Source organism: Pseudorca crassidens, chromosome X (assembly GCF_039906515.1).
Source record: "Pseudorca crassidens isolate mPseCra1 chromosome X, mPseCra1.hap1, whole genome shotgun sequence".
NCBI lineage: Eukaryota > Metazoa > Chordata > Mammalia > Artiodactyla > Delphinidae > Pseudorca > Pseudorca crassidens.
Window position 1 is genome coordinate 74255140 of NC_090317.1, and position 71083 is coordinate 74326222.

The window sequence follows — 71083 nt, forward strand, 5'->3', positions numbered from 1 at the left end:
GCCAGGAGTCCAGATGAAGTTTCAGCTGAGGTTGGGGTCAACCCTAGGGGCCAGGGTGTTGGCTCTGTGGCCACAGCTGTGGGCATAAGAGGCTGCAGGCCCAGGAAACCAGGCAGCTCAGCCCAACTCAGGTCCCCACTGATCTTTCTGGGACCATCCCCAGATGTGAGAGGCTTTGTCCCAGCCCTGCCATGCATAGGGATTCTGGGCCTCGACTCTGCGAGGGAAAAATCACACAGAGACATATAAATCCCTCTGTCTGTAGCTCAAATAACAAGACCCAGCTCTTGCTGCAAAGCGAGAAGCAGCACTCGACCGCTCCAAAAGCTGTCGTTGCTGCCATTTCTGTGTGTGCTCGTCTCTGGGCTTAAAGAGCACGTCCAAGCGGACACAAGACCCCATTGATATTCTCGGTCATGCCCAGGAGTTGAGCTCTTCTTTCCCCTGATAATGGGGTTGCAGCCTGGGTCTGGCCCTGCAGATCGCTGACTCCTTGAAAGTGGGTCCTGCTCCCCTCCCCCCAACTCTGTTTGGGGCCCTGCCGAGAGGGAAACGCAAGTGTCAATAGTAGACTCGGAACAAAAAGGATTTAGGAAATACTTGTTAATATCTGGCTTAATCCAGCGAGGCGTGAGGCACTGGAATAGGAGACTCAGTGAGGCTGGGATGATCCACTCTGAGGAAGGGAGTGATTTCTGGTTCCCCCATGGCAGATATTCCCCCTCAACTTCAGAAGTGGGAAAGAAGCTTGCCCATCTGGTTGGAATTTACTGCAAGAAAAAAAGAGAGATGGAGAGGGAGGGAGGGAGAGAGAGAGGGGGATGATGAGGACGTTTGTGTGTGTGTTTGTGTATGTGCGTGTGAGAGAAAGAGAGAGAGAGGAGGGTGTGAGTACAAGAGCATGGAAAGAGAATCTAATCTCCTTGGCCATCATCTCCCCAAACCTGTTCCTTAGCATTGATCTTTGGCTGCATTGGCCTAGATACCCACAGTCGGGAGTTTTCAAAAGCCCCCTGGGGCCAGGGCTTTTAGCAGATAGTGGGTCATGGGTGACTGCTGGGCTGCTAGTCTTAACGGTAGGGTAAGGCTAGGCCAGATCCCTAGGCCCAAGTAGCAGAGCGACCATCGCCAGATGCTTCTGGAAACGGTGTATGTGTGTGCACACACCAAGTGTGCGTGCATGTGTGTGGGCATGTATGTGTAGTGGTGGGTATCTACAGCCAAGCCCTGCCAGGAGCACAGAGGGCAGCCAGAGACAGCCTCACCTGGCCTCAGGTGGGCATGAATGGAGATGAGGGCTAGGGCAGACCTGGCCAGGTGGGGGGCAGATATGAGAGGCGGGGGAGCTGGGCAGAGACGGTAACAGGGCTGGACAAGACTCTCCTCCTAGGGGAAGGCCTAGCCAGTGGCAGGCTGGAAGCTCTGTTGCCAGAGATAAGGTCACTGGCCCTGTCACTTGAGCTGGGTGCTCACCGTTTGACCACACTGCCCACAACCAGCTATGGGTGTTTGAGGCTGGCCTGGGCAGTGGGGTGGAGGTGGGGTGGCGGACACTAGTATAAACCTCCTCATGGAGGACCACGGCTACCAAGCAAATCGAGAGAGACCTTTCAGACTTCACAGAGAGCCCGTGAAAGAGCGAGCCCAGAGCCTTGATTGGAGCCGGAGCCAGACACACTGAGAGGGCTGGGGCACCTGCTTTCCTAGAAAAATCAGAGAACACTGAGAAAGGGGAGCAGTGTGAAGTGAAAGGAGCACCGGACAGGGAGTCAGGAGGCCTCTGATCTAGACTTAGTCCAGAGTCTGGTCTGCGCCACCCTGAGCAATGTCTTCCCCACTCTGGGCCGCAGAGCCTCTATCTCTGCGAGGGCCGCGCTCCATGATGGCGAATGCCAGCCCTGATTAAGTCAGGACTCAGCGAATCAAGATATAGAGATTCTATTCATATCTGCAGACATCTTTGAATCCTTTCCATCTGAAACTCAGTGGGACCTCCCAGAGCAATCATCCTTCCAGGCATACCCCCTCCCCCCTCTGCCCAACCCCAGATAGGAATCTTCACAAACTTGTCTTTAGGAGAAGGGGCGAGCTGCTTCCCACCTCTCCCATCTCACGTGCACCTCTGGAAGTCCTTCCTGTATCTCCCTTTCATCCCTTCTTTATACTAGGGTTCTCTAGGGTCTCTAGGGTCCCATTTTTAATTTCTTTTGTTTCCCCCAACCAAGGAGAGGAAGAATCTGACTGCACATCTGTTTGGAATTTGGGGGTGGGGGTAGGGAAATGAGGCAGTTTGCTTCTCCTGCACTCCATGAGTTCCAGGGTGGGGAGAACGGTGAGAGCCAGGGCCTCCCCCTCCCACCCCCCATGGTCCTTGTCAGCTGCCTTCTCGGCCTTTCTCATCGCGAGACAAACAAACAATCAGGAGGCAGACCTGAAACCTTGTGTGGAGACTGGCAAACAGCATGGCTGGGCTCCGGCCTTAATGGGCCCCAGCCCCGGGCTGTCTGCTCCCGCCCTGCCTGCCTCCAATGTGTTTCTGATTTGTACTGAGCTAGCGGCTCTGCCACGCTGAATGTGGCAGCTGCCTCAGCCCCGCCTCTCAGGGATCCAGGGGTGGGAAGGTTGGGAGAAGCCAGCTTGGTGTAGAGGCCATGGCAGGAACTTCTGAGACATATACACAGACGTAGCTGGGGGAAGGGGTAGGAGGAGGGATGGATTTCATCTGGCTATAAACAAACATGCTTCTCATTTAGGGACCTAGGGGTGCCAGTCACCAGATCCCACTTACCCATTTTCCAGGGGGCAGGCAGAGCTAGAACTGGAGTGGGGATGCTTAGGGACTAGAGTGGACTCTTTTCAAGGAGTCCCGCTCCCAAAAGATGGTAGGGATTTTCTGAGGATGGGAAAGGCAGAAGTGAGTGTGAAGAAAATTAAATTCCAGGAAGTCTTGAATCCAGAAAAGGCAAAGGGTATGGAGACAGGAAGTTCAGTGTCTGCAAAGTAACCAAGCAGAAAGGGCCAGAGAAGGCAATGTTTCTGATCCTCCCCACCCCAAATCCTAGAATGGGAGAATTGGGGATGTCATGGGGTCATTTACTATACACACTACTTGCTCCAGTTAACAAGTGTTTATCAAAACGTGGTCCCTGGGCCTGGGTAGCTTGGCCCTGGGCCACTAAGCGGGGTGGCGGGGTGGGGGGGTGGGGGGTGGCGGGGGGAGGTGGGTGTATCCTTTCATTTTGCTCGTTTGCCTTGTACGCCTACCCTTACATTCAGATGGGCGACTTCTTGAGCACCTGGGCAAAGCATCTTGGAACAATTTCCTTTGCACTTTCATCCTGGCCCTCTGCATTAAGATAATACCTATATGTTCTTCAATGCCGAGGGGACTAGCTAAGGAGATAAAGAAGTTGGCCACTTTTTGGACAAAGTGGTTCTCCCAAATCATCTGCTAAAATCAGCTTCCTTTTTTATTCCCCCACATCATTCCCAGGTCTTTAAGCCACTGCGTCCCGTCTCAGGGATGGCTTCATCACTGGAATTTGGGCTAAGATTGGGGTCAGGGTCAGAGTTGAATTGAAACAACTGGCTTCACTCTGTAGACCTAACCAGGGTGTATGGAGACATCCCTTTAGCCCTGGCACTGAAAGCTGTCTGACGGCTGCTCTCCCAGCCTGGGCATAGCCTAGAGACTGAACTGGTGGGAAGCCAGGCCCGGTGGGTAGTGGGGTGCTTGGCCAGCTGGGCGAGAAGGTGAGAGGCCACAGAGAACCTTGGGTTCTGCCCACAGAGGAGAACCCGGCGAGCCAACAGGGCCAGTCTGGGCCGCTGAGATGGGGGCTTGTCCCGTCTTTGCAGCTTGCCTTCCAGACCCCCGTTCATGAGAGTGTGGGAGGGTGGGAGAGCAGAATGTCCTCAGGAAAGAAGCCTCTGGGACTCTGTGGCTTTGTGGCTATTTATTCCTCCTCTTGCTTTTTCTCAAGCCCTAAACATTTCTCACAGTGTCTAGCCAGTTCCAGTTATGCAAGCAGCATTGTGTGTTAACAAGAAAAAGTGGTATGCGGAATCCAAGAGCCTTTGTCCCCCAAGCCACCCAGTACTTCCCTTCTAGCTGTAATGTCAGGCCCTGCTGTGAGGTGGGGGGGATGGAGACCGTCTCCATAACCATCGCCTCTGTCACACAGTGGGACACATATCCCAGGCTTGTGTGTGCGTGCGTGCCCGTGCGTGGTGTGGTGTGTGGAGAACACACACATCGTCCCGAGGGCCTTTGGGAGTGAGGGGCACCTGGCTTAGCCTCACCAGTGTCAGGGTGGTCAAAAGGGGCTGTGGCAGACATCTCTCTCCAAGAGGCATGGCCCTTATTCACAGCCAGGCGGCCCTGCCTCTGCTTCCCCAGGGTTCATCTCTCGTCTTTCTTATTCTTTCTCCACCCTTCCTGGTTTCCCCATGGCTCTCCCACGCCCAGAAACCATCGAGTCTGGGGCTGAGGGTGCTGCTATAGAGGCGACAGAGACAGGCGGTAGCCAGGGGAAATAGCGGGTTGCAGACACCTGCTGGAAAAAGCAAGCTCCAGGCTGAGCTCTGCCACCAATGGGCTACAGGATCTTGGAAAATTCATTCCCCAAACTGAATCTCGGTTTCCCCATGTCAAACAGAAAGGAAGCGAGGTTAGATGAGATGGCCATGAGGGGCACTGCTGCCCAGGCAGGTGAGGAGCCAGGGCCCCACCTGCTGTGCCCACAAGGTGCGGGGAGGCCACCTGGTGCTGCCAGCGGTGCCCAAGGGCTCAGATTCTTTTCTTGAGGCAGCAGTTCCTTTAACCTTTCCACCTGCGGCCGGCCTCATGGAGCCAGCCCTGGCTTTGAGGTGGGCTTGGGCCGGGCTCTTTCATGGTGATAAAGGGAGACAGAGCTCATTCACTCGTTCATGTACTCATTCATTCATCCATCTAGTAATCATGTGTTGGTACCCACAGTGTGTCGGGCGCTGTCCAAATGGCATCCAGCCCAGGAGACTATCACTGTCGTATCTCTGTGGTCAGAGGCCTCTGCCTGGCCCCTCCTCAGCTCAGCAATTCTCCTCCAGGCTCTAGAGAGACTGCCCCCACTTCCACCGCACCCCACTCCAGCCCAGGCTAATGTCCAGTAGCCTGGATAGCTGCCTGGCTGCTTCTCCAGGACACTGTCCACCTCTGCCAGAACAGGCCTCCGCTCCTGGGCTTATATTTTGCAGGCTATTTAACCCTGTCTCTTTTTCTCTCCTGTTCTCTCTCAAAACACTGAAGATTCCTCCCCTTGCTCTGCTTCATCTAAGGTGTGGCTGGGTCCCAGGACTTCCAGGGGAGACTTCTGGATCCAGCCTACAATCATACAAATACCACACACACACACACACACACACACACACACACACACACACACACACATCCCAGCTCTGTGGCACTGAGCACCCATGCGCCCCCTGCTCCGGGAGCACCTCTGAGCCCGGCTCTTCTCTGCGCAGCTGTGGACAATCATATCGACAAAGAGAGACCCAGGGCTGCCGGCAGGGAGGAGCATGTGATTCAATGTGGGACTGGCTGTGAGCTTGGGCAAGGATGGTGGAGGGGATGTGGGGTGGAGGGGATGGGGGTGGGTAGGTGCTGGTGAGTAAGGATGGAGGGGTATGTGTCGGGGGACAGCCAGCTGGGGTATGTGTCAGAGTGAATGGGCTGGTGTGTGGCTCCATGTGTGACCCTCCCAGCAGCCGTCAGCCCACATTAGTGCACACATGGGTGAGCCTGCACATGGGCACAAGAAGCAGCAGGGTACAGGCGAGGGTGGAAAAAAAGCATTGGCTGTGGGGGCAGAAGAGGTTTCTGGTCCTGGCTCTGCTGCCGGGTTTCTAAGGCCCTTCCCCAACTCTGGGCCTCAGTTTCTCCATCTGTAATCTGAGAGGGAGGAATCGGAGGTCTCTAAGGGCTATTGCACCTCTAACCTGCTCTAGTTCCTTGATGTTCTGTGCACTAGGACAGGCTCAGAAATTCTTCCTTTATGCAGAAGGAGGATACCAGGGAAAGACACACAAAGTCACCTCTGAAATATTGATGCAACTTCCTTTACTCTCATGTAAATCTCAGACTTTCCTTGCACTTTTGTCTTCCCAGAGCCAATGTCAGGGAAGAGGTGGAGGAGAGTGGGGCTGTGTCTAAGAAACCTCCCCTAGTTAAGGAGGGCTGGGGGTGGGAGACCCAAGGCCATTAGTCCTGAACTGAAAGGAGAGATCCAGGGATGGAACGTGTTCACAGATATATAGAGGAGGCTGCTGGGGAAGAGTGCAAAGAGCCCATGATTGCTGCATCCCCACCGTGAAGGCCTTCAGGACAGCAGCCGTCCAGTGGAAGGTGGGGCATCTCTGGAGGCCAGCAAACACTGATTCTTTAGAGGATGGGTGTTACAGATAAGCAAAAATTGCAAAGCTTTCTGAAGATGCTTTTATTCACACCTTACATAGGATTCGAAATATGCCTTTATTACTGGTAGTATTTCATTGGGAATGGCTTAGGGGGGCTGGTGGAGGCTAAAATCTCCCATGCCACTTTTGGTACCATCACTGCTGAGCTGGATTTGAATCCTGACCTTAGCACTAGCATCCCTGGACGAACTTGAGCAAGTCACTCCCCTTCCTTCACCTCAGTTTGCCTATCTGTACAGTGCTGGAGGGGCAGGGGGAACTTCCATTGGTCCCAAGGGCCTATGTAGCCAGCTCTCACATGCAATAATTCCAGGTTCTCCCAAGACCTTGAGCTGTGGAGAAGCTGTGGGAGGGGAGGTCCGTTTCATTCACGTTCCAGTGAAAACAAGAGGCCAGGCTTTGGAACTCAGGCAGGGAAGCATACTTTCTAAGTCTCGACTGGAGATCAGAGAGATGAAGGGACTTGCCCAAGGTTACAGAGCAGGTGGGTGGCAGGGCCAGGTCTTCTGGGTCCCAATTCAGTGCTGCTCCATTGTCCCCCACCCATACGCGACTGATTTACCTTGGGGCGGCGTCTAGGAAAATGGATGGGAACTCACAGAGCTCGCAAGAGCCACAGCTGGGTCTGAGAAGGTTAAATTCCCAGCTGGAAGCATTCATTGAGGCCTCCAGAAACCGGGCAGTCCTTACAACTTGCAAATAAGTACTTCAGGCCACAGGAAATGATCCCAGACCACAAGGCCCCGGGATTGCACCAGAAGAGTCCTGCCTGCGTGTCAGCCAGCTTGTGGGAGAGGAAGCCTGGGGTGGGGAGGGGAAGAAGGCACCCTACAGACCCAGGCTTTAGGCCCAGCTCTGTTAGTCTGCTAGCTGAGGAACCTTGGGCAAGTCATGAACCCAGCCCCATCTGTGAACCGGTAACAGTAGACAGTAGCTACGCAGGGTGTTGCTGGGAGGTATAACTGGATCTTGGGTGTGCAAAGGCATTGCAAACTGTAAAATGCTGTTTGGGTGGGGGGGGTCGTTCTGTTCTGAGAACTGCTGCTTGTACACATGACCACTGAGTAACTTCAAAGGAGGTCACCCCAGAGGTGCCATGTTCCAGGGCCACTGCTTCCCGTTTGGGGAGAGTGGGGAGAGCCGGTGATTATCTGTTCTGTGTGGGGGAGGTGAACGGATGTGCCCTTGGGGTGGGGGGGATATAGGAGCTGGGGGCCTGTGGAGCAGCCTTTCATGTGGGGGCTGAACCGAGGTGTCCTGAAGCAGAGCTGGGGCCTGTGGGCAGGAATGCCGTTCCACAAAGCCACGCCCCCATCACTGAGTCCAGCCTTCCTTGACCACAGCAGCGCATGGGGACCTGGGGGAGGGGGGCGGGGCTTCTAGCCTTTTCTCTGGGAAGAATCTGCTTCCAAGAGGGTCCCAGCCAGAACACAGGATTTCCATTTCAATGCTCCCTGGCAAGCTGCCCTCCCCCGAAATCTGCTAAAGGCTCACGGAAAAGCCTTTAAAAACACACTAATTACAAACAATTCCTCGGCTTCTCCTGATTTCCCTCCACGCGGCACCGGGGGCGGGGCCGGGCCGGGCTGGGATGGGGAGCGGGCAGAAGTGGGGAGGGGTCGCTTACTCGCAACTGCAGCTTTGTACATTAAAGCCCTGTCGGGCCCAGCCCCAACCAGATCACTGACCCAAGGGGGCCAGGACTGGGTCTCCTGCTTCCTTCTGGGCATCCAAAGGCCTAAGTGGGCCTGAGTCGTTGGGAGAAGCTATGAAAACCTAGAGCAGGCCCCTGGGAAAAGGCAATGGGTCTCCAGGAAGCCTGTTGTAAATGAAGTCAGAACAGGGATTTCAGGGAGCACTCCCTGCCCTCAGCTGGCTAGGTCTGGACCCCAGGCACCAGCCCTCAGTCCTGCCCAGGCCCCATTAACCCAAGCCCCTGTAACCTGTGCAGCCATAGCCTCCCGAGTCAGGTGTGTGAAAGATGGATTCATTCCTGAATTCCCACCTCTGGCCCCACAGGGAGTGAGTGGGATGGCAGGTAACGGGTTTCTGAGCTCTCCAAGCCCAACAAGGGCTCTCGACAGCTCTGGCCTAATCTGGGAGAGAGCCTGGGGCATCTTGGCTAAAGTTCGGTTTGCTCACAGCAACCCCTACAAGCAGGGCCCCAGCCCTGGAGGAGTCATTCTGTGCCTTTAGGAAGCTGAATGAAAGGAACCCCATTAATCTGTTCTGACTGGCCTCAACTAATGTCTTTGTTCATGAAGAGGTGGGGGGGGGCTGTTTCATGCCTCTCAGGCCTTTGTCTGATAATAACAATAATCGCCCACACGTACTCTGTGTCAGAAGCTGTTCGAAACATTTACATGTATTCCCTCATTTAATCTTTGCAACCAGCTCTGTGAGGAAGAAACCAAGGCACAGAGAAGTTAAGTGATGTGTCGAGCGTCACACAGCTGGTAGGTAAAGCAGCTGGGCTTGAAATCCAGGTGGTATGGCTCCAAAGTCTAAATCACTGTGTCTGCCATGATGAGTGTGTGCCCCTGTGTCAGCCATTCCACACGTGTTCTCTTATATACAGCAATTGTGTAAGTCAGACACGAATGAGGCAAGAAAGACTCATGGGGTTACGTGCCTTCCTCAAGGCCGTGCCATTGGTAAGGGACAGAGGTGGTATTTCAAAACCCAGCTCTGCCTGGGTCTTGACACTGACTTTCCTCCAACACCTTCGTCACTGTTGCAAACACTCTAAGAACTCAGATGCAATGTTGTATCTGTTGGGTGCTTAAAGATGCACTGGGCATTTGCCTGATTGTTTTACATATATCACCTCATTTGAGACTTATACCTACCATGTGAGGTTGGGGGTGTCATTTCCATTTACAGACGAGAATACTGAGGCTCAAAGACCTTCTCTTTTGTCTTTCAATCCTCTGGCCAGGCCACCTCCAAACCATCGCAGCATTCACATAACCATTTCTTTTTTTTTTTTTTTTAACATCTTTATTGGAGTACAACTGATTTACAATGGTGTGTTAGTTTCGGCTTTATAGCAAAGTGAATCAGCTATACATATACATATACCCCCACATCTCCTCCCTCTTGCGTCTCCCTCCCACCCTCCCTATCCCACCCCTCTAGGTGGTCACAAAGCACCAAGCTGATCTCCCTGTGCTATGCGGCTGCTTCCTACTAACTATCTATTTGACACTTGGTAGTGTATATATGTCCATGCCACTCTCTCACTTCATCCCAGCTTACCTTTCCCCCTCCCCGTGTCATCAAGTCCATTCTCTATGTCTGCGTCTTTATTCCTGTCCTGCCCCTAGGTTCTTCATAACAATTTTTTATTTTAGATTCCATATATATGTGTTAGCATACGGTATTTGTTTTTCTCTTTCTGACTTACTTCACTCTGTATGACAGACTCTAGGTTCATCCACCTCACTACAAATAACTCAATTTCGTTTCTTTTTATGGCTGAGTAATATTCTATTGTATATATGTGCCACATCTTCTTTATCCATTCATCCATCGATGGACACTTAGGTTGCTTCCATGTCCTGGCTATTGTAAATAGAGCTGCAATGAACATTTTGGTACATGACTCTTTTTGAATTATGGTTTTCTCAGGATATATCAGTAGTGGGATTGCTGGGTCATATGGTAGTTCTACTTTTAGTTTTTTAAGGAAACTCCATACTGTTCTCCATAGCGGCTGTATCAGTTTACATTCCCACCAACAGTGCAAGAGGGTTCCCTTTTCTCCACATCCTCTCCAGCATTTATTGTTTGTAGATGTTTTGTTGATGGCCATTCTGACTGGTGTGAGGTGATACCTCATTGTAGTTTTGATTTGCATTTCTCTAATGATTAGTGATGTTGAGCATTCTTTCATGTGTTTGTGGCAATCTGTATATCTTCTTTGGAGAAATGTCTATTTAGGTCTTCTGCCCATTTTTGGATTGGGTTGTTTGTTTTTTTGATATTGAGCTGCATGAGCTGCTTGTAAATTTTGGAGATTAATCTTTTGTCAGTTGCTTTGTTTGCAAATATTTTCTCCCATTCTGAGGGTTGTCTTTTCATCTCGTTTATGGCTTCCTTTGCTGTGCAAAAGCTTTTAAGTTTCACTAGGTCCCATTTGTTTATTTTTGCTTTTATTTCCATTTCTCTAGGAGGTGGGTCAAAAAGGCTCTTGCTGTGATTTATGTCATAGAGTGTTCTGCCTATGTTTTCCTCTAAAAAGAGTTTGATAGTGTCTGGCCTTACATTTAGGTCTTTAATCCATTTTGAGTTTATTTTTGTGTATGGTGTTAGGGAGTGTTCTAATTTCATTCTTTTACATGTAGCTGTCCAGTTTTCCCAGCACCACTTATGAAGAGGCTGTCTTTTCTCCATTGTATATTCTTGCCTCCTTTATCAAAAATAAGGTGACCATATGTGCGTGGGTTTATCTCTGGGCTTTCTATCCTGTTCCATGGATCTATCTTTCTGTTTTTGTGCCAGTACCATACTGTCTTGATTACTGTAGCTTTGTAATATAGTCTGAAGTCAGGGGGCCTGATTCCTCCAGCTCCATTTTTCTTTCTCAAGATTGCTTTGGCTATTCGGGGTCTTTTGTGTTTCCATACAAATTGTGAAATTTTTTGTTCTAGTTCTGTGAAAAATGCCATTGGTAGTTTGATAGGGATTGCATTGAATCTGTAGATTGCTTTGGGTAATAGAGTCACTTTCACAATGTTTATTCTTCCAATCCAAGAACATGCATGTACCCATTTCTTAGGGGAAGAACCTTCCCCAGCCACGGTCTCATTCTCTTCAGACTTCCAGTTGGAAGGAAATGGAGCTTATTGAAGCCTTTATGTGTTGATTAGATGTTGGAGTCCCGGCTTTACCACTTCAGGGCTGGGTGACTTGGGGTAAGTCTTTGCCCCATCTGAGCCATGACTACCTCATGCCAGGCGTGTGAGGCTGATCAAATGACAAAATGGGATGGGAAAGAATTTTGTAAACTCTAGAGGACTGTACAAAGGTAAATGGGGGCTATGAGATGAAGGTCCTCATCTCTGGGTTTCCATCGCTAGCATTCTGGCATGACCTCATTGCACACGTGTCCAACACATGTGTTGGCACCACTATTGAAACACACATACCAGCACCGGTAAGCTTCAAACAGATGGGTGGGAGGCGACTGTCCTTGCTCCTGAGTCGTCTCCTCCAGACATCCACTAGTTTCTTTAACCCTTCCTTCCAGGACAAGATTTCAGAAGTCCCTCCCCCAAGGCAGTTAGATAAGGTGGAATGATTAGGGGCTTTGCATCATGCAGACCTGGGTTTAAATCCATGTTCTGTCAGTTTCTAGCTGTGTGATCTTGGGAAATTCCCTTTTACCTCTCTGAGCCTCAGTTGCTTCATCTGCAGAATGGAGTTAATATTAATATTATCAGACTGGTCTGAGGCTCAAATGAAAAGTCCTGGGTTAGGGGCTAGAGATGCAAAGATAAATAAACCTCAGTCCTTGATATCAAGTAGCAGGGAAGGAAGGTCAAGCAGTAGACAGATGGTCTCAAGTGCCACAGTGGAATTTAGCCAGGGCTCTAGGGGCCCAGAAGAGGGCTACTTATCTTAGTCTCAGAGGAGGCGGTGGCTTTGCAAGGATGGTAATGTGTGAGCTGGTCCTTGAAGGGAGAATAATAGCTAATAACAGCTAACACTTATACAGCACTTAATATGTGCCAGGCAGTGTTCTAAGTGCTTTACAAGCATGATCTAATGTACTTCCTTATGAGATAAATACAACCTTATGAGAGAAAAACCTTTGTTATCCCTGTTTTACAGTTAGGGAAACCAAGGCACTGAGAAAGTTAGTGACTCGGCTGGTTAGGCAGTCAGGCTCCCTAGCCCACACTCTTAGCCAGCCCACCAAGCTACCCATGTGAGTTGGAGTTTGTCACCTGAAGAGGAGGCTGAGAGTACCAAGTGTGACATGAAAGAACACGGTACGTGCCAAGGCTCAGAGGTGAGGTAGGTGAGTAGGGCCAGATCCTACAGGGCATTGTGTGCCAGGCTGAGAAACTTACACTCTACTCTGGAGATGATGGGGGAATTACTGGTGGATTTTAATTGGGGAATTACATGTTCAGATTTGTCTGCAGAAAAGGGTTTTCTGGCTGCAGCGTGGAGGCTGGTCAGAGGAGGTAGCACTCTGGTGGCAGAGAAATGATAAAGGTCTGAATTAGGGCAGTGTTTGTAGGGATGGAATGCTTGGGATGGATTCCAGAGCTATTAAGGAGGTAAAATTGGCAGGTCGTGGTAATGAATTAGATGTGAGGGGTTGGGGAGAGAAGGTATCTAGCTTGAGAGCCTGAGTGGATTGATAAATGAAACTAGCGGAAGTGTGGCCTGGGAGTATGATAAGTTCTACTTGGGACAAGGTGGGTCTGCAGTGTCTTCGAGATGACCACTGGGTACATGTTTATACCAGCTCTAGCTTGCGGGGGTGGTCCAGGCTGAGGTGACGTTTGGAATTCACTTGCCCAGAGGAGGTGGTAGAAGCTACAGGAGGGCCTGAGCCTGCCTGGGAAGCATCTATGGGGAGGTGAGGCTTGCAAACAGCACCCTGGGGAACCCAACATTTAAGGGGGCTGCTGAAGAAGAGGAGCCTGGGAAAGGGACCGAGAAAAAAAACGGTCAGAGAAGTAGGAGGATGAACCAGGGAAGCTGCATCTAAGTAGAGCAGATAGAATTAGGGAGTAGAGATTTTCAGGAAGCAGGAGGGAGTCACAGATATCAAATGTGACTGAGAGGTCCACTGGAATTAAGGAGAGAAAAGCATCCACTGGCTTTTGTCATTCGATTTCTGGGGTCAGGGTGAGAGCTGAAGTAGGGATGGAAGCCTGACAGCAGTGGGCTGAGGTGGCAAGAGCAGGTGGGCAAGTGGGAACGGGTGAGCGAGGACCCTGGGAAAAGGAGCTAGAGAGAGACATGGGGTCAAGGGGTAGCCAAGAGCACATGATGGGAATGTTAGGTCCTTCCCTTCTGGCTTCTTTGCTCCCTGTCCACGCCCCTCCCCAACCCCATCGACTTGGGTCTCTGCCCCGAGCATGCTGGTGTTTGTCAGGGCCTTTCAACATGCCAGGCCCTCCACCTCTCCTCAGGCTTCCTCAAGTCTCCCAGCAGAAACCTCCCTTTGCTTGGCTCTGGAATCAGCCCCTGGGAGAGCAGATGAGACAGCAATTAGACCAGTTGCAAGGGCCATCCGCTCACAGCTCTGTGCCAGGGCAGGCCTGGTGGCACCCCGCCAAACTCTTCTGGGCCAGCCTCACTGCTTGGTCTCCCTCCCATGTGGTCCCCATGGGTGCCCTCCACGGAGGGGCTTCCGAGGAGCTGGAGGCCCGGAGTTGGCCTTGCCAACCTCTCTGACCTCTGCCTGAGCAGGATGTCTGTGCATTCAGGAGCCAGGAGCAACCCTACCAATCCCAGGCCTGGGTTAGTGCCCACCAGTTGAAGGGCAGGGAAGGTGGAGCGAAAGGCAGAGTGTGGGGCTCTCTTCCACACTCCTGCCCTTCACTTGTATGATTCAAGACTCCTGTGTCTCCCCACGATGAGTCTTCTGAGGATCCCAGCTCCTAGAAAGGGATCTGCCTTGTCTGTGGGGTCGGCCCTTGGGGGCCTGCAGCATCTGTCTGCTCCATTGCTGCTCCATGCTGTCAGGACCTGATTTTTCCAGAGGCTTTTCAGCCTTGGTAGGAAGACTTCATCACCCCGAGAGTCATCCATTTCCCATCAGTAGCCCCAGCCACAGCACACTCTTCTCTCTTCCTGTTTCAAGCTTTCCCTCGATGGCGGCCCCCTGCCTTTGACTTCACCCTTTCAAAGCTGATATATCATAGAACTATCATAAAATGTTCATCTATCTCAACTTTTTTGGGGGGGAGAATGAAGGCAATAAATACTTCAGTCTACTCTGCATTGAAAAAACTCTCCCTCCTCCCTTCCTTCCACAAGCATCTCAGTGTTGGGTGCTGGAGAAACAGAAGTGCACCAGAGATCACCCCTGCCCTTATGGACCTCACCATCTGGTGGGAGACACAGACATGTCCACCAATCATTGAATGTCTTATTGAGGTGTCGCGCTGGGAGTCCAGGGAGGGAGTGCAAGGGAGGCAGTGATGGAGTTCTAACTAGGCAGTCAGGAGACTTGAAAGGTCGGTAGATATGTGGGAGGTACACAGGAGGCAGAAGAAGCAGTGTGGGAAGAGACCCGGAGGCAGACAATGGCCTGGTGGTTTTCAGGGATGTGGCTTGTGTTCTGAGTACCTCTCATGGTACAGATGGGGACACTGAGCTACGGAAAGGATGTCCTCCCCCAAGGTTTGACCCTTGTGAGGTGGTGGAGAAGAAGCAGAAGGAAGCTTAAGGACTGGGGTCACCATGTCGGCTATGGGTGCCAAGGGCCGCTGGGCCTGGCAGAGATGGAATATGTGTGGTGGGCTGGGGCTGGCCATGGCTGTCGAGTTGACTGGTACTAGGGGCTCGAAATCCTCAGTCTTCTCATCTCTAAAGTGGGGAGAATAGCACATACTTGTTAGGCCTCATGTGTGAGAGAAACGACATAATATCTATAAAAGGGCATTGGAAATATGAAGCTCTGTGTTCATTGGAAAGATCGTTGTTATTGGGGCCCCTCTTTCCAGCCCCCAGGTTAAAAGCTACCACCCTCTGGAAGCCTTCCCTGGCTCTTGCCAGCTGGGAGTCATAGCCCCTCTTCTAACAGGTTCTTGCCCAGCCTCTAGGAGAGCCCAAAGGCAGAGCTCATCTGATTTCTCTCTGCATGCACAGGGCCTAGCCCTGAGCGGGTTCCCCTCAGATCAAGACTCGCATGAACCCGTGTTCTGCCGGGCACACACACATGGCTAAACATACAAGCATGGACCAGAGTCCAGGGTCCCACACTTGGAGATGCCCTTTGGGTGCAGGCATTCTTGGGCATTCCCCACGAATGCCCACGCTCACCTCTACTTCTCTCCTGTGAGCCACAGCGCCCACACACGTGTGTGCCCCCTTCCACTTTCCCCTCATTAGTCTGCTGGACTCAGTATCACTCACTGCAGTTTACGGGTGAAGAAAGTGAGGCTCAGAGAGGTGTCCTGCAGCCAGAAAAGCCTCACACAGGAGCCCTGGCGGACACGTGTTTTCCCAGGCCATGCCTTCCGCTCTGTTGCTGCACACGGGGCCCCCTAGGCTGACCAATTTCTGCTCCACATTGGACACCAGGAGCCATCAGTTTAACCTTGGGAAGGGCTTATGGAACTGGTCACTTGCTGGGAGGGCAGTGCTGTTGGTGGGAATGGGGAGGGCGGGGGCTGGTAGGGTGAAGAGGGTGGTGGTGGGGTGTTGCAGTTGAGGAGGGAGGGGAAAACCTGATCAAAACCATGTCAAAAAGGAGGGGGGGAGGGGGGAAGAGAGAGAGAGAGAGAGAGAGAGAGAGAGGGAGAGAGAGGTTTTCATTCACAAAGAAATCATTATGGTTAATTTAATTCATTGTAGCGTTTAATACAGAAAAGCTTTTCTACAGAGACTGGGCATCAGGCCAACATTTATATATAAATGGGTTTTATTTTAAAAGAGAATGCAGTGACTGGGGTTAGCCCTCTCACTCTCTCTCTGCTTCCCCCCTCCTTCTTTAGCTACCTTTCTGAGCCTATGTAGATGAGGAATTGGGTCTCCTACAAAGCAGGAACCCTCTGCTCCCCACTCCCGTGGCCCAGAATTTCTCTTATTTCTCTTCCCAAGGCTCTGCTTCCTCCACTTTTTCAGGACCATAGGGAGACCCTAGGCTGGGTCCGGCTCAGAGCTGCATTGAGAAATTCAGATCCTTGAATACTCTCCTTAAGATAGCACTCGGAGATCATTCCACCTGCCTTGTCCCCATCCAAGGCAGGCTCTACCTAGTACGTGGACGAGAACTTGAAGCTCGGGAAAAGGGGCACGACCCGACCGTGGTCACACAACTTGGTCAATGGCAATGGCAGAACTCGAAGCCGGGTCCTCTGCTCCCAGTCTAGTGCCCCGGGAGGTGCAGTCTCGCTACCCTGTCAGCTCTCCAATCTGTGCCCAGCATCTTGGGGGCCTGGCACTGCTTTCCCTTGTACCTGAGTCAGACCCAGACGTACACTTCCAGGCAGTTCTACGAGCCTCTGAAGTGATCTCCCCATGCCCCCCACCCAATCCATCCTAGCTCTCCAGCCAGCTAATCAACTAATTCACATTGTGGTGTCAATGGCAAATAATAACTTACTGTAAAGTGCTCATGGTGCAATTTCAGGCTCTCTGGGCTTGCTGGAGGCTGGAAAAGAGCTGTGGGGATAGGGAGAGCCTTTAAGAGCCCATCACATTCTGTTACAAACCATTTATCCAGCACTCTGTGTTGCCACATATTCATGGAGTCTGGGATCAAAGCATACTGATGAACACACTGCCATGGGTTGAGCGGCAGCAGCTTTTAAAGGAATCTGTCCGAGGAGGCCCCCAGATTTGCCTGCACTCATTTTCTTCCCAACCCTGTAGCTCCAGCAGCAGGGTCCCAGGCACCCTTTCCTCTTGCTTAGTACAGTCTGGCCCTGAGGGTGAAGGAAGCGTGTAAGAGTGAGGGGCCATGGCACCCAACTGAGCTCCCTGGGGAGTTGTCTTCCTTTCCCTCTGTGCCCCCACGTACCAGATTCAGCTTTCAGGGCCAGGGTCCGTGTTTCCTCACATGGTAGAACTGCCCACACATGCTCCCGTTGTAGGGATAGGATAACTGAACCCAGAAAACTGAAGTGACATGCCCAAGGCCATGATGCTAGGATACAGTAGAGCTGCAGTTGGCATTCAGGTCTTGCAACCCCTGAGACTCACGGCTGAACAAAGTCCCCCCTCCCCCACCCCCAACAAAGAGGACCAGCTCAGGGTGGCTGGCCAGTGTCAGATTGGAACAGGAGCACAGGACGTTGCAAATGCCTTCTTAAGCTACCCACTGGGCGCTCCAACTCCTGTGGGTGGGGGTAGCTGCCTTGTCCAACAGGCTGAGGGTCAGGATGAAGCACAGAATCAAAAGAGGGAGCAGAGGTCTGGGTCTAGGCTCCAGGCTCAACCCTCAGACCCCTAGAGAATGATTCCAGGGCTTTGGGGCTGGGTTCCAGGCCCTCAAGGAGGCCAGGAGTCCCCAGCAACCTTCCTGTGTGTCCCCAGGTCTCCCAGCAGCCTGGCTGGTATTTGGGGTTCAAGCCCAACGCAGTCCCACATCTGGATCCCGTTAGCTTGCTGCGTTCCTTCTTGGCCAGGAAGAATGTGTGCAATGCCCGAGGAGCTGCCGGACCGTGGACTTGCTGCTCAGACCGGGCTATCAAAGCCAAGTGGCGGGCAGCCGCCCCCCGGGGAGGGGCTTCCTGGGCCCTCCATCAGCGCCCTGCCGCTGCCGGTAGCTCCGGGTGGAGCAGCGCCCTTTCAGCAGGCACTCGCTGCTGCCAAGGTGCGAGCCAAGCGGCTGGGCTGTGCCTGGCAGGCCCGCTGCTTCTGATTAGCGGCTCACCCGCTGCTCCGGCCCCGCCATCCTTCCCCCAGACGGGAGCCGCCCAGATGGTCCCCCAAATCCAAGGCTGTGGCCGGGGAAGGACCGTGGGTGGGGCCGACCCCTGCAGCCTTCCACCAGCTTCGAGAAAACAGGCACATGGTTTCTCCTTTCTGAATCTTCCTTCCCGTCCCCTCTCTGAAGAGCTCCAGCTGGAACCGGCCTGAGTTAGAGGCAGCTATTATAAAATAATACTGAGGCCAGGACAGTCTTTTATAGTATATGACACAGTGGTATAGAGTGAAGGTTCTGGAACCAGGCTGCCTGGGTTTAACTCCTGGCTCCGTTACTTCTTAGCCCTGTGACTTGGGGCAAGTTACTTAGTCTCTCTGTGCCTTACGTCTCCCTCAAACTCTCTGGAAAGCCGCGGGAGCAATAGGTTCCCAGGTCACAGTATTGCTGTAGGGCTTCAATGAGTTAATATCCATAAAGTGCTTAGAACAGTGCCTGTCGCATAGTGAGCACCCAGTAAATTACTATTGTTACACAGTTTATTTACATCCATTGACTCATTGGAGCCTCCATCAATCCTGTGACCTGGGGGGTTGCAGTGGAAAGCTGTGACTCCAAGTCACAGCCAGTAGGGGCAGGGCTGGGACGCAGCAGGTCTCTCTGTCCTATTTCCCGCCACCTGCCACGCCAGCCACCATGTACCTCCTCTAAGCTCAGCGAAGCAACAGTGGGAAGGAACTTTCACCCAGGCTGAAATTCTCACTTTTGCCACATAGCTGATGGGCCAAGGGGAACAGGATTTCTAAGGATTTCTAAGCCTTGAGTCCAGAGAAAGGTTAATCCCTCAGGCGTGGCCACAGAGAGATAGTGTAGACCTCAAAGCTGGTGGCCTAGATCTATCTAAGGCCCTGAAAAGACCTACCCACGGTCCCCCGAGACTCATCTCCCTAAGGGGACAATTCAGCTAGCCGGAGTGAGAAGCCAGGGGTCGGTGATGAAGCCGAGTGCCCAGAAAGGACTTGTGTCCTGACCCTGATCACTGTGGCCTGGCAATTGTGGCGCGGATGGGGGGTGTGAGTAGGTGTGCTGCTTTGGATAGTGAGCTCAGAGGAGGGGTAAGGTAACAAGGGAACCTAGGAGCCCTCCTTCTAGGCAGAAGGATACACTCCTTATCCCTTGGGAAGCCTGGGGTACCGTGTGCAGCCATCTTCCAGTCCCCATGCTTTCCAGGCAGCCCCTGGTCTGCCTCAGTGCTGCCTGATGGGGTAGGACACAGCAGAGAAATGGTAATCGGAGGAGTTCCTGGCTTTCTCCCCTCCTCACGTCCCCAGGCTGAGGCTCCTTCCCAGGCCTTCCCACAGCCAAGGGGATCCCAGCCAGCCCTGCAGGGAGCCTCCAGGGAATGTGACCACAGTTCACCCTGCCTCTGCCCGCAAGGCCAGCTGGCACAAAAGGCCTTAAGCACCCTTGCTAAATTGAGCTCCGAGATTTGCTGAGGATTGAGTTCTGGACGCAGGAGAGGGAGAGAGGCGCTCCAGAGGATGCTGCTGCTACAGAACTCTCGAGGCACATCCCTAGGGGCTGCTTGAACAGCAGACGCTGCTCCCCCCACACCATGGGGTGGACAGAGAGGAGAGCAGGGCCTGAATCTTGGGTTCAAGTCCACACGCAGCCAGCTGGTGGGTGATGACACTGGGCTGGACAAGTCACCCCCTCCCTGCCTCTGTGCCTGCAGATCTTCATCTGTATACAGAGGTAATACTGCTGGCATCTCGGGGCTGGGGTGAGCATGGAGGAGGCGACACATGAAAAGAACCCTGTACGGAGCCAAGGAGATGCTCAGAACGGACTCTCCCACATTACCCATGCCCTCAGCGCACACAGCTTTGTTCTGTGTCCTCGCTTCCCTCGTCATGGTCATTTGTCATTTGGGGGCTCCCCTCACCCCCTCCTCATGGCATCCTGATTTCTTTTTGAGAAGTTCCCTCTCCCCATCTTATGTGGCCATAGTGGGGGTAATCTAAGGCAACTGCTTCGACTCTGGAGGTCAAAGGGGCTGGTGCATGACTGGAGCTCCGCCAAAAGGCTGCTCCCTCTTGGAGCAAGTGCCACAGCGGAGGGGCGGATGCCATGACTACAAAGGCATCCTGACCAGGCCCTGTTGCACTGTGCTTCCTGCTTCACGGCTGCTCAGAGCTTCCCTGGCTTCTGCTCGCTCTCACGTCTGCTTCTGCATCTCCCATGGGTTCTGAGAGCACCCCTCCAGGAGTCTCACTACAAATTTCCTTTCTGTTCAGTGTGACCCATTTCGGTGTCTGTGTCCCCTCCGAACCATCCCTCCTTCACCCGCCACCAGATTGGGGGGGCGTCGACACCCTACCTCTGCCCCCACGGATCCATTCTCAGGGCCTAACGCACTCCCTGACAGACTCCTGGCCCCTGACTGGGGCAGAGGGCTATGATTTGCTGGAGGCTGGGTAGATGCTGTTAGCTCTGGGGAGATCCTGCTTGACAGGCGCCGGAGGAAGCCATCTGCGATGGAGGCAGAGGTTGGGACGGATGACTTCCAGAGGTGCTGGGCAGCCTCGGCTGGGGAGACCTTAGCCACACATGTTCGGTCCTTGTAAAGGGCTGGCCCAGAGCGGGCACTAGCTTTCTTCCTGTTCTTGCCTAGTACTTCTGCTACTGTTGGGCTAAGAAGACGAAGGTCAGTGAAGAAGCATCAGGCCCCCACCTGCAGGCCAGGCCTAGCGGAGCAGTGCCCGGGGGTTGAGGGGGGATGGGGGGGAAGTTGGAACTTTGTTCTATGCCATCTGCACACAGACATAAGGACATACGGAGGCATAGAACTGGTTTCATTTTTCACAAAGGGGTCTTACTCTACATGCTCGCATGTTTTACAACTTACTTCATAACCTTATCAGTAGGTGTGGGGCATCTTTCCATTCTGCATGTGTTGGTCTATCTTATTCTTTTCAACAGCCATATCAGATCAGATTCCATAGTATGGAAGAGTTTATTAAACCAGCCCCCTAATGATGGCCATTTAGGTTGTATACAATTTGCCCCTCCTAATATACACTACAATTTTATGTATATCATTGTGCATGTGTGAGGACCTCTGTAGGGTAATTACTCAGACGAGGAATGTTGGGTTAAATAGTTATATTTTATCCTATTACAACTCTGTCCCCCCAACTTGAATGTAAGCTCCTGGCGGACAGGGTCAGGGTCGCACAGCACTGGGAGAGAGGGAGGGAGATGAGGAAGAGATCAAGGAAGCGAAGATGGAAACCTTCTGAACTGCAGGTAAGAGGATGTCTATTTCTACCTGGTTCTCCTGGGGAAAAACATCTCCAACACCAGTTCTGATCTTCTGAGGACACAGGGCACTGAATCAAGAGCCACCTTTCTGGACCTCTGGATCTGGCCCACATAGAGTCACACTGTAGAGGGATCCTGGCTTGGGTGAGCCAAGGCAGGAGCCAGCAGCCTCCCTCCTTACATTGAGCTGGGACAAGCTCACAGGCAGGATGCTTGGGCAGTGCTTCCACCCACCCCCCTTTGTGGCCCCTGGGGCCTGCATTGCCTCCAGCCTGGGGTTCCTCCTTTCCCTCCCTTATTTGCCCTCCAGAGGCCAGGGTCTCGCCCCCTCCTCCACCAGGGCTTCACACCTCCAGAGAGCACGCCCAGGCAAGGTAGGGCATGGAATCCAGAGAGCTTGCAAAGTGGACAGCTCGCTGGCAGCACCTGGAAGGGGTGGGTGGAGTGGAGGCCAGAAGCTGGAGAGTTTTCCTTAATAACAACCTGGCGCCCCAATTCAGTGGTGGCTCTGCCTGCCTGCAAGCCCGCTCACAACCCACCACCCCCGCCCAAGAGGAGCCTTCATCTTCAAAGCTTTCTGGGAAACAGTTAATTAACCCCTGCAGCCCTACCGCCTGCCCAGGGGGCTGCTGATTCCCTCATCTCTGTGGGGCAGGGAAAGGGGAGGGTAGTGAAACTGAAGCTTAGAGAAAGGGTATGGAGCTGAGACCCAAGTGATCTCAGCATCCCAGACAAGGAAGCTGCCTTCCCTTCCAATCCTCCCCAGGCCTGCCCCTCAAATGGCTGGTGGGACCTCCAGAGGCCAAGCCATATAGTGAAGGGGCTATGGGTTAAAGAGCTTATCTTGTAACACAGTTTATTTTAGCTCAGTCCTACCATCTCCCCGTGCCTCAGTTCCTGCATCTTTAAAACAAGAGAGATTAATAGCACCTAGCTGTCAGGACAATTGGGACAATCTAATGGGACATGGGAAGAGCAAACACTCTGGGAACTCTGTCCAAATAAAGATCGGAAGAAATCAGGAGTAGCTGGAAGCTGTATCATGGATGGAGAGGGGTGGCTGAGTGGAAGGGGGAGTGGGTGAGGAGGTGGGCCCCTTTTTCTCTGTGAGCAGGGGCTGCTGCCCAGCACTGGGCAGAGGGAGAGAGTTGATGGCAGCTGGGGGTGGGGGGGGGAGACTTGCTCCCTGGCATCTTCTTCTCTTTCCTTGTCCTCACCCACTTTTTTTCTCCTCCAAATTTTACACACACACACATGCATTCGTCTCTGCATTCGTGTGCATGTGTGTATGCAAACACACACAGACACACACATTCGTCTCTGCATTCGTGTGCACGTGTGTATGCAAACACACACAGACACACACATTCGTCTCTGCATTCGTGTGCATGTGTGTATGCAAACACACACAGACACACACACACACACACACACACACACACACAAAGGCACCCAAATGAGCAGGAGCAGCCCTGGGGAACGTCTCATACCTTCCCATATGACATATGACAATGCAAACAGCATCCAGCCACAGGAAGATGCTCAGCCCAGGTGTGCAGAGTCTAAATGAAGCCAGGGAGGGATGAAGAGGAATTAGATGGTGAACTGAGTGCCGAATGAAACAGCCTCCTTAAGGAAGCCTTCCTTTTCTGTTCTCATTCTTCTGACCACCTTCAATACTTCATATGTTCCTTTCTTAGGGCAAGTACCATAATTCTCCTCCTGTTCCGGTTATTTCTCCCTATGTCCTATTTCCCCTATGAGACTGGAAACCCCCTGAAGGCAGCAATAGGGTTTTGTTTCTCAGCAACCCCTGCCCCTGGCATGTGGGGAATTAGCATGTTCTGGGTCGCCCCCTGGTGCCATGGGAGGAGGGATTTAATCTCCACACCCACGTATGAGGTCGGCCTCACCTTCCGCATTTTACGTATAAGGACACTGAGGCTTTGAGTGGGGAAGTGACTTGCTCAAGGTCGTGCAGCTAAGGTGAAGCAGAACCAGGACACCAACCAAAGCCAGCGCTTCTCCTCCTCCTCTTACAGCACTCTGCTTTTTCTCTGGGAGTTTCTAGGGGGCTCCCTGGGCTGGGTGTGCAAGCTGGGGAGGGCCAGCACCTCTTCTGAGGGTTCAGAGAAACCGGCAGCAGCCTGACTTGAAGATTGGCTTGGCCCTCAGGTACCTGCACCCACTGTACCCTTTCCATGCAATGAGCTAAGAGGCAGTGGCCACTTGCCCTGTGTACCAGGTGACTGGGGAGGAGGAAGCCCAAACAGGGAAAGTTTTGGCCTTTGGCAGCAGAGCCTGGGACAAGACCAAAACTCAGCCAGGCCCCTTGGGGGTGTGCTGGGAGAGGCTGAGCTGGGGTCTGCTGCTGCTCTGGCCTCCTCCTCAGGCATGGGCCTTGGGGTCAGGACAAAGTGCTTGGAGCGCCAGTGAGAAACTGAGCGCCCCCTGAAGCCAAGCCAGGGACTGGGCTACTGTGGCCAGGCACTGTGGGTGGAGGAGGGGGCAGCCTGGTGCCTGGTAGGAGGGGTGGCCAGGTGAGCCGCCCTAACCCCTGAGGAGGAGGGGACTGGAGGTCCAGAGCAGGAGGCTTGTTTCTCTGGAAGGGAAAATTTCAAAAACACTAATTGGTAGTTGCAAGTAATTAAAGTAATTTACTCAGATTATAAAGAAATTTCTTAAGAGTGATTAAGCAACTCTGGCTGTGTATGGTTGTTGATAATGACTTCCCCAGGGGGATTAGCACACTTGGCAGGGTATAATAGGGATGCTCACACCCGGTGGGTCTTGAATCTTTGGCATGGGGGCGGGACACAAAAGCTGGGGTCGCTAGGGACTGCTGAGCCTCACTGGTGGGGATTGACCTCAGGCCTGAGTGTGCCCGGAACTCCACATGTACCAGGCGTCCTAGGCCACAGACACGTGTGCAGACACACTCACTCGTGTGCACAGCATACACGTGTCCTCACACAGAGCCCCAGGCCTGGACCCAGGGGTGTACGTTTCCCTAGTTGCATAAAGAGACCCTGGCAATCATGCTCCTGTAGACACAGCGACTTGTATAACTCACATGCACTGTATTCTGCCCACCTGGTCACTGACACAAATCAGTGTCGACAGGCACAGATACTGGCATAGGTGCCACACCCATGCCCAGGCACTGCAGAGATTGCCAAACCTGCTTACAATCAGGTACACACATGGTCGCGGGTGCATGAGGGACAGACACTATTTACACAAAGAAATACACATCCACAGATGCAGTGACACATGTGGACAGAAGCATGTATACAATCACAGTTCCAGACGTCTCTCTCAACCCAGACAAATGGAACCCCAAATGCATAGACTCAGACATTTGTACAGAGCCTCATGCACACCTGTGAACTGACCTAGACACGCAGCTATCACACACACACACACACACACACACGCACACGCACACGCGCGCGCACGCACGCACGCTGTTGGTTCTGCAGTGTGCTGAGAGCTGCTCGCTGCCCAGCTTCTCAGGGTACTCAGAGGTGGTTGAGTCAGGATCCAGGTGTTCCCAGGAGCACTGCTCTGTGGATCCCTCACCTGGCCGCTCTGCCCCAGGTCACACCAGGTGAGTGGGAGGTGGGTCAGAAGTGGAAGGGGAAAAGAGCATGGGCTGGCGCAGGGGCATGGCTGAAATGAACTCTGAGGAGCCCTCTGTGGCAGCAGGATGGAGGTCACAGGGCACAGGCTCCAGGCCCAGAACATCACTTTCTAGCTATGTGACCTATTCACATATGTGTCCCTTCACATTCCTGACACTTCCTTTTCTCACCTGCAAAATGAGGATAATAATGCTGCAGGTTGGTCTTGAGGATGAAATAAAAGAACGCACGTGGGAGCATTTTACACGCAATAGGCTAGCAGCAGATGGAAATTTCCTTCCTCTGAGACGCAAGGGACTGCCTAAGGTGCCCCTTAGCTAGGGGAAAACCTCCTCCGAAACTCCCTGCAGAAGGTAGGCGGGACTTGGCTCTGCTGCACCCTCGGAGACTCTCCGTGGTCCAGACTACTGGCCTCCAGAGTTGCAAAGTCTGGTCCAAAGCAGTCAGCGTCCAGAGCCCTTCAAGCCTTCAGGAGCCCTGGCCTCTGGTCCTGGCTCACCGTATGATCTTGGGGAGTTCCCTCCTCTGGGCCTCGGTTTCCTTCTCTATTCCCTGAGAGGGTAGGGACAGAGGGAAGGGATGACCTCGATGATCTGTAAGCTCCCTCCCAGCGCTGCCATACCAGGGTTCATGTAAATGGCCCACTTGAGTCTGGTTGGATGTGAATGATGGAATCGCACGCCTATTATTTTGCCCTAAGAGGATCTCTGCTACCCCCAGGGCCTATGGATGTCGAGGAGGGATGGGGGTGGAAGCAGAGCATGGGGGTTCCTTGCTGGGGAATATGGGTGCCCTGAGCTCAGGCATAAAAGAGGGAAAGAATGTAGTTACAAGCAATGTCCATGGGACCGTGGAAGAAAAGGAGTCTGGGAAAGACCTCTGAGAATGGCTGCCCCCGCTCCATTTCCATTTCAATGAATGCCAAGGGCAACTGGAACTCTACTCTCTTGACCCTTTGAGGCTTCCCCACAGTTGTTATTCTGGTGACCACTGCCCCCCCCCCCACAACTTGTTTCTCTGTCCAGAACACCTGGAAAGTCCTTAAAACACAAAAGAGCCCATGACTTTGTTGCAGAGACAGGAGGGAGGAGGGATGTCTTCGCCGGTGGGCAAGGGCAGAGCAAGTGAGGTGGCTGAGACATAGAAAGAGAACTGAGTCTGCTGCTCGAGGTTTGTGGAAGAAAGCAGAGGCCCTCTTGAAGAAGGGGAAGTGGGGTTTGAGTTGCCGGGCCCCAGATCCTATGGATTTCCAGCTCCCCCTCTCACCACCTCCAGTGGGCCCAGGTCACCTCACCACATCATCCCTCATTTGGCCACATAGATTCCAACACTTAATGAGTACCCAGGTGGGTGGTACCATCTCCAGGCGCTAGTATGTACATTCTCTTGTCTCAGCCTCTCAAGAGCTCTGTGACAGTGGGGACCACCCATCTTATCTCAGACAGCACTACCTCGGCATTGTCAGAAAGCCCTGGATGCCCTGGTAGAGCTTTACCTTAAACGGGGCCAGGCCCATTCTCAGTCACTCCTAAGCTTGGGTCCCTGACACCTGCTCTCCTCAGAGCCAGAAAGGGCTCTAGTACAGAGGCTACCCACCACCAGCCCTGACGCCAAACCTGGGACATCAAAGGCCAAGGGCACTTGGGTCCCGAGGAGCTTCACCCGTGAAGCCTGGCCTGAGGCATAGCCATGCTCCTGGCAAGCACCAGTGGGTAGATACCACCCTCTTCCCTTCTTCTTTCCCAACCAGCAGCAGCTTGCTACTGCTCTCCTTAGACACTAAGGTCTGGGTGGCAGAGGAAAGAGCACTGACTTTGGAGTTCGACCTAGGCTCAAATCTCAGCCCTGTTGTTTGCTGTCGTGTGTGACTTTGGACAAGTCACTTCTCTTTTCCAAATGAACCTCGGGTTCCTCATCAGTAAAATGGACAATAATAACCCCTTTGCCTCAAAGCCTTGGCTTGAGGGAGAAATGAGATTCATAGATTCAAGAGCACTTGGCACAGTTGGCCTTCAATGAGGAATAGCTCCCCCCTGTGGCCACTCACAGTCTCTTAGAAGGTGTTCCTTATCCAAGGGGTCCCAAGTCTGTATCCCAGGACTTCATATGGCCCTCTTATTTCCGGCTTCCGGGACGTGTCTTGCGCATTGCTGCTTATCCTGTGTCTTCTTGTTCCCTGGGCCTCTTGGGGTCATTGTGTCCACCCTTGATTCCAAAGAGAAGAGCGCTTCATCCAGATGGGGCTTGAGGAGAAAATGATCTGCCTTGGGAGCTTTTAGAGAGGATGCTGGTGGACCTCTAGGTCAGAAACCTCAGTCTCTCCAACTGCAGTTCTGGTCCACTCCTTCTTATCCTGCTGTCAGAGAGAGTGGGAACAGCTGGTTCCCATCCTCCAAATAATAAGCCTGCCGTGCAAATCATCTTCCAAAATCATTAGGCTACAAAGATTCTATTCAGTTGCAATGTTTGCGTTGGCCCCACCCTCATTTCCCAGAGACTGGAAGACATTCACTCACAGAGACACTCGCACAGAGACACACTGGAGAGAGACCAAGAGATCTCAAGTCAGAGGCCTGTACAGCTTTTCCCAGAAAAAGAAAGAACCAGGAGGACAGTCTCAGTGGAGCCAGGAGGGCCCCTCAGCCCAGAGACGCAGAGCTTAGGAGGGATTTGGAATCTTCACACTTTTCGGAAGGACCCTGAGCAGCTGTTCAACCACAGAAGCAAGAACTGGGCTGAACCGAAGCCTTCCAGGTACCCAGCCCTGTGCTAAGAGGAGAGCGAAGGAATGAAGGGGTGTCCCCTGCTCTTGGAAGACTTGTAGTCTAGTTTGAAGAGACAGCGTACACCCAGACACACACACAGATACACATGCCGAGGTAAACGATAGAAAGTTTCCTACCAACAATGTGTGAGATGTCACCTGATAACATATGTTCTGCACTGGATGGAGGGGCTTGGGAGTAGGTGCCAGAGGACCACCGAGCAGGAAGAAAGCACACAGTGTCCTTTCCTTGGCCAGCTTTGCCACATTTGCCCAAGGCATCAGGGAAGAGCCACTTTTCTCTCTCCCGGCCACTAAAACATCATCACCCTTTGGCATTCTGAGAGAACTCCCTATTGACCAGTGCCTAACCTGGAGTATTCCCAGTGTCATATGGTGGCAACTCAAGGTTCTTGGCCACCTAGCCTCCTACTTGGGGATATTTGGGTGCACAGCGTGGGTAAGGTGTTGGGGAAGAGAATTTTTTTCGAGTGACCACGAAGCATTTTATTGCCCTGGTGGTGCAGGGATGTTCATTGAGCAGCTCAACTGTAGCCCAACTCCTCTCCCTCACCCCCCCATGTGCTTTTACACAGGTGTGTAATGGGGACCTATTTATTACAAAGAGATTTTCAGAGTCTCTCTGGGGACAGAACCAGGGGCTTTCCTGGGCCCTTTGTCCTAGGCACTGGCACTAGTCTCTCAGTGAGTTTCAAAGGGAGGAAAAGGAAATCCTGCTGGTCATGGAACGCCTGCCCACTGTGTGCTGGGAACCGTGACAGGCACAGTGTAGAAATATGTCATAGAAGCCTCTGAAAACTCCAGATTATGAGTCCATTTTCCAGATAAGGAAAACTAAGTTGCAACAAAGTGGAAGGACTTGACCAAGGGCACAAAGTTAGGAAGTGGTTGAGCTTGGATTCCAACCTACATCTGCCTGGCTTCCAAAACCCTCCTTTTCTCACTCCCCCACAGAATGAGTGGGGTGGGCCCTCCCCAAGAAGGCCAACTTGGCATCACTGATCCTGGGGTAGGCACAGCAGGGGTGAATCCCTCCTCATGGTCTCCCAAATCACGCTCTCTCTCCCTCAGGTTACCAACTCAAAAGGCCTCAACTCCCGGGGATTCAGAGGCCAACCCATCTTGCTCCCAGCTAGGCTTCTAGCCCAGGATGAGGGGGTCTATCTTCCTGGGTGCAAAAAAGAGCCTCCTGGCCTCCATCAGTGATGCAGCCTCTTGTCCCCCAGACACTAGGGAGCCCTTCAGTTGAAAAAGAAGCCCAGAGTCTGGCGCAGTGCCACACCTAGGGGTGGATGAGATTGGATAAAAAGTGCTGGAGAATGTCTCTTTTGCCTGAGACCGGTGTGGGTCTGAACTCACTCTCCTCTGGCCTGGCACAGAATCCTGTGCCGAGAGGCCCCCAGAGAAGTCGTATATATGGTCTACCCCACTGCCTCCAGTGGGACCTAACTGAGCAGATGTCACCATGACAGATCTCCAGAACTTGAGTGTTCAGTTCAGCTCTTGGCCAGGGGGCTGCTCTCGGGACAGGCTGTGAGCCTGCAGAAAGTGACTTGGTTCTTAGAATTGCTGTGGGAAACATTTTCCACATCACCAAAGATAGCTGCCTGGAGCCCAAACGTTCAGTCATTGCGACCACCATGAGCACCACCACCATGATTTCTTCTCCCCTCTTTGCCACCACTGCCACTTTCATCACCATTATCATCAACTTAATAAGATCTAGCATCACCGTCCTCACCTGCCTCAACTTTAACATCTGTGCCGCCACTGTTATCACCAACAACCACCAGTATTGCCAGTCATGTAATTTCTACACACTGCTATCTCCTCCGCTACCTTCTCTGGAAATATATTTACATATTTAAAAGGCTAATTGCCATTGCTCTTCATTCAGAGAGAGCACCACCCTTGCCCTCTAGTCAAAGACTGATGAACTAACTTAGTCATGTGAGTGTGGGACCCATCAAAACCAACCTGTATACCTGTTATGCTATTGACATGTTTGGGAAAGTCCATTCAAGTCAGGGGACAGAGCCCTGCCAAAGCGGAGGGAATTCTGGGCCTTGATTGGGTCAAGTGCTCTCCCCCTGGTTGATCTGGGCACTGCATGGCGGGGGGCCCTACTTAAGACTGAGGGAGGGGCTGGTGAAGAAGGGCTATGTTTAAAGGGCATTGGGAGGGAGTGGGCAGGGTCCAGAGGAATGACCTGCTAGAAATGTAGGCTAGGCCTGGGGGGTGGCAGCCCCTGAAGTCTTGAAGTTTGCTTGCTCCCATAACTAGCTCCCATGAAGACCTGTGCCCACATGTCCATGGAGAGGAGGTGACTCATGTCAGGCTCCAGGGCAAGGTGTGAGAGGCGGCCTAGGACATGCCTTCCAAAGACTCTAATAGGGTGTGTGAGTATGTAAGTGTGTTTAAGAGTGTGTGTGTGTGTGTGTGTGTGTGTGTGTGTGTGTGTGTGTCTTGTGGGTAGGAAAATATATGCCCTTTTCTTTCTGAGCAAACACTGAGTACCAAGGGTAGGGCAGTGCCAGCTCTAAGCTGGAGAGGGTAAGGGGCTCCCTAGCCTATGCCCCTGGAGAAAAGCCTTGCAAGCCCAATGCACCTTGGTAGCCTCCTCTGCCCAGATAGCAGCACCAGCCTCTGCTCCTTGACCTGCCTCCATCAATTCAGTTATGTCCGAAAAAGAGGGAGCTGGCTGTGGCCAGTCTCCATTTGAATGAATGGATAATGGCCTTAGGGGTACTTTTACCCCTCCAGTGACAATGTGCTCCTTCCCTCTCTTTCCCGGATGCCAGTTCTATCTCAGGACAGGGCTGACTGTTAAAATCCCTGTCTGTTTACACACTGATGGGATGTCTGGAATCTGCCCCAAAATAATATCCTTGGATGGGAAGTGGGTTGGGATGGGGGTGGAACAAGATTGACCATGAGTTGATAATTGTTGAAGGTGGGTCACTGGTAATACGCGGGAACGCATGAAGCTATTCTGTCTACTTTTACATATATCTGAACTTTTCTATAATAAAAAGCGAAAGCAAAACAGATCAAAACAAAACAAAACTGCAAAACCATGTATGTATTGAGCTGAAATCATACTTTATAGTAGTTTCCACCCACAGATCCTGGATATGCCTACTTGGGCCATACAGACCACCCTTATTCCCTCTGCCCTGTGCTGGTCTTTAGCTATTTGTGCAAAAGCATGACCTTTGGAGCCAAGCAGATTTGGGCTGGGTGCTGGCTCTGCCACTTCCTAGATGTGTGACCTCCGGTAAGTTACTCCATGTCTCTGAGTCGGAGGATGGCGACTCTCTTAGGGTCATTGTGGAGGTCCCACATCCATAAAGTCCTCTGCACGGTGCCTAGCACGAAGTGAGCGCTCAATATGATCGAATCCGTGCACAACATTGCTATTTCAGACCAAGGTCCAGGAGCCCCATTGCACAGCCTGGGTGACCCGCCCTGGTCGTTTATCAATGTGCCTTGACAAATGTGGGGCTTACAGTTAGGCCCCATATTCCAGATGGTCTGGATAGGCAGGGTACAGTAGAGCTATTACCTCCCTGCATCTGGGAACTGTATTTCTCTTCATTAGAGATTTCATTAGCCCGAGATTTCATTAACTTTTTCCACCACCACGTCACACTGTTGGCTTCTGTGAAGCCTGTGGTCAACTCAAAGCCCTTGGACTTTTTCACGCATGTGGCTGTTAAGCCCTGCCTCCCCAGCCCATATTTGTGCAGTTGGGCTTTGAGTCTCAAAGCAAGATTTCACATTGACCCCTGTTCAATTTTATCTGACGAGTTTTGGCCACTGCTCCCAGTCTGTTGAGAAATTTTTTGTTTTCATTTTTCAATTCAACCTATTAATTGGGCCTCGCAGCTTCGAATCTTGGGAAATCTGGTGGTGACCAGACCTTCTGCGTCCTCCTCCAGGTCACTGATAACTTCTATGCGCGGGATGGGATGGAGGCCCAGGACCCTGTGGCAGCATGCTAAATAAGGCCTTCCTGGCTGACACCAATCAAGGCTGTTCAAGTTCCATTGTTCAGCTACAAATACCCCTCATAGAAACTTCTCCAGCCCACAGTTCTCCAACTTGTTCACAAGGGCAGTGCGAGCGTTCACGTCAGAGGTTTGCTGAACTCCAAGAGACCAGCACAGTCACAAAATAGAGTGAAGCCCAACTGGCCCTGGCTCTTCTTCCTCACCTCCCAGCTTCATTTGGAGGTTTCCCGACAACCAGCAACTTGATGGTTCTCTTGAGAATTTTGTCAAAGTTCCAGACTGAGCTAAGTGGCTCAATATCACCAAAGTCTACCTTTCCCCCATTTTTAGGAAAATCAATGCTATACTTTCAAATCTTCCAGAGGCTCCATGAGTCCTTAGAGTCATATCTGCAATTGCCTTCATGAACTTGGAGATGAAGTCATTTAAAATGACAACAGTGCGTTCGGCGTCACTGGGCTGGGCACTGCGGTGAATCAGCACTGAGTGAGATGTGATTCCTCTACTCAGCGAGCTGTCCATCTAGTGGGAGAGGGAGGACATGCCAATAGTCCTAATAAAAGATAGAAGATGATGAGTGCCAGAAAAGAGGCACAGATACAATGTTGAGAGCTTTGGAGGAAAAGGAGCTGGGCAGCTGAGAGACGATCAGGCATGGCTTTGTGGAGGAGGTCACTTTGCAGCAGGGCCTTACGGCATGGGCAGGATTTGAATCTGTGGTGATGAGGTGAGGGAGTTTCTAGGCAGGTGGAAGAGCCCAAGCAAAGGCACGGAGGTGGGGACCTTGCTTGAGGTATGTAGCATGAGCGGTGGGTGATAATCATAATTGCTGTCATTTATGAAGCACTTCTCATGTGCCCGGGATTGTAATAAGCACTTTACATACATTATCGTGGAATCACAATACCCGCCGTGAGGTAGGTATGAGGTATGCTCATCTTCATTTTACACGTGAGCTAACAGAGGCTCAGCAAGATTAAATGACTTGCTGAGGGTCACAAAACTAGCTTGTGGCCGAGCCAAGCCTTTGAGCCAGAGCAGTCTGACTCTAAAACACTTGTTCTTAATTAATGTCACCCAAGTCTCCATCTCCTGGCCTCTTTTGCACTTTGGTACGCCCTTGCCGCTGTTTGTTCTTCCCTCCTGGTCACGACTGCTTCTGGGTGCCAGGCTGTGGGCTTCCTCTCTGTCATCCCAGAGCAGCAGCCTTTGGGGGGTCTTGTGGCCTCCAAGTCCAGGTCTCTGGGCTGCTTTGAAGGGGCTGCACAGCTAGCTCTCCCAGCAGAGAGCCAAGTGGGGCAGACAGGAGTTACTTATCCCACCTGCTGAAACGAGGGAAACTGGGCACCTCCCCATTGCCAGTGCGCCTGGGCCTATCTGCTGGCCTCACACCGCCTTCTGACTTTCCCTCTCCGTGACTCCATTTTCCCATGGCTTGTTTGTCTGCCCCATTTTGTAGCCTTGGTGCACGACCTTTCCATTTCTGAATTCCTTTGGAAAATCCTCTCGGTAGTCCTTTAACTTCCAATACATCTTCTCTCTCGTCTGGACTCTAGGCAGTTCTAACATTCAAGTCTGATATTCCGTTGCTCTCATCCCTCCTGTGCCTTTGAGCCATCATTCTTTGGAGGGTGTTGGGCTGTGAGATCATAGTCCCCCAATCCTCCACCCCCGGCCTTTTCCCTGGCTTCTCTGAACTCTGCATCCGCAGTGTCCAGGGGCCATGCCGGGGCTGAGCCCTCCCTCGCAATGGGAGCCAGTCCTAGGCAGATGCACTCACCTCCCCCTAGGGTGCCTGGCACTGCCCCCTCCCCAGCTGGGTCCCTCTGGTGGGCAAGGATTGGACCAAAGATGCCACTGTCCTCTGTCCTCTGAGAGGTCCAGGTCATCAAGGGCCCCTAAGGATGGGGCAGCTGTTCCCCTTCTAGCAGCAGGGGCCCAAGGTCCACAGCAGACTGAAGAGGGAACGCCAAACTCCAATCCCCCACTGTGGGGAGGGGGCTGCAATGGAAGTTTTCTGGTGTGTGTGTGGGTACAGGCACACATGCGTATGTGTGAGGGCCATGCCTCTCACAGGATGATTCCACCTCCCCTTCTATCAGATCCCTTCCCTTCTGTCACGGGCCTCACCCTATAAGGCATCAGTATTAGCACGCTTGTTCTCTGTACCTCCAGGAACCAGTATTTTGAGGTCCCTCTGGCTTTTGTCTTTGCCCAGATGAGCAGGAAGCCCTAACCAGGAGGTCTCCCTCTGGTCCCATAGGCCACAGCACCCCAGTCCAATCTCCCACCATCACCCACTCTCCTTGCTTGACTAAGCCCAGCCTCCTCTCTTCTCTCTTTCAAAACAAGGCAGCAGAGCACAACCCGAGAGCCCGCTCTGGCTTTGAAGGTGGCAGAACTGAGTCTGTGACCTTTCCCCCCTACCCGCACCTGGAGCAGTCTTTTTTTTTTTTTTAACATCTTTATTGGAGTATAATTGCTTTACAATGGTGTGTTAGTTTCTGCTTTATAACAAAGTGAATCAGTTATACATATACATATGTTCCCATATCTCTCCCCTCTTGCATCTCCCTCCCTCCCACCCTCCCTATCCCACCCCTCTAGGTGGTCACAAAGCACCAAGCTGATCTCCCTGTGCTATGCAGCTGCTTCCCACTAGCTATCTATTTTACGTTTGGTAGCGTATATAATAGAACTACCATACGACCCAGCAATCCCACTACTGGGCATATACCCTGAGAAAACCACAATTCAAAAAGAGTCATGTACCACAATGTTCATTGCTGCTCTATTTACAATAGTCAGGACATGGAAGCAACCTAAGTGTCCATCAACAGATGAATGGATAAAGAAGATGTGGCACATATATACAATGGAATATCACTCAGCTATAAAAAGAAACAAAATTGAGTTATTTGTAGTGAGGTGGATGGACCTAGAGTCTGTCATACAGAGTGAAGTAAGTCAGAAAGAGAAAGACAAATACCATATGCTAACACATATATATGGAATCTAAAAAAAAAAAAAAAGGTCATGAAGAACCTAGGGGCAAGATGGGAATAAAGACACAGACCTACTAGAGCATGGACTTGAGGATATGGGGAGGGGGAAGGGTAAGCTGGGACAAAGTGAGAGAGTGGCATGGAGCAGTCTTTTTCAAATCACAGAGTACAAGTCGTTAGCAAGTCCTGTAATCCGTTCCGTGAACCTTGACTAGGATTTTAAAAACACGAAATAGAGTACACCCATGCAGTAAGGATTAGTATTGTTTCGTGAAACTTTCGTTTCCATTTTATGTATACCCACGTTTACATACACACACATATGCATATACATCTATGCATAAGTATACATATGTAAGTTTGTTTGCTTTACCATGGATTGCAATTTAAGAAAAATCCTCAAAGCAGTGTTCTATAGTCTAGCTGTGTGACCTTGAACAAGTCACTTCCCCTTTCTGGTCCTCATTTTTCTCATGTGGAAAATAAGGATAATAATCCCTCTCTCTCTCTCTCTCCCTCTCGTTTCTTCTCTGGGTGAGGTATGTGTGGCATGTCTCTGGAAGCACTTTGAAGACAGGAGTTATTGTAACAGGTGATAGACGCCCATTATGCCTGCCACCCGCCATCTTTCTGTTTCCTTTCTGGGGCTTTGCAGCCACTCAGTACCCAGCATGGGCTGGGCCAGGGCATCTCCAGGGTAGGGATCCCAGGCTGAAGGGAGAAAGCCTCAGCATAGCTGCTCTGAAGGGCACGGGCTCTGGACAGAGACACTTTCTAGTTTGAGGCCCCTCTCTACTACATTTAGCTGTGAGGGCATCAGTGAGTCACTTCGTCATGTTCATCATCACTCAGTCTCCTCATCTGTGAAATGGAATCATTTCTCTAGAAATGATAGAATGATAGAATGATAGAATGATAGAATCAAGCTCTACCTTGCAGAGCTGTGGCAGCAGTGAGCTATCACACAGAATGAAACCTATCAGGCCTTTCTGGTCCCCTCTGAGCCCTGCCCAGTTTCCCCTCTTTTACTGCAGTGGGGAACACAGAAGAGATGCCTGCATGCATGCGCGCGCGTGTGCGCACGCGCGCACGTGTGTGTGTGTGTGTGTGTGTGTGTGTGTGTGTGTGTGGTTTGTGTACTCTTGGGTTGGTGGTGGGGTGGAACAATATTTCTAATCCCTGAAGAAAAGCAACTTCCGTCCCATTTCCTCTATTTTCTCCAGATGTCATTTTCATCTCAAACTCAGGAACCTCATTTCCTTCTCTGAGCTTCAGTTTCCACAACTGTCTAAAGCAGGATCAGTGCCCTAGGCCTCTCATCAGGACAAGGGGCAGAGCACAGAAAGGTGTGCGAGCGCGAGGCCCAGGCACCGGCCTCTGCTGTCTGTGGGTGGCCTCTTCTCTGAGTTGAGGAAAGGGGGCTCCACCCTGCTCAGGCCACCCAGTCCTCCTGGGGCCCTGGGAGGCAGGAGAGGACAGGCGTAGGAAGGTGGGTTCCTACTCCCTACAGCTCCTACCCTTAGGCTGCTGGCAGCCCTGAGGCAGTGCGTGCAGATGCACGGTCAGGCCCAGGCTGGGGAATAGGCAGCATGTGCTCAGAGTCAGTCCTATTAGATATGGAAGAGACCCAAGTTGGCTCAGGGCCTGACTTCGGGGTGGGGGGCAGAAAACGAGCAGCGGCATGCCTATTCCATGGGAGGGGCGAGGGTGGAGTCAGCACCCCTCCTCGGGGCAGGGGGCTCCTATCCCGGGGCCCTGCCCCCTGTCCAGCCTGCCTCTCCCAGCGTAGTTCGTAGTTCCCAAGGTGAGTATTCCCACACTGACTGGCCAGGCCACTCCATTTCCCACCCCTCCTCTCTTCTTCCTTCTCCTCCTCCTCCTCTTTGAAGCTGACTTGGCTGTTGACACCTCAGAGATATTTGTAGATCACTATCTCAGGAGGCCGTTGGCCTGACTCATCCCCGAGCCCAGCCCTGTCTGCTGGCTCCTTTACTCTCCCCCTTTCGGCCAATCCCTCTGCTCCCTTAATCATTTTCTCTGTCCCCGTAAGTGCCCTCCAGTGGATCTGGCTCCCTCGTTCCTCTACCTTGCCTGTTCCTCACTTGAGAATTCTTCAGGGGAACTCCATGCCACTGTCTCCCAGAGTGGACCAAGGGCAAAGTGGCAAAGGCCACCAGAAGCTTGCTCAAGGCCTTGGTTGGTCTCTGGATCCCTGCACCAGAGTTTGGACAAATGGCTTTGCTCTGCTGGGCCTCAGTTTCCTCTTCTGGCAAATGCTAAACTAGCCCCTAATAATTCCCCTCTTTAAATGTTGTCCCTCTTCCCCTGGGGGCATGTCTTGAGGTGGCCTGGACTCATTCCCCATCTCTGAGCTGTGTCCCTGTCTATGCCATGAAAGGGGCTGGACTAGGACAAGGACAAGGACAAGGACCTTCCCATCTCAGACTCTCTGTGTCACCTGACAAGTGCCACCTTGTCAGCCATGTTTCCCCAGAGGCCCTGGGGGTTTCTGTCCTGGAGGCAGGCTCAGGGTGGCTTCAACTGTGAGAGCCTGAACCTCAGCAGCCCTGCTTTCCAGTACATCTTCAAATGGGTCCCTTACTAGGAAAGCCCAAGACCAGCATCCCAGAGAAGAACTGTCAACAGAGGCAGGTATGGGCTTGAGAGGTGGCCTCGGGACAGCCAAAGAACAGGCCCTCTCCCCGTGGGCAATGGAGGCAGAAAGCCCTGCGTTCAAATTCTAGTAACTCTGCCACTGACACACTGTGTGATCTTGGACAAGTCACTTCCCTCTCTGAGTCTAAGTGTCTTCACCTGGAAAATGAGGATAAAAGAGTCTTTCCATCACGGGATAAAGGAAGGGAGTTATGAAAGCACTTGGTACCACGCCTGGCTCATCAGACGCACAAAACGTTGCTTTCTTCCTTCCCCAGTCTTTCCTGGGCAAACCTTCCCTGGTAGCCTCCTCCTGCTCTCTCTCCCTCCTTCTCTGTGCTGGGAAAGGCAGCCACAGGCCCGGCTACTCTCAGAAGCAGAGCCTACCAGCCCAGTGGGGGGATGGGGTTCACCCCCGATGCTTCAGGAGCTGCCAGAAGCCTCTTGGGAGCCACACAGGGGAGAAAGAGGGAGAGCTGGCAGGGGAGGGGGCAAGACAGAGACAGAGAGAGATAGAAAGAGACAGTCGGGGACAGAGACAGAGAGAGGCAGAGGGACAAAGAGAGAGACAGAGACAAAGACATGAGATACAGGAAGACATGCAGGGACATGGAGAGATGGCCAAAGCTAGAGAAAGAGACAGGTTGGGAGAAAGGCAAACAAAGAGAAAGAAAGGCCCAAGCAGAGAAATAAAGTAGAGAGGGCAACAGGCCGCACAGAGGGAGAAAGGGGCAGGGAGGCGGACAGAGTGAGCTGGAAAGAGAAACAGAGGCCACCAGAAAGAGTCAGAGACAAAGAGAAGGAGACAAAGACAGAAAGGGCAATGGAGACCTCGAATGGGAAGGAAAGGAGGAAGGAGGGAAGGGGGAGGGGGAGGGGGAGGAGGGGAGGTGGGGGAGGGAGTTGTTAGTTCAGGGCCCGAGCACAAGGCTGACACAGCACATTCTCTGTACTCCCCTTCTCTCGCTCCCACTACCGCCCTCCAGCTGCCCCCTCCCCTTTCTTTATCACTGGGCCCTTGGTGGGGAAAGCCGCCCTGTTGCCTGCCTGTTCTGCACATTCTTCTAGGCCAAGGTTAACTAGTGCTCCCCAGCCCCTTCTCCACCCTCCTCCACCTCCTCAGCAGCCCAGAGCTCAGGTGGGGAGGAAGCAGGTGACCATCCCAGGGAGAGAGGGTAACATTCCAACTCTCCAGCAGCCTGAAGAGGAGGAGGAAGGGGGCTGGGGAGGAGGCTGGTCTGCGTCATTCCCTTGCAAGCTCCCTCTGATGCTGTCATCTCCTGGAGGGCTTGCCAGGGTCCCGGGCCTCCTCTGAGGTTCTAGGCCAGGCCTCAGGCTTTGGCCCAGGATCGCTGCCTAGTCCAGCCCCACCTCTGATGCTGCAGTGGTCCCTGGGAGCTCGAGGTGGCCAGCTCGCGCTTCCTAAATGGAAGCAGATCTCTTTTTTCCTCAAACCAGCATCTGTCAGGTCTCTAGGCCTGCCCTCTGAAGAAGCTGAGGGGGCTCCAGGCAAACAGAACAGAAGTCATTAGGCCTTCCTTGCTCACGGAGCTTGGTTCTTCAGGAACGAACAAGATCTAGGTCCTGGGGGTGGACTTGCTTCCTGGGGAGCTCCCGGTGCTCTACAAAGTTCAGGCTCTGCAGGAGGGGAAAGAAGGAGTCAGGAGGGTACAGAGACTTGGCAATGGTGGCAGGTGGCCGCTTGGGGTCCTGCTGCTTGGGGCATTAGGATTAGGGGCAGCTGGGCAACTGCAAGGTCAAGGGCAAGACTGGACACGGAGAGAGAGAAGATGACGGTCCAACATGGGCCTCCCCCCTCCTTCCTCTAAGCAGGTATTTCTGGGCCCCTGAGAAAGGTGCCTCTGGATTTCTGCCCCTCCCTCCCCACTGCGGGGAATTAGCTGGCTGGGGAGGGGACAGGAACTCACATCCTAACTAGGAGGATCATTGGAAGGAACTGGAGTTGTTTATCCTAGAAAAGAGAAAGCTGTGGGGAAGGGTGGGAGGCATGGTGTCCATCTTTAGAAATCTGAAGAGCTGCCGTGTGGTAGAAAATTTACAGAAAATCTTTGATCTGGATAAAACTCTTCAGGTCCAACCTTGAGGGGAAGGGACCACCCCAAAGCCAGGAAAATCTTGAGGTGGGAATACAGATTGTAGTGCCCTTTCCATACCTCCACAAGTCACCTCCCCATCTCTGAGAGTTTGTAAAGCAGAGTAGGCCCAAGAGGGAAGGGACAGGAAGGAGGATTCTGACTATTAATAGCACTCCAAGAAGGGAAAGGTGCCAAGTCCACCGGGGCTGGAGGTATGCAAAGAGAAGTACTTGGCAGGGCTTGAGGTGGGAATGGATTGAAATGGCTTTCAAAGTTCCTGCCAGCCTTCACACTCCGAGGCTGAAGTGAGACAGTCAGACATGGAGCGAGAACCGCAGCTGTCCACTGGACTGCACAGAGCTGTGTGCCCCGGGAACTCCCTTCCCATCTCGGCCCTGCCCTTTCCTCATTGACTTAATGTCCCACTCTGCCTCCTGGAGCCCGGGTTCAGCTCCCCGAAGGTCTGCTGGAGCCTAGAGGAGTCCCAGGATCACTGCCTAGTCTTCCGTGGGGCTCATGTCCTGATTTCCTCTGGGTCCGCGTCTGGGGGTTTCATCGAAAGAGACAGAAATCGAGGCAGACAGAATCAGCCCAGGGTGGGGCAGGGGTGCTGGGTGTGACAAAGCAAGTCCATGAGCTGCCTGGAGAGGTGGTAAGCAACCTGTCTCTAAAGTCTTCGAGAAAATGCTGGTTGACCACTGGGTAGTGCACCGTGGAGGAAGTCGTGCTGCCCTAAGAATTTGCAAGGGGAAGACTCATGGATCTGTCCGGGCCATGCCAAGCAGGTGTCTCCTGGGCCAAGACCAACTGGAAAAATACCCACTGGGCCCAGGCTGGGCCTCTGATCTCAGGGCTGGCAGCTCCAGGAGGCCCCTACCCGAATTCACCTGCCCAGGCCGAGTCTGTCTGAGCCCGGCCCCACCTCCCGCCTGACCAGGTGCGGCAGGGTGGAGCGCCCTTGTGCAGACCTGAAATGAAGACCACATGGCGGCTGAGCCCCACCCATGGGAGAGGGGCCTGGCCAAGGCTGAAGCTGAGTCCAGATGAGCTTCTCTCACCTTCAGGGCCTCCCCCTGAAGGGGGGAGGAAGCAGCCAGGCGGCCATTCATTTGGGGCCTCTGCAGGCCTTTTTCTAAGTTACTTTTTCTTTCTTCCTCTGAGCCCTGGCCTGGTGGCCCAGGCCCTTTCTGCCTGGTTGGACTGATCCTCGCTTATCTCCACCCCCATCAACATTCCTCATTCCAGCTTCCCCATCCCGAGCTGGGACACATACCTGAAGGGCAGATCAAAGGCCCACAGCTGCTCTTGTCAGCTCCCATTAGATCTCAGCTGAGAAGGGGAGCCCACCCTGGCAGGCTGCCCTGGCCCCTTCAGCCTGCCTTCCCCAGCCTAGGCTTTCAGAGGCGAGCTCACCCCAAGGTGGCCTCTCCAGATGCTGAGGGGGCCCGGCCCCTGCAGCCTCATCCCCCTCCTCTCTTCTCTGAAGAGGAGAAAATGCCTCAGATGCCTGAGTGGGAAGCAGGCCTAGAGCCTGGGCCCTGGGCAGACAGCTGCCTGGACAGTGCAAACCCTGGCCCCTGGGGAAGGCCGGTCCTCGTCCCAGCTGCCCCACTGGGGGTTCTGCCAGAGGAGACAAGGGATGAGAATGCTGCTCTCCAATAACAAGGCCGTGCTCGCAGCAGCCTCACGGAGTCCTGGGCTTCCTTCCCAGCCCTGTCACGTCAAGAGAGCCTTCCACGCCCTTGTGACCAGCCCTCATCCACATGGCCTGCTGCACTGGTCCACTCTGAACTTCCCCAAATACACATCACGTATTTTCCCCACCTTTATGCTTTTGCACCCATTTCCCTACCTGCTTAAGACGCCCTTCGCCACCTGCCAAAATCCTACCACACAGGAAGAAATAGGATACCAAGCCACATATATAGTACATTCCTTTTCTGTTTGTTTTCTTTTCTTTTTGCTCTTCTTTATTTGTTTGGGTTTTTTTGCAGAAAAGTACATAATAATGTCTTATTCTTGCCGAGCACTTACTATGTTCCAGGCTCTAGTCTAAGTGTTTTATAACTTATTTAATCTTCCTAACAACTCTAGGGATTAGGTACCATTGTTGTCATCATCATATTCCAGACGAAGAAACTGAGGCCCAGAGAGGTATGGCATCTTGCTCAGTGACACACAGCTAGTGAGTGTCAGAGCTGGCTCAGAGTCCAGGCTTTGAATCCTCACACTCTGCAGCCTCTCATTTGTGGAGCTGCAGCAAGAGAAGAAGCCGGGACACTTACGTGCCTAACTTAACAGTGAAACTCTCCAGGAGACAGATGGAGGGTTAATTTAGTAGACAGCATGCTTGCTATGTTCTATAGTGTGTATGGATTTGGAGGCAGGAGAAGGTGGAATCTCTGGGGTCACGGAAATCTGGGACCAAGTCACAATTTTCCTACTCATTGCATGAATGACCTGGATCAGCTCACTATATCCTTTGGGCTTCTGCTTGCTCATTGGTCAAGGGATGATAATAATACCTATTTTTAGGATTTTTATCTTGATGAACTGAGGTATTGAATGAGCAGCACTTAGCTTTAATAGACCAAAAATCCTTAATTTTTATAATCAAGGAAAAAGTCTTGAACACCACATCCAACAAGGCTCTGTCAAAAGCTGCCTCCCTGGGCTATACAGTAGGTCCTTATTAGTTATCTATTTTATATATAGTAGTGTGTATATGTTAATCTCAATCTCCCAATTCATCCCTTTCCCCCATGTTTCCCCTTTGGTAACCGTATGTTTGATTTCTAGATCTGTGAGTCTGTTTCTGTTTTGTAAATAAGTTCATTCATGTCATTTTTTAAATTAGATTCCACATAAAAGCAATATCACATGATATCTGTCTTTCTCTGTCTGGCTTACTTCACTTAGTATGATAATCTCTAGGTCCATCCATGTTGCTGGAAATGGCACAATTTCATTCTTTTTTATGGCTGAGTAATATTCCACTGTATATAAATACCACATCTTCTTTAGAATGTACCCAATTTTGCAATCATATAATAAATATAAAATTTTTCTTTTAAAAAAGCTGCCTCTCCCCCACCCCCTCCTCTTCACCCCACTCCAAAGAGCAAATGATCCGCTCATTCTACCCCTGGCAAAGTGCCCAGCGTCTCAGCAGCCAGGGTCATGACACTGCTTTCTAATCATTGCCTGCTTCCTCAGGACACAGCGCGGGGCCAGGGCACAGAGGGGCCTCGGTAAGCTCACTGCCCAAACATTTGTGGAGTACCTCCTGGTGTGTGTGGGGCGCTGGGGCTGCACAGGGAGAGAAGGTGCTGCCCCTACTCTTGGTTAGCTCATGCTCTAGGGTGGGAGACAGACTCGACATTGTTGATCTGATCGTAATATATTGACAGAGGAAAGTTAGAGGAACACATTGTCACAATCATTAACAAAGATTTATCGCCAAGCACTCTTCTTAGAGACTTTTCTATGATCATTATCCCATTCATAACCCGGACTGGAAGAGTAGGGAGAGGCTTCCTAGGGGAGGAAGTGACTGCAAGACAAGTAGGCTTGGGCTTGGTGTTCTAACAATGGCTTTGCTGGGGAAGAGTGCCCGGGGATGTGTTTGTACCCTTGGTCCGCACAGGCTTGCTAAGGGCACTAAGACTAGAGTCTCATCAGCACCTCCACAGACCAGTGCTTGAAGGCAGATGTCCCCTTCTGTTCTCCCTTCACCATGCCCCTGTGTCCCAGGAAGTGGGAGTAACCTATACAGGGGCCAGAGGTGAGGGGCACCAGGTACATTTACAGAACTGTGAGCCATGCAATCGATCTGGTGCAGGGAAGCCAGGGGCAAGGGGTTGAGGAGAGGAATGGGCAGACAGAAGGTTGGGGAAATAAATGGGGCCAGGCTCTGAGTTGGGGTTACAGAGTGTGGACTTTATCTTGTAGGCCAAGGAGAGTTCCTGGAAGGTTTTGAAGTGATGTAATCAGATGTGTGCTTCAGAAAGTTCACTGGGCGTGTGAAGAAGATGAGCTCAGTACGGGTCCTGTTGAATTTGAGGGGTCTGTCTGCTGGATGCTCAAGCTGCGATGGGGCTGAAGCTCAGGGGAGAGGGCTGGGCTGGAGGCCTGGGGTGGGGATTATCAACATGCAGATAGGAGCTGGAGCTGAGAGGAGATGAGCTCATGTGGGGAGACTGGGTGGCGTGGAAAAATAGGAGGAAGAACAGAGCCCTGGGCTTTCCAGCAGCCAAGGAATGGGGGAGAGAGAGGAGTCAGCAAAGGAAAACAGAAAATCGTCAGAGAGCTAGGAAGGGAACCAGGAAAGAGTTGGGGGTGGTCAGCAAACAGTTGTTAAATGAACTTGGAATAAGTGTGACCAAGGTCAGCTGTCAAAATGAACCTTTGCCGGTGAAGAGTTAAAAGCAAAGAATCAAACGGAATATTTACAGATGAAATACTAGTCATAATATAGATTCCTGGGCTGTCCCCCAGAGATTCTGATTCAGATGGTCTGGGTGGGGCCCGGGAATCTTCATTTCCAACCAGGATCAAGGGATTCAGGGGCAGGCGCCTATGGCATTGACTTTGAGAATTGCTGCATCTCAGGGGCAGGTAGAGAAAGGAAGAGGGTAGGGAGGATGCTCTGGTGGCCTTCCCCTACAAAGAGAAAGGCGGGATGACCGGCAGCAGCCGCCACCACCCAGCACGCTCGCCCACCCCACCCCCCACCCTGGGACCTTTCTCTTAGAACCCAGGTGCAGGCCCGGAGCCCAGCCAGGAGTAAACTGAGCCTCAGCGTGGAAAATATGGAACCAAGATATCCGGGGAGGGAGTGGGCGGGAAGGGGAATAATGCAAACCAGGCAGATCTGCCCGCGAAAGAACAAGGGAAGGGGGGCCAGGGACTCATGAACAGCAAATAAGATAGGAGCTTGCAATGTGATATGGTAGCTCAATAAAGCCCCCCCCCCCAACCCCGCTTCACGCTCTTGCTAGATCTCCCTCAAGGCCTGCACGGGGCTGGGCTGCTGCAGCATGGAACCAAAGCAGAGTATCCCCCATCTCCAGCCTCAGCCTTGCTGGGACAGCACCTTGAGTATGCTCATCCTCGAGGCATCCTGTGGAGAAGGAGGGGTACTGAAAGTCACCGGACATCGCTGCCGTGCTGAGCCAGAGCTGTGAGACAGCTGCATTCCAGTGTTCTATGATGCGGGCACCCTGAGTTCCAGTCCCAGCTCTACCTCTGATGTGCTGTGTGATCTTGGATAAACCACTTAACCTCTCTGGGCCTCTACTGCTGTATCAGCAGGATGGAGGTGGTAGGGGCTAGAACATATGGACTCTCCAAATTCTACTATGTAGGAGTTTCGTGGACTGGTGGATTTTCACCTGTTTTGTTCTGACCCCAGCATAGGGACGAAAAGGAATCAGCTGGCTTAGCACTTACTGGGTGCATACTTTGTGTTTGGGACTGTGCTGAGAGTTGTATCTTCAGTCTCTTGTTTCAGATTCATAGCAGCCCTGTGAGGAAGGAATTATGCCCATTTTATAGATGAGGACATTGAGGTTTTGGAGAACTGGCTGTTGAGTACGGAGGTTGGGGGAAGAAGAGGTATCATATCAGCCCCTGGACATACTCCCCTAGAACAATGTATCCTGAGGACTCCTGGATCCAATATTTCCAGTCCCAGAGTTTAACATTCTCCTAGCAGCTTTTGTCTGACTAATTTGGCCCATTGCGCTGAGAAGCAGCCCCTCCCTGCAAAACCTATAGGTCCATAGTTCCCCAGGAGAGTTGGGCACGGGTCCTGCCACATGGCGGGAAGGAGCACACATGGCATGATAAGGGGCCAGCCAGGTCTTTGAAATGTTTTTCTGACATGCCCAGGGAAGCCGGCAGCCTTGGGAGGCCCTCAGTGTGAGGTCTGGGCACAGGGGTCCTCTCTGCCAGCCTCCTTTTCACCTTGATCCATCCCAGAAGTCTAGCTCTCTTGACAGGGATCCTCCGAGTCAATCTAATGATTGCCAGGTGGGAGTGGAGGACCCAGGGCAGAGGCCGCCAGGACCTGACCTCGCCCCAGCTCTAACTGGCTTCCTGGCAAGCTGGGGCTAGCTGCCCTCTCTGAGCTGGGCCTGGCTTCTCTCAAACCAGGACACTTGTCTGGCCAGTCAGGCCCAGCTAGCCCTTCCAGTCCCCTGACAGAACTTTCCCAATGGGTTTCCACCGAAGGGAAGGAATGGCCTGGCTCTGGGGTCCTTCCTGGGACATGGGTCCTGGCCCAGGATTCTGGGATCATGGCTACCCTTACAGGGAGCCCCCTACTCAAAGCCATACCTGACAGCCTGGGTGGGTATAGAGATGGGATGTGGTGCTGCCCAAAGTCAGGCCCCTTTCCTCCCTTCTTACTGGGACCTCTGTTCCATGCCCTTCCTCCCTCCTCTCTACTTGTACAAATCCACAAGATCTTCTGAGACCCAAAATAAGGCTTGATTCCTACAAACTCACGGTTGACCTTGACCAAGTCACTGGCCCCTGTCAAGGTCTCAGTGTCCTTTCTAGCTGGGACAAACCATTACTCTACAGGTCTATTCTTCTTGAATGACTCTGTAGATGCGCCTTCTTTCTGCAACCAGAAGGTAAGTGGATTCTCCGTCACCTGCAAAAATGAAGTCCCAATTCCTCATCTTGGTATTCAAGTCCTTTGGCCATCTGGCCCTGCTTTTCTTCCAGAAGTCTTATAGTTGCTTTGGACTCCTCTGTCTTCCCAGAACACACCAGGCCTTTCCCCACAGCAGTGCTTTTGCTCAGACAGTTGCCCTGCTTGGGATGTCCCTCCACTTACTCCTACCCCCTCCAGCAATTTGCATCCTCCCAGGTCCAGCCCAAGTGGGAAAATGAAGGGCTCCTTCCTTGGTCTGCAGGGCCATTGTCAGTTCCCAGAGTACCTCTGTTCCTGCAGTGGAATATTAGAATGAGTGTCTCCTGGATGCAAGGATAAGTGTGTGTTGAATTATAAACATAAGAAATACCTATGATTGACTTCCTTCACATAGGGCCTCCCGCTTCCATGCAGATAGTGCCGCTAAGGGTTCATTTCCACATCATTCACTGTTTAACAAAAAATCAACAGGTTGTAGACATTGCTAACGTGCTGAGTTAGAGGATGCGGGCAATGCCACTAACTCACTGTGTGTGTGACCTTGGGCAAGTCCCTTTGTCTCACAGGCTCAGTATCTTGTCTAGCAGGTAGTGCAGCAAAATGGTTAAACTCACAGACTCTAGAGCTAGAATACCTAGGGGCAAGGCACACCTTTGCCGTGTACTAGTTCTGTGATCTTGGACAAGTTACTTTACCTCTTTGATCTTCAGTTTTCTCATCTTTAAAAATGGGGGAAATAATGGTATCTGTTAGCGTTGTGAGAATTGTGTTAATGAATGCAAGCCACTCAGAGCTATAGTAAGTTCTTGACAAGTGCTGGCCGCTGTTATGATTAATCATATTACTTACCTGTCAAATGGGTCTCAGGATACCTGGCAGGTGAGGTGGGAGCAGGGTTTAAAGGAATGAGAGGGCAGAAAAAGCCCTCTGGGTGTTGTGATCTGGGGACCACTTGGCACAGATGTGAGTCGTCCTGTGACAATCGGCAAGTTGGGTTTCTATGCAACGGAGCCATCTAGCAGGCAGGGCGTGAGTGCGTGCACTTGGCCTGTCTGCATGTGCCTTGGGGTTTGCAGTCTCCTCATGAGAATGAACTCAGAGGAACTCCCAGGACAGGCAGGTGCATGGATCCTCAGCTGCTGGTCCATCAGTTCATGAGGCCTCACGGACTTTCCCAGACATTCTCTCATTGGATCTCTACGACAGCCCTTGCCAGGACCACAGAACAGATTGGGAGCCTCATTTTTCTGGTAACAAAAATGAGGCTTACAGGAAAGGGAAGTGACTTGCCTAAGGTCACACAACTAAATTTGGTCAAGGACTTGAGCCCCAATCTTCTGAGTCCCGGCACCCAGAGCTGAAAGGAGAAATCCCAGAGGACAGACTCTCTTACTTCTCTCCCACTCCCTCTGCCTGTGCTGAGTTCCCTCCTGTTCAGCAGATACACCTGTGCCAAGATCAGTGCAGGGTACCAAAGACCCAGAGGTGAAACCATACAGTCTCTGCCTTTGGTGTCTAAGGACTACAGACGCCAGAACACAGAAATGTTAGTCCAAGGAGCCAAGAGCTGCTAAGAACTGCAATGGACCCACATACAAAGTGTGGCAAGAGTGCAAAGGAGAGAAGGCTAATGTCGTTTGGGGGACAGGAGGCCTGGGGCCCAAGGGAGCGAGGATGGGGGCAGAGGAGAGACAGCATTCAAAGGAGTGGGCAAAGCTCCTGAGCTGGCAGCAAAGTGTTTGGCCTGGAGAGCGGGTGGCCCAGCTGCAGATGGTGGCTTAGCTCAAGTGCTGGTCTGCTATTGGTGAGCTGGCGTAATGCCACCAGCCTTTCTTGGGCTTGCTCATCCCTGCGTCAGTCACAGCAATAAGCAGGACAGCAAGCTCTTAGCAGAATCATATACTCACAGGGTTTCCGCACAGAAGAGGTGAGGAGGAGTGAGGAGGGCAGAAATCAGGCCAGGGTAGCTACCTAGAGCAGGGACGACGTCTGGAGTACATGAAGCTGAATCATCTTAGCTTCTGGGGAGCTGGGGTCATGGTGGAGTCTCTGCTACCAGCCCCCGAGCTCCTCGGTGATTCCCGGGCACGGAGATTTGACAAGGGAAGGCCTTGACCTAGTCAGGTTGCTGGCACGTGTTGGGCACAGAGCCCAGGTGTTGGAGACAACGCAGAGCAGGCAGGCATCCTGGGGTAGGGGGTCTGAATCATCAAATGTCAGCCATCCAGAGCAAACCCACTCCTGATCCCAAGTTCTCAGCAGCTCGGAGGCCTATTCTATCCACTTGACATTCATTATCTCAATGCGTCCTCATGCTAACCCTGTGACTTACGCTGCCACTGTTGCATAGAAGGCTCAGTGGGAAGGGACCTGCCTCAGGTCACGTAGAAGTAAGTGGTGGCCTGTGTGCCTCCCACTCGCCGCCTGAGCAGAAGCGGCCTCCCATGGTGAGCCCGCCCGAAGCAGAGCACTCCGCTGCTCTGGGTATCAGAGGGGAGGAAACTGACAGGCCCTCTAGGGACCCTGAGTAGATGCTGGTGCTAAATTGGGAGATAAATGCCTCGTGTGGGCCCTTGCCTGGGGGCACTAAGCAGCCCAGTGGACAATGTCCTGGGCAACAGCTTGACAAGCCAAAAGACACCGTTTACACATGGCTGTTTTCTTCTCGCTTTTCGTCAGATAATGTTTATTTCTCTTCTTGATTATGAAAGGCACACAGGCATGCCTGTTTCTTGAAAGGGCCTTTGATAAGAGCCGAGGGCAGTACATGAAAGTGCTGCTCCATGAGGGCCATTCTGCCAGCGCCTACATGCATGTGGCCCGGGCGGGTTTTTGTTTTGTTTTGTTTTGTTTGAGATGAGGGGAACAACCAGAGGAATGGGCGCCCGCCATGGCCCATCGACTCTTTCCCCCAAATAGCAATTCTCACAGAGGCTCTTTTATTCCTCACTCCGGGGCCCTCGATCCTCTTCCACTCAGGGGCAGGGCCCTTTCTAGACCTTCGAAGGCCCCAGGCACTCTCATTTTTAGTGGCTTTACCCCACAGCATAGAGAATATATGAAAATGCACCCACATCCCATATTGAATGTAATTTTTGCTATAAAAATTTTCAAAGGATTTTTATAATTCCGCTTTTGAAATTATCTGCTTATGAGTAACTCGTTTCATTCCCAATTGGCTATGATTTCTTGGTAATCATTGTGCATACTTGGGAATTCTTGCAAAGTGAGGAAATCTAACCAACAAATTGTTTTCAAATGTAATGAAATTTTTAGGAATACTAAATTTAACAATTAATGAGGTCGATGTTATATTATGTTTTGTAGACACATAATAGAACATTTATTAATTCCAATTCTGCTGTTTTCTTTTCATACTTTAGAGCCAGTAAATTTTCCTGGGGCTCACACATTTTCACAGGCCCCTGGAAAGCTTGCAGGCCCTGGGTATTGCACCGACAGTGCCACGTGGAGAAAAGGGCCCAGACACGAGACTTCTGGGTCTCCATCCAGCCACTGGAAAGAATGAGACCAAGAAGTCCCCAGGTGTCTTTAGGAAGGGGGAAGAGGGCAGTGTTGACTCATCTGTGCCGAGTCCATTCTCACACATCGTCTCCTAGAATCCTCACACCACTTTGAGAGTCAACTGCTATTACTACTTGTTACACAGAAGAGGACACAAGCTCAGATGGGAGAAGGTACTTGCTCAGAGTTGCACAGCCAGTGAGGGGCAAACCAAGGATTTAATCCTTTATCCCTTTAGCTTCGAGGCCCTTTCAGCTGCCCCAGTCGGCTGTACTATAAAGCCAGTTTTGAAGCGCTCAGGAAGGCCCACTGCACACGAAGATGAGTAAACATTAACTCTCACTCTTATTGTTACCAGAATTTTTGTCTCCCTGAAGGAATCTGCAATTAAATGGATAAGCAACATCCCCATTCTACCACTGTGTGATTTTGAGTAATTTACTTAAGCTGTCTGTGCCTCAGTGTGTTCACCTGCACAATGGGGATAATAGTACTTACCTCAAAGAGTTCTTGTAAGGAGTAATGAGTTAGGCAAAGCGCTTTGCAGAGGCTTTGCAGACACACAGTAAATGTTCTATAAGTGTTAATTATTATTATTAATATTCTCTGAGCACCAGGACCCAAGTCACCCACTGTGTGACTCTCTAAAGAGGAGTCCCTGGGATACTGAGGAACAAAGAATGCGGTGCGTAGGGAACCTGAGACTTGGGCTGGAACTGGGGCTTGCACTTGCAAAGGAGAATCTGATCTCTTAGGCTTGGAGGGGGCATAGACACCAAGTACCACCTGCCAGGCCTCTGGGACCCTGCAAGTAAGAGGGGCTCCTTCACACCCAAAGCTGGCTGAACTATTTTTAGTGATGACAGCAGCTGGCCCCAAGGCCCTCCCAGCACGCCTGGAGGAGGAAAGTGAAAAGAAGGGAAGGAAAAGGGCCAGAGGGAATGTGAGGGATTATGTTTGTGGCTGGCTGGGCTCTGCCTGGCCGCATGGCCCTCTCCTCTGGGGCCTGCTTTAGTCCTCGGGAGCTCACAGCACACTGGCTAGGCCAGCATGTGAGGATTTGCCCAGAGGGCGATCTGTGGCCAGAGCCCGGGGAGCCAGACATTCACATCCCTCCCAGCCCAGCTCCTCCTCTTACAGGCACCCCACAAATCTCTTTCCTTTGCTTTCTTCCAGCTGTTCTGAACCAACAGTTCTGGATGAATACTCAGGGCCAGATTGGAAGGACCCCAAGATTTCCCTTTAGGCTCCAGAGTCCCTGCGAAAGGGAGGGCTGTGGGCCCCAGTCAGGCAGCCAGTCAGTGGCTGACCTGGGACTTGAACTCAGGGATGCTGTCTCCTCATCAAGGACCTTTGACGCCATGTCACCCACTAGGCTATGTGGCCTTGGGCAAGTCCTAAGCCCTCTGGGGCTCGTGCGAGCACCGTGTGTGTGTGTGTGTGTGTGTGTGTGTGTGTGTGTGTGTGTGTGTGTGTGTGAGAGAGAGAGAGAGAGAGAGAGAGAGAGAGAGAGAGAGAGTAGTGGTGTGACCCTGGGCCTGGTGAGGGGTCCAGCCTGAAGGCAGGTGGCTACAGGGGCAAGGCGGGAGGGGGCACCTCACTTCGGCTTCCCCAAGGCCCAATGCCATGTGGTCAAGTGCATTTTGCACAGCCCTCACAGGCACCCATGCATGCCTACACACACGTGCACACGCACATGCACACATGCTTTTCCGACATTATCTAGGCTAGGGATCGCCATGCTGCATGTGCAACCAGTTTGTCTATCCTTTTCGAATCTAGAGACGGTTGAAGCGATTCTAATTACAGCCTGCATTCCTGCTCTGTCTGAAGGCTTTCCCTTTTTCAAAAGGTCTAGGTTTTTTTCCTCAGCACTTGGCTCCCTCGTTCCCCCCTCCCTGACTCCCCCGACACACACCTCATTCTCACGCCCCTTTGTCTCCTCCCCTTTTACTAGGTTGGCTTGTTCGACTTCAGCTTGAGTTTCTGCTGTCTGTGGCTTGGCAAGACTTAAGAAAGCCCGGTCTTCGTTGTGTGTGTGTATGCGTGTGTGTGTGCTTGTGCACATGTGTGAGTACGTCCACGATGGTATGGGGAAATCAGGGCACGTGTGGGGTGTTGGGCCTGAGTGCATTGTGTGTGCATGGTGTGTGTCTGTGGGCGCATGTAAACGTGTGCCTGCCTGCCTATGCACAAGTTTGCGTATACGGAAAACTGAGTTCACATGCTCATGCTGTGTGTGGGGATAGGGCCTCTGTGTGCGTGCAAGTGTGTGCCTGAGGGTATGTAGTCATGTGTGCCAGGTTGGATGGCACTTGGCTTGTTTTGTGTTCTACCTCTTCCCCTCCAGCAGAGACGCTGCACCCTGCAGGTTATATGGGAGGCCTACAGAGCTTCTCCTGGTCTCAGGTCCTAGCTCACTCTTGGCCTCCCCGCCTTCAGCCAGCAGCAGGAAGTTCCTCACTCAGGCTCCCCAGGTCTTCTGGCTTGAACTGATGACCACGCTTTCTGTAAGAAATTCTGATCTATTCCACCAGGAATCACGTCCCTGTTACTTCAGTCACCACAGAAGCCTAGGCCTCCTTGGCCTTCCATCACCTGCCCAACTCTAATCCCTACACTGCGGTATACATTGCCTAATCTGGGCCTCATCTTACATTCCTTCCAAGCTCCCAAAACCTTTACACTCTGCCTTCTGGTACCCACGGTCCACCGTCAGCCACTGTTCCCCTCTCCACACCTTCAATCTCTTAGGATTGTGTCCATTCCTATGCCCGGAGATCACAGCTCTCCTGCAACTCCCTCAAGTGGAAGCTCTGCTGTTCTCCCATACCCCACATGTCTCTTGGGAGAGAGGAGGGGATGATGTCTTCTCTGTTTCCCATGGCTGCTCCTAGACCATTTGTCTTCTTTCCTCTTTCCAAAACAGTGGAGCCTCCTAATGCCGTCTCAGCCCCTATCCCTTCTTGAGGTCGTCATCTTCTTTTTTTTTTTTTTTGCGGTGCGCGGGCCTCTCACTGTTTTGGCCCCTCCCGTTGCGGAGCACAGGCTCCGGACGCGCAGGCTCAGCGGCCATGGCTCACGGGCCCAGCCGCTCCGCGGCATGTGGGATCTTCCCGGACCGGGGCACGAACCTGTGTCCCCTGCATCGGCAGGCGGACTCTCAACCACTGCGCCACCAGGGAAGCCCGAGGTTGTCATCTTTTGACTTTCTTTGTCAGTGCCCTCTATTCACTGAGGTGACAGTATGCGGCTCAATGCCTATTCTCCACTCCCTAATCCTGGCAACGTTCTTGGCAAATTCTTCATCAACACAGGTGACGCACCCACCACCCTGGTTTCTCTATTCCTGGAGTACCTTACCTCCAACAATCTGGTCCTCCACCCCATCTCAGTCTCCCATTCCCACGGTCATACCCTTGACCTTGCCGTCATTATTAACTGCAGCACTTTCAAAATCTTGATTTCAATCAGCCCACCCTTTGACCCCACCCCTAGTCTTTCCTCTTATTCCCTGAGTCCAGCAATGCTCTGTCCTCACTCAGGCCTCTGATCCATTGACCCTACTACTTCATCCTGACCCACACACTCCTCCAGCTTCTGTCCTATCTCTTCTGCTTTCCTTCACCACAGAACCTCCCCCAGAGGATTTCTAGACACAAAGTTTCTGCTCCCTCACAACCCATTCTCACCTCTCACTACCCCAATGGACTTCCATCTCCCCTGAAATTGCTCTTGTCAAGGTCACCAGTGACCCCACATTGCCAAACCCAATGATCTGTCTTGCCTTTCTGGACGTCTCTCTCTCAGAAGCATCTGCTACAGTTGACCAGTCCCTCCTGGGGCCAAGCTCTCTTGGCTGATGGCTTTCCTCTCATCTCACCGTTTTCTCTTCTCTGGTTCCTTGCAGGCTCCTCCTCTAACTGTCGGAGCACAGATGATTGCATTAATGCCAGGGATTTGGAATGAGTCTTAGAGCACTCTTTTACTCTACCTGTACTTTCTTAGCAGATGGTCTCATTGAGCCTATGAGTTTAAATACCATCTATATGCCAACAACTCCTCCCGGTTTGCATCTCCATTCCTGATCTCTTCCCCAAGTCCCAGACTTAGGCATCTAACAGCCTGTTTTGGTGGGGAAATCAAGGATTCTTTTGTAGCCATGCTATATTTGAGATGCCTGCCTTGACATCCAAGTGGAGATATGGAGGAACCATCCATTTGAGATTATCAGGAAGGGCCTGACATCACTGAAGTCCAGACTGCCATATCTACCTACTCACTTGATACCTACTTCTCTGTGTGGCCACCAGCCTAGCCTAGGCCAGCACCATCTCTCATCTGCTTTAGTGCAGCTGGGCTCCCTGCTTCTACCTGTGCCCCTCAACGATCCATCCTCCTTGTAGCAGCCAGAGCAGTCATTCTTAAACACAAATTCAGTCATGTGCTTTAAGTATGCTTAAAATCCTCTAATGGCTTCTCACCACGCTTAGAATAAAACGCAAACTTTTGACCACCACTTCGAAGGCCTTACATGATTTGATCCCTTTCTGTCTCTCCAACTTCAGCTTAGAGCCCTTTTCTCCACCACATTCAATGCCACCTCAGCGCCTTTATGCTTTCTGTTCTTCCTCCCTCATAGTCTTTCCCCAGCTCCTCACAGGGCTCCTTCTTCTCAGTCAGGCCTCAGTCCAAGCATTACCTCCTCACTGAGGCCCTTCCTGACTACTCAAACTAAAATAGCCCCCCTAATGTCACAATGACATCAGCCTGCCTTATTTGCTTCACAGCTCCTGCCCCAATCTGAGACTCTCTTGTCCACGTGTGCTGTACTTGGTCATGAGCCTCTCGCCTGCTCGCTGGACTCTAAGGCCTATGAAAGCAAAGGACTCTGGGTTGTTCACTGCTGTGCATTTAGTGCCTTGAAGCAGTGCCTGCCACCTACTTGGTGCCCCATACAAGCTCATCTGAAGAATGAAAATGCACGTACATGCTTCATTCAATTGCGTTATCGCGAGGGCCTCCTGTGTGGGTAAGAGAACCTGCTCGGTTTCAGCAGTCGCATGTGTAAATAGTGTTTGGGGACATCCCCGCGCCAGGTGGAGGGGGGCTTGAGGTGGCACAGCACTGGGAAGCCAGCGCTGGTTGTGGCGGGTGGGTGCGACAGGCGGCTGGCTGAAGGGAGCCGGCTTCCCCTCCACTGATTGCATTAATGCCAGGGATTTGGAATGAGGCAGGTTGGGTAATGGGGTACTGTAATTCAGTCCAGGTTTCGCACAAATTCACTGCTGAGAAGCAGAGTGGGGAAGGATGGAAAAGACAGATGGGGAGAAAGACAGGCTGCCTCCAGAGCCAGAGCAAGGGTTAGCTCCAGGTGGCCAAGGTGAGAGCCAACTTTGGCAGAGAGGACTATAGCTCTGCCCCTGCCATACAGGGCCTCTGTGCTCGTGTCACTCTCGTCTGGGCCCTGCATCCATGGGACAGGGTATCTCCTGCTGCAAGATATCACTTCTCCCTCGCGGACGGGCTAGGCTGAGGTATGTGAGTAGGGGTGGGGGAAATACTCTGCCACCTTCTCATTGTCTTTGGCAATTTACTTCCCCTGTCTGCCCCTCAGTTTCCCCATCTATAAGAAGGCAAAGGTAATTGATAGCCCAAAAGGGGTGTTGAGAGTATTTGAACAACAGAGAGCGTGTGAAAATGCCCACCTGTGATGGACACGTAGTAGGTTCTTGGTTGGATTGGGTGACTTGAGGCCCGGAAGGCAGTCCTTCCTTGTCCCAGGTGCTCTGTCCTTAGGGCGCACTTTTCTTTTTCATTCTGGCTTTAGCTTTAGAATAATATAACTTTAGGGAAATAGAGCTGAGATGGAGACTCAGGTCACAAGCCTCACGTGTGGCAGCATGGACTCATCGCTTGAAGCCTGACCAGGCTCTGAAGCTCTGTGAATAGCTACTGCAAAGCAAATATGGGTTAACAAATCCTTTTGCCGTTACAGGGTACGTTGGTTTGCAGACACAGCCATGGGGAGGCAAACAAGGAAAGAACATAGATGGAAGAGACTAACTACCCAGGTTCAAGTCAGGGCTCTACCATTTCCCAGCCTTAGGACCTTGGATCAGTCACTTCTTCTTTCTGAGCCTCAGTTTCCTCAGCCTGTAGCATGGAGCTATTAATGCCATAAGGAGGTAGAAGGCATGAAATACCTGGTCCCAGTAGGTCCTCTGTGGATTTTCACTGCCTGACTTTTCTACAACTTCGGAGGGACCTGTGGAATCGGGAATTAATTTATGGCAGAACATGAAAGCATTTTGGACTCCAGGAAGAAGGCCACAGAGACTTGGAGTTGACTACCTGGGGAAGCAGAGGACAGAGTTTAATCCACGAAACAAAAGGAGGTCAGGGTTGGGTGAGAAGGAACTCGGAGGCAGTCAGAGGCCAGAGGAGGACCAGATTGGCCCAAGGACATGGATTCTGGCTGTGGCAGGACTAGATGTCAGACTGCCTGCCTTCCCAGCTATGTCTGCAGGGTTTTCAGGCACTGTCATGCCTCTCCACCAGCAGTAGAAGCCAGGGCCACGAGGGATGGAGATGTGATCTAGGAGGGGATGGCTAGTGCCTTTAGAGGCCTGAAGGAGGCAACCTCTGTTTCTAGCAGGCTGGAAGAAGGGGAAGCAGCCCTTTGTGTCTCCGCCAGAGCTTGGGACTCCTCTAGTGAGCAAGTCCTCAGCTCCCCGTCTCAGTCCAGGCCTCTGCTGCTTCCTGGGCCCCCCGGTACCTCCTCCAGGTGCCCCCTGCTTGGCCTCAGAGGCCTGGGGAAGGGGAGATCAGGGTGACAGCTGCCGGGCCATGGGCTGGCGGACGCCAGGGTGGAGTGGGAGGTGGGAGGGGTCAGCCTAGAAGAGGGCCAGCAGGCAGGAGCATGAAGAGGAAGTTCACAGTCTGCAGCAAATGGATTTCAAGGCCCTGTTAAGTGGAAAATCCTCCAGGAACGTGGCAGAGAAAGGCCCCTGTCTTTGGAGAGGGGCTGTGGGGCTGGGTGGGGGTGTCTTGGCAGGGGGAAGCTGAGCCGCGTGCTTTGTGTGCAACGGGAGGAGGTGGGGGGCAGACGGGGGCAGCTGAGTGAGGCTGGGGCCTTGGGATTGACGTCTGGTTGGGGGTGGGCTCCAGTCACAGCTCCAGCTCTGGAATTCAGGGACCTCAGGACTCAGTCTTGGTTCTCAGAGGCTGCAGAATCTCAGGCTGACGAGATAGAACTGGCTTGTGTCACTCAGTCCCCAGGCCCGTCTCTCTAGCCATCCACCACAACGGGCTGATGACACTGGCGATACAGAGGTAGCTCAGATACGGTGCCTGCCCTCACAGAGCATCGGGTCTGAGGGGATGATCATTCTCATGGACACAGCACTTTACTGTTTGCAAGACACTTGCCTGTTTACGCCCATATCAAACTCTGTGAGATGTTCTGGGCAGGATGGAGAAACTGAAGCTCGGAAAAGAGAAATGATTACCCAAGTCACACAAGTAGCAGAGAGGAGAAGTCTCGGCCTCCTGTTTTTGCCCTTCTGGGCAATCCGTAAACTCCCAGCCTTCCCTGGGCCCTAGGTTTTCCATTCGTATAGAAGTCCCGTCTCAGAGGGAGAAGCTGTGTGGGAGGGCTCAGGCCCAGAAACCCCAGCAGGACAAGGTATTCTCTTGGCCAAAGAGCACGTAAAGCTGCCCTGTTCTAGGGCTGGACAGCCAGCCGTGTCAATTTCTCCAATACCCGGCTCAGCCCTCGATGGAGTAGTAGGGGAGAGGGACTATGGAGTCAGAGAGGCAGTGACCAGGGCTGTGCAGGCAGCTCAGCACAGGAGGAGGAGCCTCAGGCCCCTTTCCCAGCCAGGCCCCCTGCCCTTTGCCTGCCCTGGCCCCAGGCACAGGGCCCAGCCAGCTGTCCCAGGGCGGGCAGGCTAGCTGCATTAGCAAATGTGTTTGCGGTTATGGGCCGCTCCAGAAAGCAGAGAAGTGTTGCATGAGGGGGCTGGGGTGGGGGGTGGCGGATTGAAGACAGACCGGGCTCTGGTTCCCAGCTCTAGCCAGGGAAATCAGAACCAGGCTGGACTTCTGGCCCCGACCTCCCCCCCAACCTCCCTCACTGCCCCCTCCCAGTCTCCCTGGCCTGGGGAGAGGGCTGGGAGGGGCCAGGCCTCAGCCGTGCAGAGAGCCCAGAGAGGGTTAACCCCATGCTGCTCGGGACGGGCTGCCTTTGGGTGTCAGTGTAGAGGTCTATGTGAGCTGTGTGTGTGTGGGGGGGCCCTTATTCCGGCACCCACCCTCTCATTCTAAATAACTCTCTCTCCCTTCTTCCCTGCCTCTGAGGTGGACAAAACAGATGATGGAGATAGCCCTCAGCCTAGATCATGCAGTCTGCATGGCGGAAGCCATCCACACTGGAATAGGAGAGAAATCTTTCTGCTCCATCTTTCTTTCCCTGATCACCCTCCCTTTCCCTGATCACCCTCCCTTTCCCCAAACCCGAGACTCAAAATAGTGTGGATGGGCAGGAAGAGTGCTAGTTGCCCTGAAGTCTGCCAGGAGCCTGCTAGGGCCTGGCCTTGTAGATTTCATCCAGAGCCCAGCCAGTCTGTCACAGAAGGGGCTGCAGGAAGTGGGGTGAAGTAAGAGTAGGTGGGAAGCCTGGAGGGAAGGGCAGGCAGAGCAGGGCGGGGACAGGGCAGGAACCGCTTGGGGCGAGGCACTCTGCAGCTTAGTACATTTCGAGATGATAACTTTGGTGAAGATAATGATGACAACGATACTAGTAGCTACTTAGCATCCCACACCGACTAGGTACCCAGCACTCAAATCGAGGGACTGAGGCTCAGAGAGGTTCAGTTCTTATCTAAGGCCACAAATCCAGTAAAGAGCAAAGCAGAGGTAGGAACCCAGGCTCCTCAAACTGCTTCTTCCCCGCAGGGAGCGGGGGCTGAGGGTCTGCTTACACTAGCTCTGGTGCTTACTCCAGATGTGTCTTTCAGTCTAGGATGGCATTTCCTCCCTTGACAGCTTGGTCAACTCCTAGGTAGCCTTCAAGAGCCAGTTTAAAAGTCCCGGCCCAGCAAGCCTTGCCGAGTCCCGCAGATGTGGCCTGCTCCGTTGTTCCCCAACAGCTCCATCCCTGTCTTTGCCACGTTGCCAGAGAGTTTTTCTACTCCACTAGATCGTCAGCTCCTACGGGGCTGAGACTGGCCCCAAGAAGCCTCTTGGTCACTGTCAGCCTCCTCCTTTATCCTACCACTAGAATGGTTTTGATTTTCTTTATCTGAAATATGGAGTATCTTAATGTATTTGTTATAAGCCCAGGCATTGGCATCAGACAGACCACGGTTCAAAACCTCTTTCTGCCGCTGTCTAGACGGTAGGCTGCATGTGGGTGGGAAGCCTGTCACACCCGTTCCCTGCTGCACAGTCCACAAGCACCTGGCACGGCATAGGCACTCGGGCAAGTTTTTTCAGCTTGTGAGCCTCAGTTTTCCCGTTTTGAAAATGGAGAGGCTCCTCTCAGCGGGCCTCATGAGGCTGTTAGGAAAATTCCAAGGCCTAGCAAAGCAGGTACCCCACAGAGTAAGTGCTCTCAACCCTGTCCTACCCAGCCCACCCACTGAGGCACAGGTGGCCAAACAGAGGGGCTGCCTTCTTCAGAAAGAATCTGGGGGATGAAGTGAAGAGAAGCTTCCAGCAACTTGGCTATCCCTGTGAGCTTCAGGCCAGAAGTCCCCATCACATACCACTCAGGGTCCCTGTCTACCATCTCCATTGCTGGCAGCAGCTCGGGGATCAGGGCCCTGGTCTGTGGCCGAGGCGGGGTGTGGGGTCCGTGGAAGCAGGGTCCAGCTGAGGAAACAGGCAGAGCGGGCCTCAGGGAGAGCTGACTCGGGACACCTGCCCTTCCTCGAAGTGAAAAGACTGACTAATACATGCCCTTTGCAAAGCACTTGCTTTCTCAGGGCAGGGGCGGCCTGCCAGATGCTCTATTTTACAAATGAGGTAGACTGAGGCCTAGAGAACTGGAGGGATGGCCCTAGGGCTACCGAGCGTGTAAGTGGCAGAGGGTAAAGATTCCAGCCCCCACGTGCTCCTGCTCCCCTTGGCTCTCCCCTTGGGGCCAAAGGTAAAGGGAGCTAGGCCCACTGGGCACTGGGGCTCGCCCTCTCACCTGGGGATGCGAATGTGGTGGCCCTAGCAGGCCACGCGGGGGTCCCCTCCTCAGCCAGAGAATGAGAAGGGGATGGTAAGTGGGAGAAGGTGCAGGAGCAGTTAGATGGATTGTAGTGGGTTCAGAGGCAGGCAATGAAAATGATTAAGGGAAGAGAGGGATTAATTTATAAAATGAGATTAGAAGAGCAATACTGCCCTGCCTTGGCTAAGGGACGGCTTGCGGGTGGGCGCTGGGGAGGGGCGGTTGTGAAGGTGAGAACCCACTGGCTCAGACGGGCCCACCAGTCCTGGAGCCTTGGCTGGAGCACCGCCTGCCAAGATGACCACGAAGGTCCCTGAGTGCCCAGCATCCTCCACTCTCAGGGCAGCCCCAGAAACCTACTCTGGCTTTCCACCCCGCTGCTGTGGAATGATACGGGAGACTCATCTGGACGGCCAGTAGGAGCTCGTGAAGATACCTCGCGACAGCTTTGAGAGGAGGGGAATCCTTCCTTCTTTTGATAGATGAGGAATTGAAGGCCAGAGAGGCTAGTGACCAAAGCCAGGGCTCTGTCCCACCAGAGTCCAGGGTCATTCCATTGTACCAGACCTTCCAGGGCAGGACTCAAGCCGTCCTTCAGCTTCCAGGGTGGGCAACTCTCCTCCGTCTTTTGTTGGAAGGTGAACCTACAGATTCCAGGGAACATTTCTCTCGTGTCCTAATCACTGCACTTGCAGGAAATTCTTTCTTACGTCTGAGCACAATCTTTCATGCTGTCCTTCCACCCCTGTAAACTGGTTGGTGAGATGAGGGCGGGGGGAAGAGAAAGAGAGACAGAGAGAGAGAGGGAGGGAGGAAGGAAGGAAGGAGGAGACAGAGAGAAATAGAAGGAGGAGATTTGTGGCACATCTACCATGTATCAGAGATTCTATTAGTCGTTTTCACCAATTTCAGGAGGCCAAAATTGATTTAAATGTCATGTAAACCTCAGGACAATTTTATAATGCAGATCTTACTCTCCCTGTTTACAGACAAGAAACTGAGTTTCAGTGAGGGGAAATGATTAACCCAAGCCCCAGTGTGAGTGATAAAGCTGCAATCTCTCCCATCCCGGGATCTCTCCCGGATCCTTGAAGAGAGAAGCTAGGGCTTCAGTGATTTGGTCAAGCACTTGGGGAGGGGACCCAGCAAGTGCTGTGAGGTGATGAGCTGGTTGGGTGGCCTGGGGATGGCGAGTGGTGCAACTGTGGGAGTGAGCAGTGGACAGGAAGGGAAAGGCAGGGGCTGGGTGAGTTAGGGTCTGGGGCCTGGGTGCCGGATGCAGATGCTGCCAGGAGCCTGGCCAACCTTGGCAGAACCTGCCTTGCCAATTCACCCCTCAGAAACCCAGTCCTGTCCCTTCTAGGCTGCCCCCCCCCCGGCCTCCTAGCCCACACCCATACACTAGGCAGAGGGCCTGTGACTACACACGAAGGGCACCATCTGCCCTTCCGAGCTGGTTGCTGGCGTGACACGGGGGCAATGGCACCCCGAGCCCTGACTTAGAGGTGATGTCTCTGCAGGCCTGCCTCCCATTCCTGGTGAGCAGAGGTGGGTGAGGTCAGGAAGAGAGGAGGAGAAGGTGGGGGAGGGGAAGAGGAATGGTTTTCTTTTTTTTTTCTCAGGCAGAAATGAGCTCATGTTTTGTCTAATCTAAATTCTGTCAAGCAAGCGAAAAGGAGAGAGACAGAGACACACACACACACAGAGAGAGAGAGAGAGAGAGAGAGAGAGAGAAAGAGAGAGAGCTACAGAGTTAATAAAAAATCTGCCAAGCACATGTTCCTTCCAGCTCAGAGACAAACCAAAAGAACAAAAAAAAAAAAAAAAAAAAAAAAAACCAAGAGAGCTGAAAGGACAGACCAGACGGGGAATGTGTTTTCAGCTCACACTACTTCCTCTTCAACCAGAGAAAATTCTACCTCAATTCAAACTCCCTGCTCACCCAGCCGGCCAGCGCCCTGCTCTGTGCCTGCGAGAGTCAGGAAGGGCCTGGCCCCCAAGACAGTCCACTGGGCCTCCCAGCCCTTTTGCCTTCTTAGTGATTGAAGTTGAGGGTGAGGTCAGGAGCACAGAACAGAGAGGCCCGTCCTTGCCAGTCCCGGGGCCATGCTGCTTAGCAGCCGGTGGCTAGGGGACACCTTCCCAGCCCCCCAAGGAAAGCCCAGGCAGCCCTCCCGGAACAAGGCCCCCATCCCCAGGGAAGCAGGCAGTGATAGAAGAGGAACGAGGAGGTCAGAGCTGACAGTGCACTGACTTCCACTGGGCCATCTTTGCTCCCTAAGCCGGCAAGTCTTGGGGAAGGTGAGTTCTCTCTTGGCAGCCCTCCCCCCCTCCTCAAGCCCTCCCTGTCCACGCTGTCTCCTGTCCCACATCCTATGGTTGAGAAACGCTGGCTGTGCAGGGCTGGAATGTGGAGCTAGTCCTAGGGGGAGACAGGGAAGTGAGCAGAGCTGAATTGGCCATGCTGAGCAAGACATTTAGCAACCCGAGCAATAATAGGGCTTTCATGGAGATGGCCAACCTTGGGTTCTGAAGCTATTTTCCACCCGCAACCCTCCTTCCTCCCTCCCTGAACCGCCCCGTCTGAGAATCCTCCTTTGTTGGGCTGTGAGGCCTGGGGAAAGAGGGGCTGGGCTTTGTGAAGGGGCCCCCAGGCCAGGCTGACTGGGCTCCCTGTTGTCTGGGTGGAGTGCATCTGGGCAGTGGAAGGGACCTAGGGCCAAGGCCAGGGCCAATAGAGCCAGCCCTCCCTTCCCAGAAACCCCCAGGGTATGGGCTTTGCCTCTGCTCCTGGGTGCTGAGTAGTGTTTAGGCCGGCATTTCCCACGTTCCTCAGTGGGAGGGTGCTTGAGGGGACACATGGACAAACGGTCACTCTTTGGCCAGAGAAGCCTGCCCCAGAGCCACCTTTCACAACAGAGCAAGAGGCAGACACAGGGGAAGGCCGGGAAGGATCCCAGGCCCCGACTTTGAGGGTCTGAGTCTGGGGGTACACAAAGGTTGCGTGAGCACGAGCTGGCAGGGTGGGAATGAGACTGGGCTGGGGCTTGGCCTGGCCGGGCAGGGTAATGAGATCCAGCTGGATGGGAGAAAGAAGAGAGGGAGGAGGAAGAGGAGGAGGAGGAGGGGGGGAGAGGGAGGGCGAGGAGGAGGAGGAGGAGGAGGAGGAGGAGGTGGAGGAGGAGGAGGTCTCCTTTATCTCTCGCTCCTTGTTCTCAGGGCCCACGTTTTTTAATTTGTGTTGGATAAACAATATGGAATTGTGTACGCAAAGAAGCTCTAATTATTCCCTGAGGTTGTATTTCCTTAGAGGAAATGAACTGGGCATGGCGTTCGCGTTGGATCGCAGAAACGCACGAGCCCAATAGCTTCCAGATTGCTGCTCAGGCATGCCATGCTGGGAGCCCCCCTCCAGTGGAGCTGCTCTCTCTATACCCCCATCTGGGTCTGGAGCCCAGCCTGCGCCCCGCCTGACCTGGCCCTGGGAGGGCAGATGAAGGGCTGCTTGCTCTGCAGCCTCACTTCTTCCCGGTGCATGAAGTCATCCCCAACCCCCAACAGCCTCACGTCTGTCTCTCTACTGGAGACAGTAAAGGGCCTGGGACATAGGCCTCTAAGACAAGGGCTGGAGATGGAGGTGACCTCTGCTTCTCCTATCCCCTGCCACAGTCCTCATTGAATTCTGTCACTAAGCAGATCTCATGGGGAGCCTAGGGTTCCTGCCCTATCTTTTCCTGAATATCGACCCCCCAAGCCACTACTGCAGGGGACAGTTTCCCATGGAAGCTGACTCTGAGGTGGGCAGGTGCAGGAGGAATTGCGCTAGGGGCTGCGGACTCTGTTCTGGGGGTGGTGGAGGCTGGCCTCCTAGGAGCAACCCTGCAAACTTCTCCAGCATGCTGGGGTGTGGGCACCAGCCTGCTCATCGTCTGCCATCTCTCCATCTACCACCTACAGAGACCAACTCTACCTGCCCTTGAGGTACATGGGGAGGCTGAGGCCTCGGGAGGTAAAAGGTGTGATCCTAAGCTGGTGGCAGGACTGGGCTGAGAACCAGTATGAGACGACCTACCGTTTGAGTGGGACTTGAAGGAAAAGGTGAGCCAGGGGATGATTGCTGGCTGAAGGGGAGACCTGAAGTTGAGTATAATCAAATCACCCCCATGTATATTCCCCCCTTTTCCCATGAAAGAATTCAAAGCGTTCCCAGAGACTAGGTGGGCACAGGGTCAAGGGCGGAGAACTGAGTTTTGCTGCTACTTGCTGTGTGCCGAGCCCCAGCCAGCCCCTGCCTTCAAGGAGCTGACTGACAAGGTGGAAGGTAGAGCAAGCAGGGCCCCGGGAGGCTTCCCTGGTAGAGTTTCGGGGACAACCGGGCTGGGTAGGGGCCCAAACGGCAGCCCCCGCTCAGACTCTGAGGCCAGGCAAGGACGGTGAGGGCGGGGGTGGGGAGGCGGCTGGCGGCCCTGGAACTGGACTGCTCCCACTCCAGTGGAAGGTTCGCCCCCATGTCTCCCTTTTATCTTTTCATTACATACAAATTAGGAGTGCGATTAACTTTATTAAAAGCAAACAAAGCTGGTCAGAGAATGGGGCCTCCAGACTGAGCTGCGGGGGTTTGGGAAGGAGGGACCAGGGAGAGCAGGGGAAGGTTGTGGTTGCAGCAGTTAAAAGGGCAGGAGATGGAGGGCCGGGGGAGGGGGCTTCCCTGCAGGATTCTCCATCTCCAGGGATCCCACCGTTTTTATGGCCGTCTACATCCTTCTGAAGTTATGCCAGCACGGCCCAGCCTCCAGACAGAATTCCAGACTTTAAGAGCTGGAAGGAACTGTAGAGACCATAGGGTCTACCACTTCTCCCAACCCCCAGTTACAGATGGGGAAACTGAGTCCCAAAGAGGTGAAGGGATTAGCCCAAGGCCCCACTGCCTGTGAGTGGTTGAGAATGGTGTGATGAGAAGGGCAGCTTTCTGTTTTTAAAAATGTTCAGGGAAGGACATCCACTCTGCCTCACTTCCCCACGGTGTATGGAAGCTCTGATCTAAATCTTTCTTGCAGCAGATAAACCGTTTTTGTTTTTGTTTTTTTTTTTTTATCACACCTCAGTAGAGCTACAGACACATACTTTTTTTTTTTTTTTTTTTGATTCTGAAGTGGCCTCATCCTGCCACATTGGTCTCCTCTTCTTCCTTGGCTTTTATCATTCAGAGACCTCAGGCTCTGACTACTTTGGGGAGGCTAGACTGCAACCCCGGACAACACCCATGACACCCCCAGGCATTCGCGTAGCACTTCAAGTTCTTGGAAAGGATTTTCATAGGACCTCATTGTTTCCTCCTGGAACCTATGATTGCTAGGCAAGACAGAACCCACGGGCTTCATTTGTTTATTAATTCATTCCTTCAGAAAACATTTATCCAGGGCTCACTTTGTGCCCAGCGATGGGCGAAGTGCTGAGGATTCAATGATGATGAGACAGATGTGGTCCTTGACGTCATGGAGCTCACAGAGGAGAAACTGAGGTTCGTTCGGACCGTAGCATGCCACAGACACCAGTGGAATGAACATGCCCCGCATGCACACATGCCTCCTCCTTGAGCCATTTTCCATAAATCTGGGGGCCATCAAAGAGCAGAGATGCCAGGGACCCTGCCATCTTCCCTCTATTCAGTTTCCACAAGGCTTGGTGGTGTCCCAGGGTCGCAGATGCCATGTCCAGTGACCCCTGCCTTCCAGCACCTCCAGCAATGCCATCAATATCCTTGATTACTCACCACTCATCATCAGACATCTAAAAATAAAGGGTTTTTTTTCTCCCCTAAAATCCCTCTTGGCTCTAAATATCAAGGCCTCTAATAGTGCAAAATTGGTTCCAGGAGGAATGTTTCAACTTCTCAAGGAATCCCAGTTTTTAAGCACTTTGGAAGCACCTACCAGAAACCAACTATTTACCCCTTATAGAAATGGGTCACATATGCTTAGCAACCTCCCTCAGCTGAGGAGGTAAGAAGTGAGTGGGGACTGAACTAGTCCTTACCCACCGCTAGATGAACTCTGCTGTTAGGTTAAACCATATGAAATTGCCATTTTTCTAGGTCAAAAGTGGTCAAGTATTGGCAATTTCATACAGTTCGACCCGATCGGACCTAACTGTTGGGAGTGAATTGGCAAAGTAGATTTTGCAGGGACCGCCCTGAGCAATAGCCCTTCATATTGAATCATTAGAGCAGGCACCCTAAGTGTTGCTACTGGACAATCCCAGTCCTTGTTGAATCATTACAAGAGATCCCCTGAAGCTTCCTGCTGGGCAATTTTTCTTGTTGGTGATGCAGGAGTTCCTGTGGCACTGAATGATGATGAGAGCTAACATCTACATAGCACTTCCCAGGGGCCAGACCTTGTTCTAAGGATTTTGCAAATATTAACCCACATAATCCTCATAACTATCCTATGGGGTGAGTGCTATGATCACCCCAATTTTATAAGATGGGGAAAGAATAGACAGGGAAATTAAGCAACTGGCCTGAGGTCTCACCACCAATACATCATTAAGCTAGGATTAATGTCTGAATTGGACCCTCTGAACCACTAGGCTGAGTCTGCACTTTGAACTTGCTCCTGGGTCTGAGTCAAAGGCTTTTTTCTTCGTGGGCCAAGGGACTAAGGACAGACTGAGGTGTGCTCTCAACTGCCCCTACATCCAACAAGAGGAAGAGATTATGTTTCCTAGGGACTGAGGTGGGTCAGCCAATTAGCAGATGGGGTGGGGACTGAGAGACTGAATTGTTCGGGCTGCGCAAGGCCTGAGGTCCCCAGAACTGATCCATGATCCATGAACAACAAAGGATTCCTCCATTGTTTCTTGTTTCTCATCAATTCCCTTCCAAAGACACTTGACAGATGCTGTGGGGTGTGGCAGAAGACCGAGGAAGCGGGTGCAAGAGACCTGGGTTCAAGTTGGGCTCTACCATTTCTTAGCTGTGTGGCCTTTGGCATGTTGCTCAACCTCTCTGAGCTGCAGTTTCCTCATCTGCAACATGGGGCTGATAATCCCAACTGCAGAGTGTTGTTGTGGGGTTTCCACGAGAGAAGTGGGACAATGTGCCTGGCGAAGTTCCTGGCCCACAGGCGGTGTCTGGTGAGTGCTGGTCCCCTGCCCCCATACCCAGAACAGAACCCCAGCTGTACCTTCCAGTCCCCCATCACTCCTTGTCCCACTGGCCTTGGCATGGTGCCTCTGGGAGACCCCAAGACCCAGTGACGAGTGGCTGAGAATGGACTCCAGCAACAAAGTGAGATCTAGTCAGTTTCATTAAAGTTCCCATTTAATTTTACTCTCCACTGATGTCCTGAATGACCATTTCCTCCTTTACTCTCTGCTCCTCTAGTCTCCCCAACCCCAAGGCCCAAAGGAAGGCTCCTCACTCCTGCCACCCCGTTTTCAAGCTTGCAGAGGGTTTGTGTTGGCTCAGTGGAGAATGTGATGAGTCCGCTTTGTGTCCCTGGCACTCCACAGAAAGACAGGGGAATTAAAGCTCTGAGGAAGAAATAAGAAGGGAAAGAACCACCTCACAAACGCCTGCCCCTGCCCCTGGCCATGGTGCGGTGGGTCTGGAGCTGACGCTAATCGGTGTGGTTTCTCTTCCAGCCCCAAGTTTATCCTTGTGTAATTTAGCGTAGGAAAAGCTAATACTGATGTGTCAGCTTGGGTTAATGGAGATTTTTTTTCTAGCTGAGCAAAGGCTCCTTTCCTCCCGCCACCTCCATCCCCAGGCTCCTCCCCCAAGGAGGCATCCCACCCACATGCCACATAAAACGCAGCCGCCAAGGGACCAGGATCTTGAGGGGCCCTGGCAGGCTCTCCTGTTTCTGAGAGATCTCTGGGGAAGGAGAGGGCCTAGACACGTTTGTTCACCCATTTCCATTGGCCCGCAGAGCCTGCTGGCAGGAAGTAATTTCTTGTCAAACACGAATCTTTCCTCTTTCTTCTATTGCTCACACCATTGGAGCATTTCCAGTCTTGCCATGGGGCTCCGTGTCTCAGGGTCAGAGGCCTTCCTGGCGCTGTTCCTCTGTTTCCCTGTCTGAGTCACTAGGGATTGGGCGAGATGACCTTAGTGGGTCCTGTGGCCTCGGATAGCTGGTAGCTCTAGAATTCTAGACCAACAGAAGGAGTTGGCTGGACACCAGTTCGTCCTGAATGTTATTGGTGGAGACAGGGCCCCAGAGGCTCCAAGTCCCTGGCGCTTCCTCCAGCACCCATGGTATCAATGTCACTGATGTCCCCTGGAGTCTTGCTTTGGGTGTCTGGAATTCTACTTCCGGCTCTGTTACAGCTGTTTGACCACAGTCCAGTCCCCTCCCTGGGCCTCAGTTTCCTCACCTAGGAAAAAAGGGAGAGTAGGGCTGGATAAGCTGATCTCTAAGACTGCCTCTAGCTTGTGGCTCCCCCCCCCAGAGGGAGGCGGCTTAGGCCCCTTTCCCTGCTGCTCGTGCAGCCCCTGCCTTCAGAGACTAGAGCAGGCTGGCTGGGGTGCGGCTGCCGCTGGGAAAAGAGGGGATGAGGGTAGAGGGCAGCTCGCAGAAGGCAGATTCTAGAGAAGATAGAAGGTGGGCAGGCGGACAGGGAGGAGGCAGGAAGAAAGAGGAGAAGGAGGTGGAAGGGAGGGAGCGGAGGCAGGGAAGGGAAAGAATAAACACATAATCAGGGTTACTGAGTTTCCTGTGCAGCTGGAGTCATCTTTTGCTCTTAATAAACTCAGCTGCGGCTTCACCACCCCCTCCGGATGGGTGGCTGCTGGTCCCGATGCAGCTCGCCTGAGACCTGAACGGGGCAGGGGGTGGGCGTTCTGACCTGGGTGCCTGATGGATGCCCACCAGCCGCCCACCCACAAAGCTGGGCTCAACTGGCCTGGGTGCCGTGCCTTCCCTCAAGGCAAGATGGTGGGGAGGAGACAATAAGGGCATTGGAGTGAGGCCGACTGGAGTTCCATTCATGACTCGGTGGCTTCTGGGCCGAGGGGCCTTGTGCTCGCCCCTTCCCCCGGCCTGCTTTCTCATCTACAAATGGGGCTAATGTCTCCACCGACAGATACACGTAGTCCTGTGTACGAAGTGAAGGAGAAGATGGCTGTACAGGCCCCAGCCCGTGCCTGAGGGACTCTTCAACAGCTGGCGTTCCTTACTGTCTCCTAACTCCTGCTCTCCCCACCCACCCCTGGTCCAAGCTGGTCTAGATCTGGTAGCCTCTCTAGCCTCACCCACCCGGCCTCTGGCCTTTGGAGCGAGCGGGAGAGGGTGGAGGAGCCAGACAGGCTCAAGATGGCGAGGGACCCGTCCCCTTGTCCTGAATCTCCCTGAGCTTCCTTGAACTTCTCTTTCCAAACTGCCCCCTCCCAACATGCAAGTCCTGGAGAGGGGTGAGCAGAGGGGGGAGCAAAGGCCACCCTGTGCCCCAGCATCACTCCTGTGATGGCATCTGGAGCCAGACTCCTTAATGCGGGGTCCGGTCTTTAGAGGTTCCCTAACCCCTTGATCTTAATATGGAAAATTGGCTGCTTGGTGGACTATTCTGGGGGAGACGCTCCAGAGTGTATATTAGGTTCTCAGAGGGGCTTCCCAGGGACTCTTCTAGCTTTAGCTCTCATGTCCAACTGTCAAACAGCCCTGGGAGGGAATGGGGGTGTGTGTCTAGAATGGTCACTCAGCTGGAAATTGCTGAAGCCAAGATTTGAACCCAGGCCTTCCTGGCACAAAAGCCCATGCTTAGCCACTCTGCTGTACTGCTTCCTGGGAGCTGCCGAGGGGGCTCAGCCCAATGCACCACTCATTCATTGGTTTATTCCCTTACTCATTCAACATCCAGGTGTCTGTTGAATAACCCCCTTTGTGCCAGGAAAGACCATATGGCCTCCTTGTATTCCTCGAAAGAGCCCCAGATGGGTTTGAGGAGAAGCCATGCAGGATAAGTATGCCGTGAAGGACTGTCAAAGTGGTCAGAGGCTGAAATACCAACGGGTCAGGGCCAGCCTTGCGCCAGTGGGAGTCTTTCCTCGCAAAGGGACAAACCCAAGCTCAACAATGGTTAAATGCCCTTGCCTTACTGGAAGCACACGAATTGTGGCAATGCCCCCGTGGCACCCATTTAAGACGGTGAGTTCTTCAAGTTAGTAGGTATTTCAAGGAGCAGTATAGCCTAGGGCTTAAGAGTGTGAACTCTCTGGGATCACATCCTGTCTCTGTGACTTACCCGCTATGTGACCTTGGGAAAATGGTTTGCCATCTGTACAATGGGGATAAGAACCGGCCTACCTAAGAGGATGTTGTGGGGAATAAATAAGTTAATGACTGGACAATGCTTGCAAGAGTACACTCAACACATGGCCACTTGCTCATTGCTCCTTGCAGCCAACCCTCACCTCATATAGGCCCTCCGTCAAAGGGAAATCAATACTTCAGGATCCTGATTGCTGTAGGCTCAGGAGAGAAAGGCACCTAGGATGGGCAAGTGGCCCAGCTTCTTCCACATGGCCCCAGAGTCATCGTCCTAAACACAAATCAGAGCAAGTCACTCCTCTGCTCCCTGTTGTCCCCAGGCTAAATTTCAACACCTTGGCTTCTGCATACCCGTTCCCACTATCTGAACCTGCCCAGGTCTTGTTTCTCATCTTTCACCACTTCTGCTTTTGATGCCAAGGCTTTGGCCACATCAAACATCACTGGTAAAACGAGCCCTCTTCCTTCCCGCCTTCTTGCTCATGACGTTCCATCTCCCTGGAATACCTCTCCCCTGCTTCCATGCGCGTCAAGTGCCTCAATGCCACTGACCCTTCACAGGACATCCTTACTATTAGAATGCCAGCTCCAGGAGGACTTGGACTCTCTCTTGGTCACTGCTGCATCTCCAACACCTGGAACTGTCCCTGGTATAGAGTAGATGCTCAGTAAGTAGTCCCTGATTGTGGATTGCATGGGTGATTCAAGTTAAAATGCTACCTCCTCTGTGAAGCAGCCCAGGCAAAGGCCACTTCTGCTGCCAGCATACTTTTACACCCCTGTCAGAGCACACATCCCATTGCCTTGTTTCTTTACTTGTCTTATCTCCCCACTAACCTGAGTGTCTCTTGAGGCCAAGA